The sequence below is a fragment of the Hemicordylus capensis genome, chromosome 4, assembly GCF_027244095.1.
Source record: "Hemicordylus capensis ecotype Gifberg chromosome 4, rHemCap1.1.pri, whole genome shotgun sequence".
Lineage (NCBI taxonomy): Eukaryota > Metazoa > Chordata > Lepidosauria > Squamata > Cordylidae > Hemicordylus > Hemicordylus capensis.
Window position 1 is genome coordinate 121,610,905 of NC_069660.1, and position 72,089 is coordinate 121,682,993.

Consider the following 72,089-nt stretch of genomic DNA (forward strand, 5'->3'; position numbering starts at 1 on the left):
TGCCTTTAATAAGGGAACAAAATGTCCCATGTTTAGAAACCTAGTTGCCAACACTCAGTACCAGAGAAAGAACAACAGTTACCCATATTTGCGTGGAGGAGACAGAGCTGGTCTTGTGGTAACAAGCATGAATGGTCCCCTTTGCTAAGGAGGGACTTTCCTGGTTTGCATTTGGATGTGTAACTACATGTGAGCACTGTTTGCTGTAAGATGTTCTCCTTAAAGGGATGAGGCCATAGCTCAGTGGTAGGGGTGTGCATGAAACTGGCTGGCCTGGTTTGGTTCAAGTCTGAACCAGACCTGGACTGGACCAGGCCAGTTTGGACCAGCACACCCTTGCAATCCGTGACCCCCCCCCCCCGGTTTGGTTTGGTCCAGGAGGGGGTTGTTGTTGTTTTTAAAAAATTAATATATATTTTTAGAACATCCCCTCCGAGAGACTTGCTCTAGGTAGCGGGGTGGGGGGGTCTGCAGGGGTTCCCCCTCCCCCCACTGGCCTCCCAAACTGACCCATTTGGCTGGCTCTTCGGCCCATTCCGGCCTTCCTCCTCCGGGGCGGTGGCCATTTTGACCCAGGCCACGCTGAGGCCAATTGTGCAGGCATGGCGGCCTCCAAAACAGCCGGTTTGCCCAAGGGGGAAGGCCTGAACAGGCTGAAGAGCAGGCTGGTTTGGGAGGCAAGGAAGCCAGTAGGAGGAGGGAAAACGCCCGCAGAACCCCCCACCACCTGGAGCATGTTCCCTGGAGGGCATAAGTTAAAAATAATATATATATTTTTAATTGTGAACCCCCTGAAGGGCCGGGGTGTGTGTGTGTGTGTGTGTGTGTGTGTCTGTGTCTGTGATTTAGTTAGGGACTCCATTGTGCAGCAGGGTGATCAGTATACTAATGAAGTCCCAGTCTATCCCTGGTCCCCAAACACATTCAATATGGTCAGATTCCTTGACAAGGATTCTGGTAAGGGCGATCTTGTTCTTAAGGACCACAGTTACTCCGCCTCCCCACCTACATCCTCTCACCAGAATCCTGGAGTGAGAATCTGAGACCAAACTGGGCCACCAGCCTCCCACAACCAAGTCTCTGTGATACATAACAGGTCAGCCCCTTCATCCATAATGAGGTCATGGATTATTTTGGATTTATTCTGGACTGACCTGGCATTACAAAGGCTCTGTGGGTGGCTGGCACTACTCCCCAAGGTCAAACTGCTGGCCAGACAGCCAGAAGGGGAAACGGCTATTAGATTTCTGATTTCCCTTCCCCTCTAACAGTCTGCTGACTTGCCAATGTTGCTTCTTCTACTCCCCACCACCATCAGTGGATATGCCTCCTGTCTCCCCATCTCCAGACAAGCCTAGACACATTATAAACTAATCTCACCCAAGACAGGAAACAACAGAAACTTTCTAAGTAGCAGCTCCAGATTTTGAAAACAACCATAATGCTATAGCATAATATAAAATACCCACCCACCCCTACCACACAACCAGGACGCACACTCATGTACATTATTTATTTATTTACTACATTTTTATAACACCTCTCTGCCTTGATGGAGGCATCCACAATAAATTTCACAATAAATTCCTGGCCTGTGGGACTGGCCCTCACCTTCATTGACCCCCAAAGTGGCTCTCCCAAAGGGGCAACTCCCTTTGGTGGCAACCCCACAGCCACAGGCAGCGTTCCAACATAGGCACAGAGTTGGCTAGTCTGGGCAGGTGGTATTCAGGAACTGCCTGTTGACTTCCTCCGGGCCCCTGTCCTGCACATAACCCACATGAAGCAGCAGCCACAGTCCCACAGGTCAGCCCCGGGACAGGCAGGCAGCAGAGAGATGGCAATGCAGGCTCTCACCTTGAGCCATTTGGGAAGGAGATAGTCTCTCCCTCTGCTGCAGGGCTTCTGGCAAGCAAGTTGGCTAGTCTGGGCAGGTGGTATTCAGAAACTGCTCACTGACTCTAGTCCCCAATCCTGCACACACTATTTGTCCCCCCACCGCATTATAACGAAACAAAGACCTGTGAAATTTGTTCCTCCTTCCCTTCCCTGCCTCAATATGTTCATTGCAGTTACAAAAGCTGGAGGTAGGGTGACACCATTTGGATTCAAACCATGCACAGCACTGCTTCCAAGTCTTAGCATCTTAAGAAATACACCTCAGTCATCCCCAGAGTAAGTGCTTTGGGGAAGGAAAAGGAATATCCACCCCACCCACCCACCCCGATAAAAATGCCTTGGTATTCCACACCCCAAGACAAAGTGTTAGAACAGCATTTTACCCACGATAAACTCAATATTTGAATCTAGAACTGCCAGGTTTGCCATCCTCCTAGATGCTGCTTTTAGAAGCCTACAGGGACATGATATGGTTAAACTGGGAGGAGTCAGGGGTGAAATTGTGGATTTTATTCTCACCCTGAGTTTTCTCCCATAATCCAAGCACTGGATCAGTTTAGGATTCCAGCCACCAACTGATTTGAATATGTGTGCACTTGCCACATAGACAGCAGTATGTGAAACTTCAGTTTAATGTTTTATAAGGAAATTGCCTCTCTTAAAATGTTCTTTTTATTCTCAAGATGGTGCCACAAAGTTCTGCAAGAAGAGGTTACACAAAGCAGCTACAAATAAAGTGCCTGTACATAAATAACTTAGCTTGGCTTTTTGTTTAATGTCCAAGATGATTGGAACAGATTGTATCATGAACTACTTTCCCTTTGGCTAATTAAATAGCACTCCCCACTTTCCATAAAGCATGCTCTTTTTTAAAAAGAAAGTATCTATAGTCACTCCGCTGGATAAATTACTTTCAAGTAAGTGCCATAAAGCCCATTACATTCCTTCTTTAGAAGTGGATCAGGTCCAAACAGACAATCAAAGGATTTCAGGGGGATTATTTTAGATTAGAAAAAAGTAAAGAAGTCATGAGGCTCTGACATGATCGTAAAGGCAGAAAGGATAAATTAGCAGTCACATACCAAACAAAAGTGCTCTTGCAAATATTGCAGCTGATCCAAAAGTAAAAACCCTACTGTATCAACCTTTTCCCAAATGGAAATCTGTTTATACAGGGATTTATTTTATTTTATTTTATTTTATTTAAAGTCACAAGTCAAAGTTATCTCCTGTGCAAATCAAAATGGCCATTTCAAAGTTAAAAATAATCAGAGCCACAAAAACAACAACTGGAACTGACTGTCTGAGCAGGAGTCATGTTCTTTCTGCAGGTTCCATTTTCAATTCCATAGAACACCCCATGTTATGATTTAGCATATTAATGAACCATTATTGCATAACTATAGTTTTATTGCAGATATATGACCTGCTAAACGATGTTGTTTTTCCAGAAAAAAAAGTTTGTAATACGGATTCTATGGGAACGTTTCTTGCTGCCAGTTCCTAAATCTTTCAGAAGCTGTCAGCAAGCTTGGAAATCAAGTTTGAAATACCCTAGCAGGCATCAGGATATGCCCAAGCCTTCTATTTTTAAAATGCAATAGAAACCATTACAGAAACACCTGAAAACATGAGAGATTACTGAAAACAAGATCATCCTATCACAATTGTCAATCTGGAGGACACTGTCAGGTAAGTGAAATCTAAGCTGCTGCCTGTATAAATGGAACTTGACATTTAAATGCAAACTGAGTTTTTTTCCTGGCTAATTTCTGCCCAAAGTAATTATCTTCAGAACTCCATTTACAGCCCCTTTGATACTAACGCAAAATTCTGCTCAGAACAACAAACTGAGAATAGAGGTCTGTCATTTCTATTCAGATTCCACAGTACAGACAAAATGGCAGGTAGCCATACTGGATTGTAAGAGGAAAAATCAAAAAGAAACAGTAGGGCAGGGGTTCTCAGCCTTGAGCCCTCAAGTTTGAGAACCCTGTTGTAGGGTAATACTGCACCTTTATTAGGACCCCTAAAAGGTCACAGAGAAGTGAGTGAGTTTTTGAGGTCAAACAATTTTGATGAAGAGTTTTGAAGACCTCAAAAGCTTGCTTATTTCTTTGTGACCTTGCCATTGGTCCAAATAAATGGTAGGCCCCTACTGCTCCTCTTGCACTTTACAAAATTTCTTCATCTACTGGTAATCAGAAAAGTAGAATATTCATTACTAACAGTGCCATCATAAGCATGTTTACTCAGAAATAAGTCTGACTGCATCTCCAAGTTAGGACTGAGAGAGATTCGAACCGGCAACCTTGGAGAAGCCACTGCCAGTCTGTGTAGAGTAGACAATACTGAGCTAGATGGACCTATGGTCCAACGTAGTATATGGCGGCTTCCTATGTTCCTAGGATCTCAACCGAAATGCTGGAGAGAGGTTGGGTGAACCTATTCAGATCAACATTTTATCCAACAGTTTACTACAAAGTAATAGGTGATGTGTAGTAAAATTCTCCTTGCTGCTTGGAAGGATGATACAGATGATCAAACAATGCTGAGGACAGAGAGAGCTTACCCTGGGGTCATTTCACCAATTGTATGAGCTCTGGAGAGAATTAGAAACAGAGGGATGAAAAGGAGAGGTGATCCTTTCTGAAAAGGCTGCACCTGGCCATCTGATACTGCTATACTGTGTGTTATTACAGTAACTATGTAATATGTAAGACCCTGGGGACAGTCAACATGCACATGAGAATCAAGCAAAAGTGCAGAAGCTAGAAGTGTATATTCCCTGCAACATGAGCTGCACTAATACAGCCATGTCCTTATTACACATCTCCAATGCGTGTGCAAGTATTCTAACCCAAAGCTTACTAGGAAACTGATTACTAGTGCTTCCATCAAATCTGATTACCTGGACTATCCTATTACCCCCTTCTTATTCCACAGGCCATTTTCCAAAGTGGTGCTCCAAAGTTAAATGGACAAAACCTGTTATTAGTTAATGAGGGAAGGGAGGAGAGTGGACTGTGCTTAAAGCACCATGACCTCATTTGCTCTGGTGGAGGAAGGTTTCTGCATGTCATTCTATATACCTTTCCAAACCATCTCAGGGAAGAGAATCAGCTGTTTTCTCACCTAACAGACCCAAAGGAAGTTTAAGAGCATAGTATGGTCTGCGCTGTCAATGGTATGAAGTGGTTCTTCAGGGCCAAATAAAAGGGGGCAAGATGTTTGGGGTGGGTGACAAGTGCACTGTGAGGTGATGCTGAAAGCATCATCAAGAAGTGGCACTTAAGAGTTTTCCCTTGGCTTTTACAGAATGGAATGCTAAGACAAAGGGTTTGTTTTCATGTTTCCAGCAGCATCTTTACAGCTAGTGGTCTAGGCCAAGTGCTTAGGCACCACGGGAGGGGGCACAGCCAAGAATAGGCTTTCAGAGGGGCTGAGCTGTATGTGAGTTGCTTGAAATGGATAGTGCAGGGGATTCTTCCCAATATGAACAGTATAATAGTAGGCACGGAACAGTGTGATCATTGTTTCAGGAAAAAAGGGTTGGGGCAGATATCTAGGTAAGAGTGTCCCAAAGAACTGCTGTGTCTGAGGCGAGATACAAAATGCAGCCTTGCTCCATGCCTTTAGTGGGGCCCAACCCAACCTGAAAACTGACACTTGCAAGCTTTGAAAGTGACCCAGGCGGCCGGGAGGAGAGAAGGTTGCCAGCAGCCTCCTCTTCTCTCTTTCCGCTTCCTGAAAGCCTTGCAAGGAGTGTGAGGAGAGGCGCTGCTTGCAAAGTCTGCAAGAGTCAGATTCAGTGTTCCCTCTATCAGGGATTCCCAGATGTTGTTGACTACAACTCCCAGAATCCCCAGCTGCAATGGCTTTTGCTTGGGGACTATGGGGGTTGTAGTCAACCATATCTAGGATTTCCTGTTAGAAGGAACACTGGCCAGATTGGCCCCAAGTAGGGAACAACTTGCTGGGTAGCTTTTCCTCCTAACTTCCTTCCATGCAATCACTTCCACCCAGGTTTTCCTCCTACCTTGCTTCCACATAACCAAAAACTGGGAACACACGCAGCTCCCAAACCTGGTTAGAACACAGTTTTTGATTGTGTAAATGACCTCTGTGTCTGCTCTTCAGGAAGTGTTGGAGGCTGTTCTTATGACCAGCCTAACCCAGCCTGGGGCAGCCTTGCCCTCTTAAACACCCCATCTGTTAGCCATGTTTAAGGCTGTGAGCATGCCCTTAACCCAGCTGCTGAGTATTGTGTGTCTTCTTGGGCTGTGTGCAACCTGAGGAGACACAGAGACCGGTGCCTAAAGGAACCATCTAATGGGGGAATCCCCAAATGTGCTGCGGAAATCATGCGATGCAGCTGGAACAACTAGTTCCGGCCGGAGATCCCTCCGCACTCCTTCTGGAGTGCTGAACATGGGGCGTGTGGGAGCCATGCCAAAGACGAACAGCTTGGTCGTCTGGGGGGAAGGTGAGTAGAAAGCAGTCTTCTCTCTGTGCTCTCCCCGCATGCTCTCAACAATCGTGAGAATCGCCTCGTTCTTTCCCACTACGGGTCTACCATTATGAGCTAAACATTTCCCAAGGTTTTCATGCAGGAGCTGTATTTCCCATAATAATATTTTTTTAATTCTCATATTCCTTCCAGTCAAGTTGGACATAAGCTCCTACTTCTAGTCTTGGGTTATCTGTGCATGGACTAGGGTCCTTCCTGAAGGATGATTTGTGATCCTGGATGCAAGAGGAAATAGTGGTGGACAGACTGAACCATCTGAGCACATGGGAACTGAAGAATAGATTCAGCAAAGTATGGGAAAGAAATGCAGGAAATTTAAGGTGGAGGCTGAAGTAGCTGCAAGCTAGGTTTAGAACTGGGTAAGCGAGGCTTCTCAAACTTGGGTCCCTAGATGTTGTTGAGAAGGGCTCCAGAGCATGCTGTGGGGCTGTGGGTTATACTTACCTTCCCCTCAGATGACTGCTCTTCCTGTGCTGGGCACACTCTCCACGTACCCAGATGATTCCCCATGCACCTAGGCAGCAGGGAGGATCGGGGGCTGGGATGTGTCATCTCGGCCCCCAGAAATACTATGATGCACCGTACATGTGCACGGGGTACATCGTGGGAATGCTCCCTCCCCTCCCCTCCCCTCCCCAGGCTCCCTGTAGTCTGGCAGCCATGGCTGCAAGCATCCATGGCTGCCAGATGATCAAGGAAATGGGGTTAGGAACATAGGAAGCTGCCATATACTGAGTCAGACCACTGGTCTATCTAGCTCAGTATTGTCTTCACAGACTGGCAGTGGCTTCTCCAAGATTGCAGACAGGAATCTCTCTCAGTCCTATCTTGGAGAAGCCAGGGAGGGAACTTGGAACCTTCTGCTCTTCCCAGAGCAGCTCCATCCCCTGAGGGGAAGATCTTGCAGTGCTCACACATCAAGTCTCCCATTCAGATGCAACCAGGGCAGACCCTGCTTAGCTAAGGGGGCAAGTCATGCTTGCTACCACAAGACCAGCTCTCCTCTCCTTTAACCTTGTTTAAAAGGGTGGCTAGATAGGCAGGTTTGCTGCCGTGGTGCTGCCAGGATTGGCCCAATCCCAGTGGTTCACACGAGCATGCAAACTGGGTTGGGCTCTCTTAGTCCAGTTTTTCACATGCATGTTAATAGCTTCTGTACCTATTCAGGATCTAGCTTCAGGTGCATAGCCGTTACTGTTGTGGAAAAATCCAGACATTTCCATGGAATACTCTTTCCTTGGAGACATGCCAAAGCCCTAGCCTGAGTTTCTTCCAGCTTTGCATGACCTTAACTTTATGTAACTGGTATACAACTGATGCTTAGGGGATGCAGCTAACATTTTTAAAGAGTGTCCCCAGGCCATATACATTTAAATGAATGCATACATAGTGCAGTGTTAAGGACATAATTTTAGCCCTTGAGACTGACCGGCTAGAAAGCTGTCCCAGTTGGACAGCTGGGAATTTTGCTAATATAGGAAAATCCCCCAGATGGTGTAGCAGCAGCATCTAAATCCTCAGATTTAAATCTCCTGGATGGGAATATGGGCACAGAACAGGCAAAGAATATGGCTAGGGAAATGTATATTTCAGCCATTTATTTATAGCCAGAACAGCAGGAATTTCAGATCTTTAAAAGGAGAAGCATGCCATGTTGCCAATACACAAGTGCAACTTTTTTTTTCTAAGTTCAGTACATTTCAGTCTTATCACCTGTAGGTTGAAGATTAATAGCAACATAAGGTGATGATCCCACACAACTCCTATTGACACGAAGGAAGATATGTGTTTCCAGGGTTTCTTGCCATGACCCAGGTCTCTCCAATTCCCAATGACAGAGAATCCTCCCAGCAACTCCTCCCTCCACACTGCCACTGAAACAAAGTGTGCATGTTCTATAGCTTAGTGCTCTTGCAGCAAGCAGTTCTTGTTCCTTGCAACTGCTGGAATCTCTGCAGCTGCACAATAATTCGGATGCCTGTAATGAGTCTGAATGTCACTGTTTTGAGGTGGCAGGACTCCATTCCACTGCCGGAGGCCTTTTCAGCTGGAGATCTCCACAACTTCCCTTCCTCAGATGGAGCATGTTGTTACGCGCTGCCTTTTAGCAGCCTTCCATTTGTCTACTTCTCCCCTAATGCAAGTGGATCCTGTTGTATTTTTCACTCCTTTTAGTGCTCCTCAGGTCAGAAAGAAGCATCTACATCACTTGCTTTATCCATCTGAGTGTTGAAAGTGGATAAGTTGTTTTACCTGGAGGCTTTACACACAGGGCGTCTACCCCAAATATCCTTCAGAAAAGAGTGTGTGCATTCACACAACAGCCAAACCTACCCCAAAGTCCCTTCGAGATTCTTGGACCCACTCCACACACAAATTGGGCTTGGACCCACTCCACACACAAATCAGGCTTTGTGATGTGAAGTCTAGCTTATCTTGACGTATTTCGGGATTTTTAAAATGCTGGTTTTAAACTACTTTTAAAAAAAAAACACGCCAGAGCAAATAAGGAGAGGCACTGATGTAGAATCATTAGCATGATAAGAGGGATGTTCTCTTTAGAAATGTAGATGTAGCTCTTTAGTAATCTCCCCCCTCATTGGCTAGAAGGAAAACACAGAGGCATGCCATGACAAATCAAAACCTGAGAGCAGAGGGGAGGGGCTGCTTCCATCTATGCTGCGAGTTCAAAGTGGCATCGCTCAACATTTACCCCGAAGCTTGAAGCCATGTGCAAATAACTCTCTGGGGAAGGTCGCTCTGAAACAGCACTGACACTCTCCACACAACTAACTAGAAAGCCATAACCATCACCTTTCCCCACCCAACTGTTCAAGACTTGAGCACATTTCCTGTCACAGGGAGTTTATATAAACACAAGTAAAATGATTACAATGCATAACCATCTCCTGTCTCTGCCCCACAAAACCCAAAGAGGTCACTCGTGGCGTAGCAAAGTTGGCAGAGTCCCATGTTCAAAAATGTGGGCAGGCCCAGGCCACCACTGCTGCCACCTTCAGCCCTTTCACTCCTGGATGAAAATCCTGATGAAATACCACCACCACCAAACACACACAAACACACACTGCTGCCATTTGCCCTGGGATGGAAGCGACATGGCAGCTTGGGGAAAGAGCAATTTACATCAAGATGTATGACAGAGGAAGAAGGGGGAGAACTTCCCTTTCTCCCTTGTTGCAGCCCCAGTCCCAATCCCGAGGACCCTTATGACTGCTTTTATTTAAAGAAAGAAATACATATAGGTAGCAACTATGTATGCAATGTGATGTATGTATGGGTGGAAGCAGGCTTCTACAAGTTTTTACCAGCTAGATAGGAAGCCATGGACAATATTCAGTCTAGTTAGTCATGATGACTATGCACCACTGAAATCAATGAGACAAGTTCCTCATGACTAATTTAAGTCCAATTCATTTCCAATGGGATGTAGTCGTGACTAACTTCATCAGCATGCTGCTCTGTTTATGTAAATAGGTGTGTGTGTGTGTGTGTGTGTGTGTGTGTGTGTGTGTGTGTTTCTCTTCACCAATTCAAGAGCTTGCGTTGTCAATGCAGGATCCTTCCATAAAGGGTAAGGTTCTGCCACTCAACGCAGTTCAGGAAAGGGGTCAGGGACAGGGGTGGGGCAGGGTGGACAAACAGTTGATCAGTACAAGTTTAAGCCTTTTGAAAGGGCTCTGTGTGAACTGCTTTGGATTAGGGTGTTGTTACTTGGTAAAAATAGAATCTGAACATTCAGAGAAGGAACTTGGATAGGAATAGCTCAGAGGATCTAGACCCTAAACAGCATCCCTTTTACTGCTAGGACCCCATCTGGTTTTATCCTAGAATCTTTGCATTGCCACAGTTGTCCAAAAACAGGTATCATTTTTGAGGAAAGCTGACTGGATATTGAGTAAGCATTCCCAGTTCATGAAGATTTGTTACTGCTGAGCATTTTCCATTTATTGGATTTATGTGTTTCGTGGTGCTTCATCATGTTTGCGAGGGAAACACTTTTCTTTTTTGCTTTTTCAGATTGTCCTGGTGATCACACACATGTAAACGTGCAGACATACAGATCCTTTTCATTTGGGGGTTGCATGGGGTGGGGGCGGGAGGGTGATGAATGCTGATGTTTATGAACTTCAAGGTATGGCAGCCTTGGAAACTGAAGCACTTTGTTTATGCAGAGCCCAGAGGGTGCCAATGCAAACTTCTCAGGCGAGACTCCCATGCCAGAAATGTCACCCGCCCATTCTCAAAGTGGGCAGCCCTCTCAAAGCAAGCCACACTCAGAGGGAGCTCAGATTGCAGCTGAGATGCAGTTAAAAGACCAAGTCCTCAACCATGCTGCCTCAAGCACAGCAGTTTTAAAATGTGCTTTTATCTGATTTTTCTCCATATTTTTATCCAAGCAGGAATCCACTATCACCAGCTAAGCTGAGTGGTTGTGTCCTCTAACCAGCCTCTGCATCAGGCACACAGTGGCCACCTTGGGACTGGCTGCATGGGCTTCCTCTGACCCTGGAAGGACAGCCTGCACCAGCCAACAGAGTAGATGCCCGTGGGAGGAGCTTTCTGCCTTAACTCTGCTTTGGAGTTAATTCAGAATCTAGACAACAAGGTGGAGGGAACGGACCCTCAGTTGGGTGAGTGTAACGCACTACAGACCGAGCGTTCATTGCAAGGTTTGGGGGCAAAATCAGAACCATGGTTGGGTCGGGGAACCATGGTTCCTATCATTTGGACATCATGGGGGTGGGGTCAAACCTGAGGTAAGTTTGCCTCAGGTTCTCCATTATGTTCAGAGGTGGCCCGAGTGTCCTTTGGACTAGGAAGGCATCTTTCATCCTCCAAGAGTACCTCTATCCGCAGCTATGGGCTCCTGTGCCCCTTGCTTTCTTCTCCCGCCTGCCACTAGGTCTTTGCTGCAGAAGAACTGCAAGGTCATGGTAAAAACCAAAATATTTCTCACTCCTATGCAAATAATATCACACACTCCCCATAGATGCAGATGCTTACACACACACACACACACACACACACACACAGAGTGCATGCATCCCCATGGCTCAGAAACAGTTGTAAACATATATCCTACTACAATCACATCATATATTCAGGAGCTAAAAGTGAGCTGTTACCCAGCAAGTCCCCCCCCCCCCCCCACATACACACTGCAGGAGTCTAGGGACATTCAATTATAACTATGCCCATGGGTCTGTTCTTCCACCAAGGAGGCCTTAATAGTGTTGGAGATGTAACTCCAGAAGGCATCAGCTCTAAGCACCAGCAACCCTATTGACCACTAGGGGCTTTTGGGGTAGAGATAGCCAGAAAGGGCATCCCCCCTCTGACCATGCTTTCTCAACTCTGATTCCCCTTTGTTAGACGGATAGTCTCAGGTGTCACTTTCTCACCTGAGAGAGAGACTTCCGTCTTCTCCCCTTCTCCCACTCCCTGTATGTGGCTAGCAATGAGGCATGATAGATCTTATCCATCTCCCTGATGGATTTCCTAAACAAACTACTCTATTTGGGACTTTAACTCCATGAGCCGGGTCTCACGATCAGTGAGACCCGGTTTGAGAAGCTGAGTGGGGAGAGCGGGCTAAGCCCGCTCTCCCTGCACAAGAGCCCTGGGAGGCCAGATTGGCCGCCCACACAATTGCCGGCTCTGTGACAGAGCTGGGGGACTGGGGGGAGTGGGGGCTGATTGGCCCCCAGAATCTCCAGCATGCCCTGCGCACTTGCGCAGGGCATGCTGGTGAGACCCCTGGAGCCGGGAGGCGGCTTTTTGCCACCCCTCTGGTGGTCTCCTTGTGAGTAGCCACGGCGTGGAGCCATGCTGTAGCTACTCACAATTTTTTTAAAAACAGGTTTGCAGAGTGCTCTCTCCACAAACCTGGTTTTAGGGGTGGTCTACTTGAGCAGGTTACCAGCTCAAGAACCACCGGGCTCGCAGGCGAGCCCGCTGGTTCTCGCAATTGCAGAAATTCGGGCTAGCGGAGGCTAGCTCAATTTTCTGCAATCGTGTGAATAGCTTCCATGTCTCCAGACAATATTAGCAGTGCTCCCTTACCTGTGTACTTCCACTGTAGCTGTGGCAGATAAAGAAATCTCCCCCTTCTGAACTCTCTAACAAATAGGATTGAAGGCTGGGTGGGTCCAGACACAATGGCTCCCATTTCCTGACCTGTGACAAAATAAACAGGCTCCAATCAGAATCTGCCAGGAATCTGCCTAACAACAGAAACAGGTGGCCAGCATTCTTAACATTATGTACAGAGAATAGTATTCTGCGGGCATTGTGCTCCATGAACCCCGCTGGTGCTTTTGCATTGTCTATACCTTTCTCCCACGCTATCTAAAAGAAACACCTTTTAAAGTGGTGATTCTCTTATATTAAGTAGAGGGAGAACCACTGGCCCTATCCATCCCCAGCACAGCATCCTTCCAGTGGTTGTTGCTGTTGTTTATCTTATGTTTCTTTTTAGATTGTGAGCACTTTGGGGGCATGGAGCCATCTTATTTATGTATTATTATTTTTTCTATGTAAACCGCTTTGAGAACTTTGGTTGAAGAGCGGTATATAAATATTTGTCATCATCATCTGCATACCTGGTGGAGTTTAATGTAAAGTCTAAACCATCTAAGCCATGAAAGACAATAATATTTTCCCCCTTATTTTTTGTGGAACCAAACACATTGGGGTGTGTGTATGTGCGTGCACGAAAATATATGCATTGTTTATGAAACCTAAACTTATTTTACACCTTCCAGAACATGAAATGTATTATCTATAGAAATAATCAAAGGAATGTTGTTATTATTTTGGCTTAGAGACAGTATATAGAAGGCAGCATTGTAATGTAGAAACAAAAGAAATTCATATTTTCAGAGAAAAGTCTAAAAAGGGGTAGCAATAAATGGTGATATTACTGAAACTTTATAATAACATTGAACTCATCTTCAACAATATATTTTCATGACGTGCAATAAGTATCATAGTGGCTGTTGACAAAATTAGCAACTCTAAACCCATATTCATTTATCATATTACATTACATCCCAAGTAAATAATATAGCCTTGAAAATAAAAGCATAACTCAAGTTTATTCTGTCATCAGAATCACTGTCTGGAAGATTCATAGCTTCAGATTCTGAACTTTCACTTTGAGTTTCTTATACTTTAGAAAACTGAAGGCTTGTACAAACTGAAACAGGTTTCTCAACTCATTCACATAATAATGCTTGTTCCTTGATTCTATGTGTATGTTTTTTAAAATTATCCATTTATTTACTGAACATCAAGAAGTCTGAAGCAATGGAGAAATAAGAGGAAGAAGAGGCTATGTTGTCGGCCTTGCTACCGTGTTACAATATGCTTGCCATACTTCCAGGCTACATTCCTGGACCAAAAACCTGTAAACATTCTGGTTTTGGCCATATTTGAATGTATTTATCCAACACCAAGTCATGAGTGCTGCTTATCTGCCTATTCACTCTTCTAAGACCAGGAATCCAAAGACAGTAGCATTCCAGGCCAACCTGAGAATGGAGCAGCAGCAGACAGCAGCAGCCACCATCAGTGTGCTGGGCGTGTGTGAGAGAGAGAAAGAGGAAGATAATGTGTATGAATGATATTGGTGGGAGTTCCATCATGGAGAGCGGGGAGCATCCGGTAGGTCAGAACCCTTGGAAACCACCATACTGTCATACTGAAACTGTATGGATATTGGGCATATCTGTTGGAGCTGCCCTGCCCTACTCCTACTCCTTTACCTGGTCCCTGGATGTGGGCAGAAGACAGGCTGTGTGATGTCCTCTTTGCACTGTAAGGAGCACTCAACTTGCCACCTTGCCCTCCAGTACAGTTTCTGTTTCAAAGGCATTGCTTTATCCTCTAAATTCCCTTTTAGGTCTCTGACTGACATGGGTGGCTTTAACATTTCTATGGCAGCAGCCTCAAACAAATACAACAACCACCCACTACTAACTGAGCACTCCCTAAGGACCAAAGATGACATCACACAGCTTGCTTCCTGCCCATTGCCCACACCTGGATCCCAGGTGAAGGAAGAGGGGGGAAGCATATTGGGTCTCCAATCAGCCCTGACCTGACACGCATGCCATGACAGTTGAGAGCAACTGGCATGGCCTCAACATTTTGGAAAGGGAGACTAGAAGTGTGAGCACTGTAAGATATTCCCCTCAGGGGATGGAGCCACTCTCAGAAGAGCTAATAATAATAATAATAATTTGATTTCTATACTGCCCTTCCAAAAATGGCTCAGGGCAGTTTACACAGAGATATAATAAATAAATAAGATGGATCCCTGTCCCCAAAAGGCTCACAATCTAAAAAAGAAACATAAGCTAGGCACCAGCAACAGTCACTGGTGGTACTGTGCTGGGATGGGATAGGGCCAGTTACTCTCCCCTGCTAAATAAAGAGAATCACCACGTTCGAAGATGCCTCTTTGCCAAGTTAGCAGGGGTTCCAAGGTTCCAAGTTCCAAGGTTCCAAGTAGGGGTTCCAAGGTTCCAAGTTCTAGGTTCCAAGTTCCCTCCCTGGCATCTCCAAGATAGGACTGAGAGAGATTCCTGCCTGCAACCTTGGAGAAGCCGTTGCCAGTCTGTGAAGACAATACTGAGCTAGATAGACCAATGGTCTGACTCAGTGTATGGCAGTTTCCTCTGTTCCTAAGTAATGAAAAAAGTTACATCAGTCTGGTTATCTGTCTACTTGCTTAGTAGCAGCTTTAATATTCCTCAATATATCCACTAAACACATTCCTACCACAACAGCATGAGGGTTCACATTTTATTACCCCAACTTGTTGAGATCTGTAGGATCTGCTAAAAGTCTGAGTACGAAAGGACTTTCCTCAGTAGGCAACCGAATGTGTGAAAAATATAATGTAGCAGCAGCATAAACGTCTGTGTTACATTTCTGATTAGAGGTTTCTCCCCCACTTTATAGAAACATTATTTTTTATACAAACTAAAGCAGAAGCAAGAATGACAATTGTCATGTTAATAGAAGGCAAGATCTCTAAAAGATAATTACATGTGTACACTCAGAGACAGGGAATTATAGCTAATGCATACTTGGAAGACTTCATTGACAGACATGATCTGAAATCCCTCCCCCCTCCCCCACTCCACGGATACAAAGATCATATGGAGATACTTTTAAGCTCATAATGAAGCACAGTAAGAAGATGAGATGACAAGTGCTGCCTCTTCCTTCCCACATCGGCTCACTGACAATGTAACACTGCCACTCTCTTAAACAGTGACGCTCACCAGGCTTGGCCCAGGAATCAGCTTGTGTAATGTTAGCCTCAAAGGAGTAAATGTTGTCAGCACCTGCATTCCCCCTCTCTGGCTTGGATGAAAATCTGAGCCAAATCCCCCAGTCACCCAGCCCCTCAATCTCCCAAAGTCTCTCACTTCCTCCCTTTAAGCCCACCCCCCACAAAAAAGCAGTGCTGTTGGTGCCCGGAGGAAGAAAAGAGGGAGGGATGGAGATCTTTCTCTTCCTCCCATCTCTGGCCTGTGCCAAGACAGAAAACTGGCTTTGGGTGGCAATGTAGTTTTCTCAAGACTGCTTTCCCAGCCCAGTAGGCATTTAAAGGGAGGGGGTGGGGTGGAAAATGGGCTGGGTGGGTGGAATGGGATGGAAGGAGTTTATTTATTATTTGATTTATAGCAATAGCAATAGCACTTACATTTATATACCGCTCTATAGCCAGAGCTCTCTAAGCGGTTTACAATGATTTTTAGCATATTGCCCCCAACATTCTGGGTACTCATTTTACCGACCTCGGAAGGATGGAAGGCTGAGTCAACCTTGAGCCCCACCCTTCCAAAGGTGGCTCAGGGCGGTTTACATTAAATAAAAAATACATAACAATTTAAACAAAAAAATCAGTTAAAAATAGATCAAAATTACATTTAAAACTTATCGTTAAAAGCCAGGCTACAAAGATGGGTTTTTAAGGCTCTGCTGAAGGCCTCTAAGGAAGACGATCCTCTTATGTCCACGGGGAGTGTGTTCCACAACCTAGGGACGACAACAGAGAAGGCTCGATCCCAGGTCACCACCAGATGAACTGGTGGCACCTGAAGACAGACCCCTCCTGATGATCTCAATGAGTGGTGGGGATCTTGTAGAGAAAGGCGTTCCCTCAGGTAACTAAGCCATCCAGGGCTTTAAAGGTCATAACCAGCACTTCGTACTTTGCCCGGAAACATATTGGCAGCCAGTGCAACTGTCTGAGAACAGGCATAATGTGTTCTCTTAGGGATACCCATGGACCAATCTGGCTGCTGCATTTTGAACTAACTGAAATTTCGGAACTACATACAATGGCAGCCTTACATAGAGCGCATTGCTGTAGTCCAACCTGGAAGTTACCAGCTGGTGCACCACTGTTTTTAGGTCATTCTCCTAAAGAAATAGAGTTGTCAGATAAATCATAGCTGGTAAAAAGCTCTCCTGGCCACAGCCTCAACCTGAGGCACCAAGGAGAGACCTGCCAAGGTTGCCAGAACCTAAGGGGTATACTCGTGGGTCAAATGGGCCGTAAGCCAGAATTTGGCTTTTAAAAAGCCAAATCTGGCCACTCAGCCGCTGGGTCCAATTGCACTCCCAAGCTATGGAACTGTTCTTTCTGGGGAAGTGCAACCTTGTCCAGAACAGGACGTCCTATCACATCTTGCAGATTATGACTCCCAACAATGAGCATCTCTGTCTGGCTTGGATTCAGCTTCAGTTTATTATCCCTCATCCAGCCCATTACTGCATGTACAGGCATTTAAGGGGCTAACACCATTTCCTGATGTTGATGACAAATCAAAATAGATTTGAGTGTCATCAGCATAGTGATAATACCCAGCGCCAATGGAACTCATGGGATTGGGGGGGGGCGGGGTTATTTATATAGAAATAAGTTGTGCTATTTTCCTAGTGATGGGGAAAACACTTAGCTCATTGTTGAGCCAATGCAGTGTGAACAAAGGGAGTTTGCACATCTCTTCTCTGGACCATGTTTGAGGGACTGAAGGAGGGGCTGTGAGCTTCTCTATTCCCCCCCTTCCCTTCTCCCGTGTGAATTCCCTCTTTCTTTGTTTTTCAAAGGTATGGCATTGTGCCTGCTTTTACAATAACCACAGTTAATGCTAACCAAGATTAGCCTGAATGAAGGTTTGTAAACCAGATTCAAACCATAGTGAAAAATCTGTACCATCTCACTGCCCATTTAACACAATTACCTTCATTAACCTGTTTTTCTTTTAATTTTGATCACCTTCTATTAGGATGAAAACCTTCCACTTGAAGAAAACTTTGCCCACAGTGACAGAAACCCAAAAGCAACCTATTCTAGCCCCTCCAAAAGGAAGCACTGCAAGTTGACTTTCTAGCATGACTAGCATTGTTAACAGGTAAGATTAATCTAAACCCACAGTTCCCTTAACTTCTCAAACAATTGATTTCATCCACCTAGCAGCACCTCCGTATACAAGCCGCAGCATGATAAGTATTAGACCTCACAAACGGTGGAAGCTGGAGATAACGCAGTTGTACATCAGGGTCCATCAGCTTGTGGCAATCAAACAGCTGTTCTCAGTGTGGTGGACTCCATATATTAGCACTCAGAATAGTTGAATCAGCACACACAAGTCCATTTCTTGAAAGGCATTAATCACGTTAAAGGGGAAGAATAATAACAGGGCGATAGAGAGAGAGGGAGAAAGAGACGGAGAGGAATGCAATCTGTTAGAAGACTGGGACAGAGCAAATGAGAATTAAAGCTATAGTTTGCTGTCAGAAGGGAATCCTAACTGTGGCGAGCAACACTTCTTTGAACTTCATTTCCCTTCTATAGTAACTCTTGGGAAGCAGCTGTCCCTTACTTGAGCAGCAACCACTACCGGTGTAGGAATCTACGTAAAGCAGTAGCATAGGGAGGGCATAGGCAGCCTATATTCAGGGGGGGGCCCATACAGTGGTGGTGCCCTCCTGCAGTGCCCCTTCCCCCCACGGTACACCCCCAGTGGCACCCCTTCTCTTTACATGGCATGCAGGGCGCTCCTTCTTTCCCTGCTGCGCACAACAGCGGTGACGGCTGAGAGGTGGGCGCTTCCTCAGGGAGGTTGCCGCCGCCACCACCACAGATAGTTGTGTGGGAGGAGGAAGAGAAAAGTGGTACCAGGGGTGCCACCACTGGGTGCCTGGTGTGGCAGGCATGGCAGACCTGGCAGCAGCAGTAGCTGCACATGGATTCTTGAAATTACACCTTCACCCCTGAAGTAAAGGAATTGCTGTGGCTTATCCCCTCAAGATTTGTTGGGAGCTCTATGAAAATCTCCAAAAGGTACTCCAGACATAGGTGAGGGGTTCTCAGTAGAAGAGGGAAGCAAGCCACCACTGTCCGCCTTACTACTACTACTTTATTCATTCATTCATTCATTCATTCATTCATTCATTCAGTTTCTATACCACCCTTCCAAAAATGGCTCAGAGAAAATGGTTTACACTGAGAAATAATAAATAAATAAGATGGATCCCTGTCCCCAAAGGGTTCACAATCTAAAAAGAAACATAAGGCTCACACATTCATGGGCATCATGTGATTTCTCATAGGTTATTACTATGAGAAATAACCTATGAGAACATGTTAACCCTCAGCTGATTGTGTGAATGGATGGCCCTGAAAAGCATTGTGATGCATTGATGCAAGTTGAATGACTCATTCACACCAGCAGCTCACCACTCAATGCTGCAGCACAAATCAACCCAGAGTCTTCAAATAGGGCAGGGCTAAAAGATTGTTACAAGGAGAGGGAACATGAAGTGAAAAGAGCTCATTTGTATTCCCAAAACATGTGGGGTAACGTGTGGAGAAGTCAAAGGGGGAAACCAGGGGAAGCACATCTCAGGCAGATGTCCTCCATGTTGTCATCTATTCTATTTCCCTCATGCATGAAACATATTAGGGCTCAAATCTTATGCTTGGAACTCAATGGTAAGCAGGTATGGGCCCCATTCTCTTGGCACCAGTGGAACCTCCCAGGAAGCTTTCCTGAACACACATTCAGATGAGGCTTGAAAGAGAGGTAGAACAACAACAACACAATTCAACTTTTCAAACTAAACTCTTTGTCTGGCAAAGGAGCTGGGTCAAAGAATTGGCTGGCTTGGTCAATCAAGGGCCAGTGGCAACCCTAGATCCTGGCCATTGGCTCTGATGGCTTTAAAAGGAGATTAGACAAATCCATGGAGGATAAGCCTATCAATGGCTCTTAGCTGCGATTGTTAAATGGAACTTCCATATTCAGAGGCAGTAAGCCTATGAAAACTGGGGGCAAATAATGGAGCAGATGTCACTTTTATGCCCTGCTTGTGGCTTCTCAGAAGCACCTGACTGGCCACTGTTAGAAACAGGATGCTGGACTAGGGGCTTTTCCAGATGTCCATAAAACGTGCACTGAAAAGAGCTTGTGAATAATTATAACATGAGAGCTTATAAAGAATCCAGACACTCTAGCAGATTCTCCTTGTCCTTTCTTCTGGAATCTGATGGGGAGGTCACACAGGCAGGAGGCTCCTGGCATGATTTCTGCTGCGTCCCCTGCTGGCCAGCTCTTGCTTTCTGTGATTAACGATTAATGGACCACTTTGCAAACGACTTTTCTGACAAATGTAAATTAGTCATAGAAAGTAAGTGTTGGCCAGCAGGTGGTGCAGCAGAAATCACTCAAGGGGCCCTCTGCTGCCTGTGTGACCTCCCTGCCAGATCCCGGGAGAAAAGGCAAGAAGAAGATTCTCTGCAAACTCTCACGTTATACTTACTTACAAGTTCTTTTCAGAGCCCATGTTGTGGATGTCTGTAAAAGTCCTAGATCTCCGCCTGATCCTGCAATGCTCTCCTTAGATTACATTCAGATCCAATCAGTGTATTAAACCTGTGCAATAGTCAAGGCTGTAGATGCTCTTGAGGCATAACCACAGGATCTGAAACACAGGGGACTACCTTCTCCATGCCTTTCCTAATGGCACCATACTGCTAGAAAACAGCACTGGTATAAAACCATGACATCTGCAAATCACTATTGAAGAATAACGCCACTGGATGAGCATGGGTTTATGCTGGGTTTGTGTCGCCTTATGATTTCCTTGCAGTTTCCTATAACATTTGTTATAAAACTGGAAATAAAACTTTAGCACCAGGCAGAGGAATTTCTAAAAATATTCAAGAATAAACTTGCAATTAAAAATATATGTTTAACTCAGCCTTACATCACTGGGAACATGTACACTGAATTCTTTTTATAGGTAGGGGGAAAGGTTCCTTGGCAAATGAGTGGGGGGGGGGAACCCTTCTGAGTCCATAATGTATCAATTAACACAAGTTTACTGCAATGGGATTTTGTAAAGAATGTGAGTTGACACTTGAAAGACAAAAGGATCCTGGCAAAGGGTTACTTGAGCAATATGGATTTCTAGTTTATATTACATGGAACTTTGGCAAACTATTACAAATCATTGTCAGTATGATTATCATGCCACGCTAACATTGTTTGAAGGTTTTCTGCATTGCAAAAAAGGAGCTTTCATAATGTTTGTGCTTCTCAAGACGAGAAACATACCCTTGAATGTATTCCATTGGTATTAACAGAAATCAGAGGGAGCCCTTGGCAGCATGGTACATGCATGTCACTCTTGGATGTAGTGAGAAACTGTGGGCTTTTCAGAAAATTGTGAATTGAAAAATTTACCAGAACTTTTCCCATGGAAATTTCCCCCTCATTTGCATAAAATCTGCATTAATTTTGCCTTTTAAAATTATTATACAATTTCCCCTGATGCCTTAAACAGATTGTGATCTGAATTGGCATGTTATTTGACCTATTTGTACAGTTTAAAAAAACCCACCCCATCATATTAATTTCTGCACTGTATCTCAAAAGTTTTTAAAGTAGCCAAATAGATATTTTAGAAATGGAAAATTTTCCACAGAAAATTTAAAGTATGGGGAATATTTCTTGAAAAAAATCCACCCCACAACTCTGGATGTAGCAAAATGAGGCGGTGAAGGACACTATCCCCACTGGGCTCTTCTTCTGCATATGCCCCATTGAAATGAAAGGAGGTAGGACAATTGCATAGTGTTTTCTGCTGCATCCAGTTTTTACTGAAAAGAATGATACAGAATATATTTAAATATGTCACAGTCATTTCTGGTCCTACTTCTGGTAGTCAGTTTGTTCCTGATGAAGCATTCAGCATTTCTTCTTACTTGCTTGGTGAACATTCAGAAATTGCAGTATAATTGATGGTGCCAATGCTTCTTTTTCAGAGCTACAAGATGGGCATTCACTGTGATATGTACAATTGAATGCCTTGTTGCTGCTGGCATAAGAATAAATGAAAGAATGTTAGAAGAAAAGTTACTCTAATATTTATGGATTTTGAAAAAATCCTATAATTTTAAAGTTGTGCTCCTGATCAAGCATGTTGTTTGGAAAGTGGAGGTTGCAGGAATAAGAGATTGTGCAGGGATGTACCAAGATTGGAGTGGGCACGGAGACAAGATTTTAAAATGGGCCTCTTGCTGCCTTCCTCTCCTTCTCCTGGCCCATGTCTCTGCTGAAGAAGAACATTAAGGACATGTGTAATATAGTGTAGCAGATTAAGAGAGGGCAGGAGACTACAGTTACACAGTGTAAACAACAGCAGAACCAAATAATACAACAGTATCAACTTTGTGAAATACAAGGGGGCAATTCATGTATGCTACCACAAGACCAGCTCTCCTCCCCTTCTGTGGGTTCCAAAGGAAGCTTCTGTTCCAAGCTTAGCAATTTTTGTCAGGGCTGTAGCATGGTGGGATTTAAAAAACAAACAAACAATTTTTCATTTGTTCATTTAAAACAAACAGTAAAATGAACACTGCATCACATTTAAAATATACAAACAAAATTCAGTGTTATTAATATCCAAAAGGGCATATAAAACATCCATATCCTTCTGAACTGAAACATTTCACATCATATCATCTTTAACTGCTCTGATTCCCCTCCCTGACCTCCTTGCTGGTTCTTCTCCGAAAATGAGCCATCCCCCTCCCCTTAATCAGGAGGCAAATTCCTCCACCTCCCTCCTTTTGCAAAGGAGCGTTTAGTACAAAGGACTCCGTCTCCAGAACTGCCCATCTCTCAGCAGCAACATCTCTTTCTCTGCTCTCATGGTCTCACTTACCTGTTTTTGAGGGAACAGAGAGGGGGAAACACACAGAAAGAGAGACAACAAAGTCTCTGGTAGGGGTGGCTCTGCTTGTCTCCACACTCGTCTCCGGCATGGGCGCCTCTTCCTTTCCTGCCTTCCCTTCCCTCCACTGCCTCAGAAGGCCCTATCTGTGGAGAGAGGCCAGGCAAGGACTGGCATTGTAGGCCCCTCAGAGGCTGTGAGCCAGGAGACATTTCCCCCGCTTTGTCTTATTGATGGTATGTCCCTGAATGGTGCTTTATGCTAGCACCATCATCTGCCAAAGGTCTGGATACAACAGTGAATAGCTGTAGTAGCTCCTCACTAACCCCTTTGCTTGGCTGGAAAAGCTCTTTGAGAATGGACTTCACCTTCCCCTCAGCCTCATTTCATGCCCAACGGACTCATATGCTGCAAATGCAAGTACAGGAAAAGAAAGGCCTTGTGACTGGACACTGATTCTAGGCACATCATTCTGGGTACCTTTGCAAGGAACAATTCTGTGATCTACTATATTGCAAGCTTGTGGCAATTAACCTGCATCCTTTTTCCACATAAAAGCAAAGAACAAAAGGTGGTAGTACTCTAGAGGATCAAAGAGATAACCCTGATAGGAACTGTTTCAGTGATGCCACAAATACATCACTGGATACATGCAAATTGAGCAAAAATCAGTTGTAATGACTATATCTACTGAACACAATGGAACAGGACTTAGAGATGGCTTAGTCATGTCCCACTTTCAATAGGGCTTAGACACAACTATCATGCCACATTGTCCTGTATATATGATCAGCAGATGTCAGTGTATTTGTTGTTATTATTATGTATAAAGCACTATCATGTATATTTCATGTACATTTAATTGATATGGGAAACATTTTATTTGGATGCTACATTCTTCTACTTCTATTGCTAGTTAATAAGGATTTCTGTGGCAATGTTTGACCTTTCACAAGCAGATCCACATAGAACTGGCTTGTCAGAATGGTTGAGTACATGATGAGCCAGCAGAACAATGCAATGCCTAACTTGTCCTTTTAATTTCCATGAGGCTACTTGGAGTAATTTTCCTCATCAAGTTAACCATATCAAAGCATCGTTGGCCCATCCAGCAGTTGAATTCCATTTAGTCTCACAACAAGGTTATGGAGAACATTTACTACATACTGAAGGGAATAAACACCAAAACAGCTGCTTTCACTATATTACGTGGTCAAATAACACTATTTTATCAGTATTGTGTGACAGGAGATTTTAATATAATCACACAAATGTCAAGTCCTAAGCACTCAGTCACAGTTATCTTCTGGCAGCAAGTTCTGTGGGTTAATGATGTACATTGTTAAAAGTTTAATAAGTTTCAGAAGTCTTGTAAGTTGTAGAACCAAAAAATATATAATGAACATGTTGATGCTAGCAGCATAGAACGTAATTAAAGAATCTTTTATGCTTCATAGAAAACCTTGGGAAAAAATCTGTTTAAAACATGATGCAGAACAACTTGATTTTGCATGGCATCTTTTACACAAACATTGTCCCAGAACACTATACGATATCATCTAAAGTAATGGTTTAAATTACGCAACATGCTTGCCAAAAAAAAAAAAAAGATGAATAAGTTAAAGTACTTAGTCATAAATCCAATTAGAGAAAGAGAGAAATTAAGAAGCATAATAAGCAAGGCTGAAATATACATTTTAAGAAGCAGTTTTATAAGAGATGGAGAATTAATGAGGCAGAGATGCAAGGAGGCTGGTGTGTGGACTCTCGCTGTGCAAAGGAAAATAGTGTTGCACTCTTCAGCTGACATCAGTGGAAGGTCACTGTGGCTTGAGGGGAATTGAGACTCATAAATTTATAGGTCGGGACACAGCCCATAATGAAGCACGGAATTCAGCCGGGTACACCATTATATCCATAACTATGGAAGTCAATGAAGATCTTTCCAATGGCTTGAAAGGTACATTGTCATCCGAGATCTCAATGGACAAAAGTTACTCCACAAAACTTCAAAACACAGCATGAGCTATAATAGGATGCACCAGCTGAGGATGGTTGGATGAGCTCACCCAGTTTTGAATTTGCTGAAGGCAATCATTGTCTTGTACTGATCTTGAAAAATGAAGCAGAAGGAATGATGGGGAAGAGCAGCTGATAAGAAAGCAACTCCTTGATGCTTGGAAAAAAATGGAGTGAATGTATTAGAAAGATAAGAAGAGCAAAACCATCGCACCTTGGGAATGCTGGCAAGATCTAGCCTAAATCTGTGCCAATGCACCATGGCTTTCTATTGCAGGGGCTGCAATTTTGTATTTTGAATTCCATTTTTGGCAATTCTCTGTTACTTCTGCAGCTGCCTCTCCCTCTCTGAAGCTCGAGTCATAGTTATAGGAAGGAGAGGCAGTGTAGAGAGAAGAGGGAATTGCGGAAAATTATGTTCCCCCCCCCACAACATAAAACCCAACACAGGGTTAGTTTGGATGCTGGCCACTATTTTTCAAAAGTTCCCATTCCTTTGGTTAGAGATGACAGTTTGAATAGGTAATAAGAATATTATTATTATTATTATTATTATTATTATTTTACATTTATATCCCGCTCTTCCTCCAAGGAGCCCAGAGTAGTGTACTACATACTTAAGTTTCTCCTTACAACAACCCTGTGAAATAGGTTAGGCTGAGAGAGAAGTGACTGGCCCAGAGTCACCCAGCTAGTTTCATGGCTGAATGGGGATTTGAACTCGGGTCTCCCCGGTCCTAGTCCAGCCCTCTAACCACTACACCACGCTGGCACAAGCCCATCTAGTCCAGCATCCTGTTTCCCACAGTGGCTCACCAGATGCCTCTGGGAAGCCCACAGGCAAGAGGTGAAGATGTGTCCACTCCTGCTGTTGCTCTATCTTTCTTTTAAAAGATACAACCACATGTAGTCTGAAAATATATTGCATTTGTTGAAAAATAAACTATGGAGAGAGTGATGTCTGCCCACAAAGAATAAAGATTTTAGTTCTATGCAGATGTTATATAGGAAAAAGCTGTACAACTGCCCCAGGCTGCTAATCATGGAAATGTCCGCCATCACACTTACGGCAGTCGCTTCCTCAGAGGACCACAGTAACCATGAGTACCATGGGACAGGAAGTGAGGGGAACTGACTGACGCATCAGGAGTGGGACTTCCCACTGACAGCTGAATGCAAATACAGCTTTTTCTGTTCAACATCTGAATAGGGCTTTGGTCCGGGATTCTTTGGTTTCACCCAGAAACCTCTTGCTCTGAAGCTGTGGTCTAGTCTAGTAAGCAACCAATCTCAGGCCCCAAAGAGGAATGGGCTTGTGCATCACTAGCCTAATTAGGAATGCACGAGCATCCCAAAGTTTGCTTCAAAAGCAGTTGAGTCTTTGTGTGCTTTTTTACCTGGATGCTTGCAAAAGCTCCAGTCTTTTATGACTGGTCGATGTGACTGCTTGCAAAAGGGTCAGAGCTGCTACAAGACCAAAGGTGTTGGTGCCACCCCTTCCCCTCCCCAAAACAAAATACTTAACTTTGGAACTGGGGAAGTTGGAGGTGGATCTAGAGGAGGATGTGATTGCAAAATGAGGAAGAGGAGGCGGAGGCAGAGGTACACCTAGGTGATTGTGGAGCCTGGACCTAAAGCCCGAAGTCCAGGGTTAAGAGTGCCTCGGGGAGGGGGAGGGGGCAGGCAGGCAGGCAGGCAAGTATTCCCAGTGCCCTGACAGGGGCATAGCAAGGTCGGAGTGGGCCCAGAGACAAGATTTTAAAATGCCCCCCCCCCACTGAAGCTCAGCTCATGAAGTAAAGAAATCCTAGATGAGGCTGAATAGTGGTAACAAAAAGCATAGTAAATATATATATATAAATATATATAAAAATATATATATATATATGTGTGTGTGTGTGTGTGCGCGTGTGCCACAATAGAACATATATACGTACGTGTGTGTGTGTGTGTGTGTGTGTGTGTGTGTGTGTGTGTGTGTGTGCCACAATAGAACATCATCCTAAATTATTTTAAAAGGTTTTGTAAATTGTGGACGATGCAAGTCATTTAATCGTACTACAGAAAGATATACTGTTCTGGTAGCTCCAGGTCTTAACACTCACATCAATTTTGGAGGATGACTACAACTGAAGGAAGTCCGGGATGGTGCACGGCTGGGGGAGTCAGTCGTGTGACTTGCCTCTGGGGGGCCCCCCAAGGCAGTGGGCCCCCAAACAACTGTCTCCCCTTGCCCTATTATAGTTATGGCCCTGGACCATGGCAAAGTCTAAAAGTCACAGAATCCACAGCAGGAAATTGACATTTCCTTGGAAAGCCCTCCCCTTCACATCAGGGATTCCAGAACTCATAATCCCAGTCCCCTGTGAGAAAGGATGCAGTATAGGATCCAAGGCAGCTCCTGCTGCCATATCTTCCTCTGCATCTGCCTCCTCTGCTTCTGCACATTGGTAAATTAAACAAAACGACCCCTTGATACAACATTAGTCCTACTGAGACACAACATTGTATTGTACAGGTGTCTGTAAACATGCACATGTTTTTGAGTAAATGACTGAATGAGTAAAATGAATGATGGTACATTTTAAATGATTCATTCAAAAAAGAAAGTTCAGCACAAGCCACTGAAATACAGCTAGAAAGTGTATTGCTGCACAGCGCACATGTGTTGAACATAGTGAGGTTGCTCGTGTGAAGTGCTGGGATTGAGGGTAGCTCGGGAATTTCCCCCAGGCTTTTCCCTGGGTAAAAGGATGCTAGTGTGCTCTTTTACCCAAGTCTGGGGTTTTGTTTGTGTGAGCAGACACAGAGCTGGATGCCTAGCGTGCCCAGCTTGAGGGGAAATCCCTCAATGCACCACGCTCCTGGCATGGTGCATTTAGGGATATCCGGAGGCCTGGCTTCAATTTCAAAGCCTCCAGAGATCCGTGGAAGCCGTGTGCCATGCAGGAAATGAATGATTGTCTGGGGGGAAGGTAGCTTTGACCCTGTCTTCCTCCCGCCCCAGTAACAGTCATGTGAATGGCCTTAGTGTGTGAGTAACTATACATGTATACATACATGAAGTAAAAGTAATAGGTCCACTCTATAGTATGCTGGTCAGGCCACACATGGAATACTGTGTTCAGTTCTGGGCACCACATGGACACACCGTGATAAGGAATAGGTTCAGAGCAGGGCAACAAAGCTGGTGAGGGGCCTGGAAACCAAATGCTTCGAGGAATGGGTTGAAGGTACTAGGTATGATTAGCTGGAAGAAGGGAAGATTAAGTGGGGATATGATAGTTATCTTCAAATATCTGAAGGGCTGTCACACTGAAGTGGACTTCTTATCTGTTTTGAGGTCAGGATTAAAACCAGTGGTATGAAATTACAAGCCAAGGAAGCAGGTTTGGGCTATATAAAGGAAGAATCTCTGAAATTTAAGAACCCTTTGAACACTGGAAGAGTACATTGTGCAGTGGCGGGTATTCCTTCACTGGAGATTTTCAAACAGCGGCTTGACAGTAATCTGTGAGAGATGCTGCAGCCGTTACCCACTGCACTGAACAGGGGATGGACCAGAAAAGCTCTGAGGTGGCTCTTGGCTTCCAACTTTAAGACTCTAGTGCTAGATTTTAGTTTTGTCTAGTTTTAAAGAGAGTTCATGTGCCTTCCCAAACTAGGTGCCTGCTTAGTTATTCAATACAAGTTCATTCTTTGGGGGATCTTGTCAATGAAGTCAAACCGGGAGCCCAGAGAGCAGAGAGGGTTTTGAGGGTTTTTCTTTTTTTCTTTTTTAGGGCTTCATTAAAAGCAGACAGTTTCTCTACCCTTTTAGCAAAACCTGTTATCTGATGACGTGAATTAAAGTCTCTCAAATGACTAATAATCATATCAAGGCTGCCATGTCAGCTTGTAGATTTGAATAAGAGGGTCTGAAAACGTTTGCATGCCTCGATGTGCTGGTGCTAAGAAGCTAATGTGATAGCGCTGTCATAAAGCACTGGAAAGACATGACTTAATGTAATCTGTCATGTCATATGCTAATCTTCAGCCATTACTTGAGTGCTGTAAGTAAGTAGAAAGCATTTGGGAGAAATCCTTTTCAATTTCTCTGAGTACCACTTCTGCTGCTGGTCAGCTCAAATGGGTTTTGTGCATTTAATGCTGAGCTCAAGTCAAGTTGGTTTAGGTCACACTTAATTAACCAGCACGTTGATGGCAGGCATTGGTACAGCACTATGGAAAATGGGTATTCCTGATACTGCCTAGCATGTAAATATTTCATATGCTGGAGGAAAAAGGAGACTTTCTCAGTCCTTGATAGAGAGTATGTCCTTTCAGTGGGGAAAAAATAAAAAAAAGAAACCACAATGACTCTTTAACAAGGCAGTGGTGGGGCGGGGGGCTGTGCCTGTTTTTATCCTGCTTGTACATGTGAGCACAGTTTACACAAAGACAATTATAAATAGTTAAAGAGATTTCCTTTTTGTAACTGGGAACTTTTAAATCACTCGATGCAAGCTGCCACTTAGCCGACTATGGAGAGAAGCTGCTTTCAACTTGATGTACTTATTAATAAGAACAGAACAAGTGATCAAAGGGAGGGAGGGAGGAATTTTCACTACGCTTATTTGTTTCAGCAAATTGACACCAATATTCCTTAGTACACAGCAGGTAAAACGCGCTGGGAAGAGAGGTACAGGATGTGGGATGAGTAAGGGAACATATTAGTGGTAATGATCAAAATTTCAAGACAATTTCAGCAAAGTGTGGAAGGATTTTGAGTCAACATTTGAAGGTTATGTTAATAATAGCTGCAGCCTATTAAAATAAATGCTTGTGACGCTATGACTTAAGCGGAAATGTACTTGGAAGATAGCAATGGGTTTAGCTGGGGTAGCTTTTGATGAGAGTGCTCCAAATACAGGCATTTCGGACCATTCAGGCTAGGCCTGACTAACCAATACATGGGAAATGTCCCTAACAACACAGAGGAAAGGATGGAATAGCTGCTTCCTTCTTCATAGGCAAGGGTGAATCAAATTTCGTAACTTGTCCGCAACAAGTGTTACTAAAGTCATAGAATAAGAATATGTGTTAACTGTTTGTTCATAATTTGTATTCTTTCTTTTTTCTTTTTTGGTCTTAGCAACAGACCTTACATTATAGATGCTGCATGAAGTCACCACTATGGCATTTCTGGAATGTAAAATGTCCCTAGCATTCTTTAACATGGATTATCATGTGTTTCTCTCAGCCTAAATATAATTAACTCTACATGAAAGCAGGGATATCATTATAATTGAGTGAATGGGTTCAAAGAACCCGGGCCCCCAAGGTCCTGAGGCCCCCCCAGTCCACCCCTCCCTATTTTCTTCATTATCTCCCTCATGCAGAGGGTCTGCCAGGAAGAGAGGTGAACACAGTCCCCCTCTCCCCTAGCTACGCCCCTGCATGAAAGGGTATCTTTCTCACAATACTTTAGTTTTCTAATGTCTTCCTGGCATTTCCCACATTCTCCTGTTTGTTTGAAGTCTTGTAATGAGGAGTATCAGTGTTTCTGTTTGTATTGTTCTTCTCAGGACCATGGCTGAGGTCTAGTATAAGAACCCCAATCCCATAAGCCTCAGTGCAAGGACTAGGAGTGTCCATTTGTTGGTAACAAACAAAACAATGGAACAAATGAAGTCAAGCCCTAACATTTCAAGATTTAATGCCTAGTAAGAAGTCAGTTCAATGTTTTCACCAGTATTTGCTGAGGTTGTGAGGAAGGGAAATAGATAATGGTTATATGTCTAATGGTGAATGTTGTGAGTTTACTGTATGACGGTGTGTGTGTATGCACATGTGCACTCACATGTACAATGATAATCAGATTATCGATGCAGAGTGAAAATTCCTCCTCTGTTTTTCAGGAGAGTTCACACATATACCATTGTTTTAATATTATTAGGTGGGGGGTTAACTCCCCCACACACACAAAGAGTTTAAATGTGTCATGAACATTCTGTCCTATTGGCTTACACTGGGCAGTTTGGGGGGTTTGGGGCCCCCTTTGGGTTTTTTTAATTCAGCGTTTTTAAAAACCAATGTATCTGCAGGTCATCCCGAGTCTGCCAATACTTCTTACTCACCTGCAGGTGCTCCAGTTATGTCCATAAAGATAACATTTCCAGCAATTTCAGAAATAGATATAAGATGCTTAGCTAGGAGTGTGCACCAATGGTCCATGCCAAACCGGCTTGCCTCAAACCAGGGCTGGTTCAGGGGTTCAATCATGGACCGAACTGGAAGCAGTTCAGTCTGCAAATGAACTGAACCAGGCCCAGTTCAGGTGAACTGGTTTGGCACAGTAAAGTCTGGCCAGGTGGGGGCAGAGAGAGGGGGAAAAGGTGCTTACACAGGTGGCGCAGCTGCTGCTTGCCCTCCCGGCATGCCCCCAAAGTACGCTCCCCCCTCCTTTACCAAGCTGCCAGCTCAGCAGCTGCTCACTTATGACCTCCACAAATGTGTGGCCATTTGGGTGGCATCTGTGCATGCACAGACACAATTGCATGGCCATGCAAATAGCTTCCATGCATAAGTGGAGCATAAGTGGCATAAGGCCACACAAATGGCCTCCATTCAAGCACGGTGGCCACAACTGAGCTGCCGTTGAATCTGAACTGGATTCCCCTTTACAATAATGGCGGCCCAAACAGCCTGAAATGTTTCAATCAAATGGACCGGACTGACTGGTTGGTTCGACCAAACTGGTTTGGAGCAACACAGTTCATTTCAAATAGATTTGTATTAAAACCAAACCACTTTTTTTGGTTCGTGCACACCCCTATGCTTAGCATGGTTAAACACATGAATTTTTCACTGTGTATAGTATCAGTAATTTTTTTTGCCACCTCCAAATTTCTAATCCAACTGTACCTTCTTACAATAACACAGTCAACAGATAATGCAAGCAAGCTAAAATTCATCATGGTATTGGTCAAATAGCATCTGTGAACAAAGAAAAAGTACCCAATATAGAAAGAATAGGTAAAAAAATGGTTTTATGAGTTTTTACTGAATTTTTGAGAAAGAGAAGAAATAGATCCTAAATTTGTCATGGTTTATGGTCAATAGTCTATAGGAAATCAACTCCTGGTGACAATATTAAACTATGAATGTATTTGTGAGCACCACTGCAGATAACTACCTGAAAGAAAGAAATCAATAGTATAATAGATGAGAAAAAGAAAGATTATTTTTCCATGTAAATGGAACTCACTTAAACGAGTGCAAAGTACAAACTAAAGCCGTGCAGCAAGAGGCCTATTGCAAGGTTATCATTATGAATATATTTATATGTATTAAGAAGTTCAGCTTATTTGACAAAGGGAGAACAAACAAAGAAAAACACAGAGCTGCGAAACTATTTTTTCTAATCCAGAAAACCCATCTAAGAAAATGCTTCATACATTCATTGAACGATAGGGCTGGAGGAGCTTTTAAAGGTCACCTGATCAGCCTCCCATGCGACAGGCTAATATATTACTGATGCTTTCGAGCATGGAGGGTACTGCTTATGGGCCGGGGCGGGGGGGTGGGACCAAACTGCACTATGCCACTACAAGCAGAAAGGGAGAAGAATATTGAATATGAACTCCTGCATGTGGCCTGGTCACTGTGGCAAGTAGAGTGTGCATTAGATAGGCCTTGGCCTGATCCAGCAGTGCTCCTCTCATGTTACATTCACTGCCTCTGCCCCATTGAGAAACCTGGAGTCATGAACTTCTACCAGCCAGGTGAGTGCCTTGTGTATTCTCCAGCAAGCCAAATCTATGGTGTGGCAATATTTGGAGTACTGTGTTCAGTTCTGGTCACCACATCTTAAGAAGGACATTATAGAACTGGAAAAGGTGCAGAAGAGGGCAACCAAGATAATCAGGGGCCTGGATCACCTTCCTTATGAGGCAAGGCTACAGCATCTGGGGTTCTTTAGTTTGGAAAAGAGGTGACTATGGGGAGACATGATAGAGGTGTATAAAACCATGCATGGAGTAGAAAGAGTGGACAGAGAAATTTTTCATCCCCTCTCACAACACAAAAACCAGAGATCATCCCATAAAACTGAAGGTCGGAAAATTCAGGACCAACAAAAGGAAGTACTTTTTCGCATAGCGCATAATTAACCTATGGAATTCTCTGTTACAGGATGTGGTGATGGCCACTAGCTTGAATGGCTTTAAAAGAGGCTTAGAGAAAGTCATGGAGGACAGGCCTATCAATGGCTGCTAGTCTGGTGGCCATAGGCCACCTCCAGCCTCAGAGGCAAGGTGCCGCTAAATACCAGTTGCAGGGGAGCAACAGCAGGAAAGAGGGCAAGCCCTCGCCCCACCCTTACCCCCTGCCTGTGGGCTTCTCAGAAGCATCTGGTGGGCCACTGTGCGAAACAGGATGCTGAACTAGATAGGCCTTGGCCCTGATCCAGCAGGGCTGTTCTTATGTTCTTGTTATATATAAGCCATTGTAGTCCTATTCAGACATTCAAACAAAGCACCACTCTAACCATGTACAGTGGTACAAATAGGTCAGAAGTCCCACCCCAACCTGTCAGTCATTGCCATTCCCCACCACTCCCCACTGCTCATACTTAGAGCAATGTTTGTGTGGATAGAGAAGAGCTCATTATCACAGATGGGGCACCTCCCTATTCACACAAACACTGTTCAAAGCATGAGTGGTGGAGAGCGGCAGTGATTGATGGGTCAGGGGTCAGGCTTCGAACCCATTTGCATTGCTGTACAGCACTTTGTTCTAGTATCTGGATGAGGCTAGTCTCCCAACTGAAACTGGGAAATGGCAAAAACATGCTTTATCATCACAAAGCAGATAGAAATGTTAAAACCTTTTGAAAATTCAGAGAGCTAGGTGTGACAGAACTCAGACATTCCTGCCAATGTCTGGTATGGAAATGATTTACATGACAGAGCACATGATAAGCAGGTTTCACATGTACCAGTGCCATGTGAAACCACTAGCACATAGAAGCATTACTGGTGACCTTCAACTAGAAGGCAATCATTTTGATCGGCCATGAATCTATTTCATTCATGAGTTATCTATCATTTTTAACATAGGTTTTAATGTTATTTATAATAGTACTGTCAGGAAGTCCACATTTTTATAAAGGGGAAGTCCTCATCATGGTCCTTGTATTAATCAGATGAAAAATTGGATGAAAGCACTGAAATTGAATTTCCAAATATACAATGCTACTAAATTTGAAGTAAAAAATGAATTATGAGGGGCAGAGTAATCAGATATGGAAGGCCTTTGATTTTTGAAATCCTGAGCTGAAGGATGTTAAATACAGTGCAGATGAAGTAATAATCTATGATGGAAACAAAAGTTTTCAAAATGAAAAAAATGCTACAGCCTACTGATCTAGCAAAAATTATATGTTTTACCTGAATGATCTACAGAAAAGAATTAATTTGCTTCTGGAGAAAGTTACTGGTCTGCTTTTTCTTTGTTAGATTGACATGTTTTTTAATGTGACTATGTTAACGATGCCACCCAATTTTATAATGATCCAGTTTAAAATAGGAATGTGGTGCTCTTGTAAAGCATGCCAGTATTCTACTCAGGTCATATCCCATACCCCACCCCTCCTACCACCTTATTTCTTCTTTCACTTGAACTGTAATCCATATCAGGGAAGGTCAATTCTCACTCATTTACCTGGCTATTGCTGCAGCTGTAGTGATGAAAGGAAAGGAAGTCTTCCTTACCTTAAATTCTGCTATAACTATGGCAGTGACATAGGTGCCAGGAATCTGGGAGATGTAGTTATCCTAGCACCAAGGGAAAACTACATTTCCCAGAAACCTTGATATCTGTGAAGCTACTATAATAGCGTTTCATTTGCCAAAGAGTGAAGCAAAAGGGGAAAGCAGAGAGAGAGAGAGAGAGAGAGGAGGAAGAAAGAGGGGGAAAGAGGGGTGGGGGAGTGGAAGAGAAACATAGACCTCCATCTTCCTTCCCATTAAAGGAGCAGCACTCACTGATGCCAACATAGCAGACAAGTAAGGGCTTGGGAGTTCATGGAGGCTTCAGACTCCCATAAACTCACATGGACTCAGACCCCATAGTGATCTCAATGTCACAGAAAGTGCTTCTTTCAAATTAAATTAAATTAATCCAAATTAATTAATTAATCCAATTAAAATCAATTCAAATTTTGTTCATCCAAATTAAAGATGGAATTATCCAAGCTATTGAAAGAAAAACTAGTTTGCCAAATCAAACTGGTCTTGGTGTGTGTGTCTAAGATCACTAAATAGTATGGTTATTCTGCAGATCAAATGCTTGTGTTTGTTTATTGGGGAGGATTGTGTGTGCATTTCTGAGTGTCTGCACATTTGTATATAAGTGCACTGTGATTTTGTGAATTTAACAAGATTATAGGAAAAGAAAACTACTGTTGTAGGACATGCTGCTAAACCTGTAAGCAATTAAACAAGAGCAACAGCAAAAAAAAGGTCAGTGAACTATCTCAGTCACTCAGTATAGCCCAGCAATGGTTTAAGGAACCATCAGTACCTCTAAAAACTGTGATTTTATGTAACCCTGCCATATGATTAGATTGCCTTCTAGGCGGATGATACATTTAAGTTTTTATGTTAAAGAAATCCTTAGTGCTAATGTATGAAAAAACAGACTCTTTAAATAGCTTGAATATAGGCTTTGCATTGATGAGAGGGAAAGGGAGCAAAACAAGCTGCTTGAAACTATGATCTAGGTCCAAAAGTTAAAGAGAAAGCAGGAAATCAGAAGGCCATCTCTTGGCCATTAATTGGAAACTAAGAACACCCTGTAGTATGCACTGGAATAGGGCCATGGCTGGATCTTATCAAAGCCAGAATGCAGAGATCCCAGTGAACACTTCCTCTGCGTATAAATGACTCGCATATATGGTTCCTCACCCACTACTTTCTCTTTAAAAGAGTACAATAGAGTTACATACAAACATAGGAAGCTGTCATATACTGAGTCAGACCATTGGTCTATCTAGCTCAGTATCGTCTTCACAGACTGGCAGTGGCTTCTCCAAGGTTGCAGGCAGGAATCTCTCTCAGAGCTATCTTGGAGAAGCCAGAGAGGGAACTTGAAACCTTCTGCTCTTCTCAGAGTGGCTCCATCCCCTGAGGGGAATATCTTACAGTGCTCACATGTGGTCTCCCATTCATGCAACCAGGGCAGACCCTGCTTAGCTATGGGGACAAGTCATGCTTGCTACCACAAGACCAGCTTTCCTCTCTCGCTTTGATTTCCATTTGAAATACAGCCAATACACCATTCTACAAAGTTTCTGGTTACCTACAATGGAGAGCTTTCAGCAGGATCAAGCATGGGTGAGAATTAGCTTGATCCAGTCACTGGCCAGCAAATTTACCAGGGATCTATGATTAGTGTTTGTTGCTTGGTGCTTTTAGTTTAAATGAATCAACTTGGCCTCCACAAGGAAGTATCAGTGGAATCCACAGCAATTACTATCAAGGCTTTTGAAGCTGTGGGGATAATTCATTAATATCCTTAATGCAACAAGGCAACTTTCCAAATGATACATTTTTTCCTACTTTAAATGTAGACAAGCAGTTTAATATTGACATCAGCCTGCAGAGTTTTACCTTGCTTTCAGAAGATAAATCAGGTTTATTTTAACTAGAATCAAGAGTAGTATAAATAGCATCAAAAATCATGAACTGATTTGATTAAATGGACTTGAGACAGTCTGTCTGTTGTGGCAAGGCTCAAAAGTGCTTAAAATCAAATCCAGAGAATGACATGTGAGAAGAAAATAATTAAAGGAAGGTGGGAATAACAGCAGGAAAATAAGAGGTTGATGTAGGTATCCTCCCCACCACCACACAAACGGGCCAGATTATAAAGTTGCAGAAATACTTTGCACAATTAGATTTCAGAACTAGTTAAGCATAAGGAAATAGTGGACACATTGCCCAAACTCAAGGAAATTAAAAAGAACTTCAGAGATCTGCAGAGTTTATTCTAGGGATGTGCATGAAATGCTGTTTGCGATTTAATTCAAGTTTGAATCAAATCAGCCTTATTTGATTCAAACCCGAATCTGTTGCCCTTAAATCAGGGTAGGTTCTATTTGAATTGACTTGAATTTGAATAGATTCAAATTTAATTTTAATGGGCTAGGGGGCAGCAAGGCAGGTTGGGTGGCAGAGCACTATGGGTGCTGCCTACTACCCAAACTGCAAAGCAATTGGGCAAATGGTTGATTTTTAAGGAATTTTTTAGTTTTAAGTGATTATGTATTTTTCTGCCATGGGGAATAATGGGGATTAAAAGCAGCCTAGGTGCTTGGGAGTTGGTTTGGGCAGGAGGGGGGGGGAGCACCATGGGTGTCAACTACCACCAACCTGCAAGGCAGTGGGGCACCCTGGTGATTTTTTTTTAGGAAATGGTGCTAATTAACTTTTTCTCATAATGAATCCCTATGAAAAAGCAATGTGACATCTGGGAATCTAACATGTTTAGGCTTTCGGATGTTATATTACTTCTACATAGGGTGCCATCATTATGAAAAAATTAGTTAACACCAGAGAATCTAAATTACATAAAAAATTTCCCCCAAATCATCCGAGTACCCCACTGCCTTGCGGTTTGGGTTGTAGTTGGCACCCACACCACCCTACTCATATACCTGCTTTGGGGTACCTAAGCACTACCCACAGGGAATAATGGGGCTGCTTAAAATCCCCATTATTCCCTATGGCAGAAAAATATAAAATAACTTAAAACTAAACAATTCCTAAACCAGAGTGGCAGAGAAGCTCAGAAGGATATGATGAAATGGCAATGACTAACGGAAACTTGACTCTTGAATCAATTTGAATCGAATCAGTGGAGATTTGATTTGAAGTACCAGGGCAGATTTGAAGTACCAGAGGTCGAATCACTCGAATCAACTAGATTTGAATCAAATCAATTTGAGCTTTAAAAGATTTGCACATCCCTAGTTTATGCCATTGTGTTTTACTAGAACCATAGTGGCTACTGTGGTTTTCCCCACATTGCCCAAAAATAATGCAATGTCTGAGGCACTGTGGGAGAAATATGGTAGTCACCAGGAAACATTCTGACACTTCAGTTATAAACATATTTTCAGTTTTAAAAAGAACGACACCTTCTAGTTTGCTGTGCTACATAGTAAGCTGCACCACAGCCCTGCACACACCAGGAATGGAGCCTGAATGGACTGAATGCTTTGTATGTCATTTGGTTCATGAACAAAACCCAAATAGACTCAGTCTAATTTTCCATTAATTTTCAAATGAGTGTACACCATTGCCATACTTCCATGACCCTTTCCATTGACTGCTTCATGTTGCAAAATGAGTTGGCTGCACCCAGGCTCCATGGTGCAATGTAAAACCCCTTTAAGGAAATTCTCAAGCTCTCAGCTTTACTGTCACCTTTAAGGAAATTCTCAGCTACTGAGGCATAAGTGGAGAGACCCCATCATTATTGTCTCAAACAAGAACTACAGGTTGAGTATTCCTAATCTGGACATCTGAAATCCAGAATGCTCCAAAATCCAGAAACCACCACGGCATGCGCCCACAGCACCAACTCATTGCAGCTGAGCACCTCGTAACAAAACAAAAAACAAAATGCCTCAGCTCACTTGCTTGCTTTGGTGCTAGAGACTTTAAATAAAACCTAAACAAAAAAATACAGTGTACAGTAACCTTTCGTATTTAGACTTGCATCCCATGCCCAAGATATCTCATTACAGTATGCAAATATTCCAAAATCTGGAAAAGTCCAAAATCCGGAAAACTTCTGGTCCCAAGCAGTTTAGATAAGGGATACTCAACCTGTACAGACATTTCTGGGGGATTTACACGGTAGTGAACAACTGGAAATGCCAGATATGTGTAGAAAATTTGTATACTCTTGCTAAAAGCAGGAAATACAACTTTCACTGATCTCAGTAGCCCTCTTCAGATATTACGAGTGCTTACAACTGCAAAAAGCAGGGAGAGAGTTCCACCTCATGCTGTCACTCACCCCCTCCAGCCAACCTGTTCACACTTACGGCCCCATATGTCTGAAGAGGGAGGCACCATAAGGATGATGGCCTTGGACAATACAGGTTGCAGCTCACGGAAGCGCCAGCCATCGTGCCCTTCGGACAAATGGTCCGAAGGGCATGAGAGGAGAGCTGGTCTTGTGGTAGCAAGCATGACTTGTCCCCATAGCTAAGCAGGGTCCACCCTGGTTGCATATGAATGGGAGACTAGAAGTGTGAGCTCTGTAAGATATTCCCCTTAGGGGATGGAGCTGCTCTGGGAAGAGCAGAAGGTTTCGAGTTCCCTCCCTGGCTTCTCCAAGATAGGGCTGAGAGAGATTCCTGCCTGCAACCTTGGAGAAGCTGCTGTCAGTCTGTGTAGACAATATTGAGCTAGATAGACCAATGGTCTGACTCCGTATATGGCAGATTCCATATAAATAGAGCTGTAAGCATGCATGGGCACCTAGAAGGGGTGAATGACTGCATAGGGCAGGGCTTCCTTCCCCTTTTGCAGTTGTATATGTGTGAACATGGCTGGCATTCATAACATGTGAGTACTGTCAGACAGACCACTGCTTAGGGGTGTGCACAAACCATTAGACCTAGAACAGGCTGGTTTGGCATTTCAATTGCGAACTAACTAGGGCCAGTTTGGTCTGTGAACCAGACCAAGCCTGGTTCAGTGTGAACTGGTCACAAGGGAGTGAGGGAGCAGTGAGAAATATTGCTAAAGTCTCTTACCCGGCTCCCTGATCACTGCCCTCCGCTGCCCCCATCCCCAGTCGAATCACCGGATGGATTGCTCTTAAAACACAGGCTACCCACATGGCAGCGGTGCAGTTCTGGTCTCCACGGAAGCCAGAATTGTGCCACTGCCATGCTGGCGCGGCCTGTATTTTAAGAGCAATCCGGCCAGCGATTCAGCTGGGGATGGGGGCCCGGTAAGAGACTTTAGCAATCTTTTTCACATCTCACCCACCTCTGTACTTGTAAAGGGGAATCCTCACTGGATTCCCCATTCCAAGTATTGCAAGCTTAGCCACTGAACTGGCTCAACTGAATGGATCAGACTGGCCCATCAGTTTGAATGAGTCAGTTTGGCAGAACATGGTTTGGTTTGAATTTATTCTAATTTGAACTGAACTGAATTATTTGGCTTTGTGCACACCCCTACTGCTGGTCTATCCAGCCCAGTTATATCTACTCTGACTGCTAGTGGCTCTCCAAGGCCCAAGGCAGCATTACTCCCAAGGGATACTTTAAAAGACATGAGATACTTTTAAAGCTGGATATGTTGGTGATTGGACTTTGGGCTACTGACATGTTAAACATGTGTTCTGTCACTGTGTTATGGGACAAGTCAGGCTAATTCTCAATAAATACTGAACTATGCTGTTCAGGCCTGTACTCACATGTTATGAATGCCAGCAGTTAAGCAGCTCATCTGCTTATCTGGGTTAGCAAACAGCCTTACTCAGCAAAAAAGATGGTTCCCAAATTTAAATTTCCAAGAAAGAAAAATTTAAACAAAAGACAAGTGAAATTGCTAGCTATACTGTAAGTACTCATTGTGGCTTCCATGCAGGCCTGAAAGTTAAAGATCTGTCCATGGACTAGCAGGGGAAATGCAAGACAAACACTCCCTTGTGCTAACCATAATGTAATTGGGAACTGGAAAAGTGAAAGTGTGTGTGGAAAATAGACACATAGAACAAAAAGAACGGGCTTGTGTGCGTTCTCGTCTTTTATCATATGAGCATTTTCTTTGAAAGTCTAGCAGAATCAGTTTTAAAATACTGCATATTTAGTTTAGTTGCACTGCTTCTATTTTCATTATTTTCCTCTCTCTCTCTCTCTCTCCCTCTCTCTCGTTTTCACTTGTACCACAGAGAAAGCAAAGGTAATAACGAAGGAAAGGCCTGCTTTTAAAAATGTATTTATTGTCAATTGTAATTCAGCTATTAAATGGATTCTTATCATATTGGGAATTTTCTCAATTTTACTTTTCAGATATATATATGGAGCATATAAGTGTGAGCTTACAAAAATATTTTATTTCTCAGAATGGTGTGGGCTGTCATAAGGGATCTCCTCCTATTTCTATTCCAGACCTCCCTGGTGTGTTTTCAGTGTTAGGATATTGTACCTCAATATAGTTATTTACTTTCAGACTTTTCTAGAGCAAGCCATGTATGGGGTTGGTTTTAAAAGAAGCTGATTACTTCTACTCCTGTATTAAATATACATTTTTGTTAGTTTCCAGCTCTAAGAAAAATGAACGGAACAAACCAAAGTTAAACACTTTAAAGTCTCATTGATTTCATTGGAAGGAATTCTGATTTTGATTGTTCTTCTTGAAATCAATGAATTTTGGCTGGATCACACCCATTTACCCTTTAATAATCTTTCACAAACCCCAAATTTCTGTTCTGATTCTCCAGCTGACATGCCACTTTCCCAGACAGTGTAGTATGCATGGCTATTTCTAAACAGGAATGAGAGCTAGTTTCCCCACGATAGTTATGTGGCCCTGAGTCAGCAAAGGTTGCTGCACAGCACAAATATAATGTAGGATGTGAAGCTGTGCTGAAATGTGTAAGTGGGAAGTCTATTTTTCCTTATCCCAATTCTTAATCCCTATTGCTTCCCTGCATTCCAGACCTCACCCCAAATCAAAAAGTGGTGAAATTGACAGAGATTATGAGCAGCTTCTGGTCTAGTCAATTTCACTACTCAGGCAAATGCTCTAAAAAGGTGAAGGGAAAAAACATACTTTTCTTTAGTTGCAAGCAAGGCATTGCTTGAAGTGAAAGAAGGCAGCACTGAACCATTTTTTGTCTTCTTTTAAAAGGTATATGTGCAGAAAGGGGTGGAATGAAAGAAGCTGAATAAATGTGGGAAAGCAAAGTAATTTATTGAAGGAATAAATAAAGATCTGCTTGCAAATATTTACATGGAATTTCATGCTGTAGCATACACTTTCAAAAAATGTCTAGTGAGTATACAGTAATTCAGCCTCATCATGTTGCACCATATAATAAACTTCTTTGTAAGGTCAAGCACAGCTAGAGCTGTGGTAGGGTTTTAATCAAAATATTTGGGTTTTTTTGTTTGTTTCAAACAGTGATAGAAGCACTGCTGCAGGTGACTGATAAATCCATATGAAGGGGAAGTTTGCTAATGGTAACTTTCTCTGCCTTCTGCTGCTGCTGCTGTACGCTGCAGCCATCTTCACATTGCCGCTGTATGTAGACAAACTTGATGTTGCCCACAGCAGGTGCCATCACGGTTACATGCAGCATCCTCTGACTGTTTTGTGTTCATATGTGCATATAGGTACAGCACAATCCCCAAGGTGGTGGCAACACACAGTAATAGCAGGAGGGCAGTGTGGTGCAGTAGTGATAGCCAAGGGAAAGCAGAAGGGAGCAATGGAGGATGGAATGGAAGACAATGTTCATGGAGGATGACCACTAACATTTAGGGAGGTGCACAAGTTGAAGCAGTCCAAATCAGGCAGTTTAGGGTCTCATCAAAAGCCACATGCAGCACCCACAAATCAGCCATGAGATCTTAAGAGAGGTCCCCCCCTCCCCCAAGTTGCCATTTGGCTTTCCAGCTGCAAGATCAGGCTTCTTGCATGATATAGAGCCCTTTCTCACGATCTGGAGAAGGGCTTGGAAGGCAGGGAGGAAGGTTCCGTAACCTTACTTTCCTTGCTGACTATCCCTTGAGGGAGCTGGGTGCATGGATTATCCTCTGCTGCCCCAGGCAGTGTGGAGGCTTGGAGGCCAGGATGCATTGTCCCAGCCCCCGGAATTCCTAAAATGTACCACACAAGTGTGCAGTGCATTATCAGGATCCCCACAGCAATGGGCGGGCTCACATCCATGTGGCAGCACCAGCTGCAAGCAGGCAGCGCTGCATACGTTTAAAACAATGGGGCTAAGGGAGTGCTCACTGCTCACTTCCTTAACCTCATTTAAGAGGCTGGGCTTGCTACTGAAGCACTGCTGGCATCAGACACGATCCTGGCGGTCCTTATGATCAGCCAAGACCAGATGTGGCTTCCTTAGCCTGGTTTGGGCTGATCGTAAGAGAACAGCCTCAACCTCTGGCTTGCTTGAGATAATTGTAAGATCAGTTCCCCTGAGAGAAACCTTGCCGCATGGAAGTGCCCTGAGAAGTCTGCATCACAATTGCAATACAACCAAACAAAGTCTGAGATGTTTTTATCACAGTTTTGGTACAATCAAATCAAATGTGCCATCAAAGCTATTTGTTTCACAGAAACCACTAAGAATCAGAAGGTCAATAAAAAGCTGGTTTGAATTGTTTATTAAAATTACTCAAGGATACCAGGTATTGGCTAGTATTTTGATTACTGTAATAAGGAGATATTAAGGATTTGCATAGCTCTAGAAGTCTTGAGTAGTAAAATAAATAGCAATGCTTGAAATGTAAAAATTTGACTGTTTGGATTACAAACTTTCCTAGTTTGGATGCCTCCCTAGACTGTTTATGAGCTGTGTCCAAACCTCCCCACAGTTCAAGCTCAGCTTATAATCAGTTTAGCCCCCTTTTCTGCTGAGACTGAATAGTAGCAGCTGTGGTTATGAGAAGTTCATTAGGAGCAGCTGAGGGTTTCAGGATACTGCAGTTTCCCAGGGCATTTGGGTCCTTCTAAGGCTCCTCTGTCATTAATATAGTCTCAGAAGCCCAAGGGAACTACAGTCTCCAGGATGCTGTTCCTGCAACCCTTTGAGATCAAAGTCAAGGCTGCAGGATCAAGCTCTTCTTACCACACTATCAAGAAGGTTTTGGGGAGCAAGGAAAGGAAGAATTGAAGGAGGGCTTGTGAGAAGGTTGAGACAGCTATAAGGCACATTATGTTCCACACAGGGGGCATCTTGAGAGGGATGAGAGGAGGCTAGATCTTGAATTCATAGGACATTATTTATTAGACCTGGAGTCTGGAAGAGACCCGAGTCTACTTAAAATGAACTAATTCAGTCCTGTACTGAATTAAGCTTAAATGTGCTCATTTCAGGCCCATCACAAACTGATCACAAGGAAGTTTGCCGATCTCTAGTAACAAAGACAATACCTCCTTCATCCAAACAGTCAAATAGTTCACATCTAACTAAAGAACACAATATTATTTCTGATCTTTTGAAGTACTGTAATAATTGGCTGGCCAGCTCAATATGGGAGATGCAGTGCTTAGTACTGTTAAAAATCCCTTTACTAGTTGCTTGTCTACATTTAAATTTGTTGCAATGCTTCTTCAGTCTGGACTCAAACCATGATGTACACCAAATCATCATGACCTAGGTCTTTTGAGACCTATGTTTTGTGGAAATAGTAGCTGATTGTTTGCTGACGTGGAACAAAAGCGGTCTACATCATAATGGGTGGCTATGTAAGCCATTGCCAATGAAAACTACCTTAACTGGAGCAGTCAAAAATGCCTTTCTAATCAGGATGAAATTGAAAATATGTGGGCTGTTGGTTTTGGAAGGGAAGTAGCTGAGGTTGACGAGTGGAGTGTTGACTCACTTAAACGCCTACTCCAATAGCAGTTCGGACTGTGTCTAACCCCTTGATTATCTCTGTTTTCACTTCCTTCCCAGCTTCCATTTCTTTTAGTTCCACTGGCTTTGGATGCATTCCCAGCTCTGCTAATCTCCTCTAATCTTTGCCATAAAAACCTTCCAGTATCCACAACTCTTTCAATTTCTTTACATAGCAAAGAACTACACAAAAGACAAATGGGAGGATGTATAACTCTCCCCATTTTAATAATGAATAGAAACAGAGGTAGACATGAATGATTAAATTGGAAGGCACCAGTCAAATGGATGCACATGGGGCTTTCTAGTCAGAATGATACAGTTTAGGACCCATTCTCCTGCTAACTTCTGGATGAGGTCTGCATTATTTCCTACCACAAAGTCTGTCCCATAGACCATGCTTGATGGTGTTGCTGGAGTAGCAGATTCATCAACTGCAGTCTGCTGGCTATGGAAAGTATATTTGAAAGAGTAAGGTCACATGTTCATGCTAAAGTGTGTTTTAGAATTTAAAAATACCCTAAATATTGATCCAGCAATCATAACAACTGGAAGATGGTAATAGTAAAGTGTCAGGATAAGATACAGCATCAAAGCAGAGAGATTGGAAGAAGATACAATTTAATCAAGTGGATTCAAGTCCAGTGGAGGCTGTGCAATTCAGTACTGCACGTTGGTGCAGACAACAGTGCTGCAGTATTATCATAGTGTTACTCAACTGCTTTCTTCAAGCTCATTATGTTCCTCCTACTGCAACACATATCTCTCTCTCCAGCGCATGTGCGCGCATGCACACACACACACACACCCCTCTCTGAGGGCCTCCCAGTTCCATCCCTTCCTATTTTCTTCCCTCACTCTGAGGGGCCACCGGGGAGAGGGGCAAACAAGGGCCCCCTCTCCCCTAGCTACACCCCTGGTTGGGTCTTCTTAGCCTGCATCCGCCATGCCCACCATCTTATGATGTCCTCACAAATGGGTGGTTTCTGAGGGAAGGGCTGTGGGTCATTTCCCACCTGCTCCTTCCCTTTTCTTTGTGCACAAAACTTGAGGGTTTGCCTTAAAGGTTGGATGTTTGCTTCCCACAACCAAAACAAAAATCCCAAGAAAAATGCATATATGTGGGAATAAAGCCATTTTAGAAACCTTTGGATTTATCTTGTGTGTGTGTGTTTTCTAAAGATGTGTCTTGTGCAATTCTTTCTCTATCTGGTCATAACACCCTGCAGACATTATTCATATAGGCAGCCCAATATCACATAAGCCATATACAGTCATTATTCAAATAGGTACAGTGTGCTGACATGCAGGGGGAAGGGGAGCACACTGGCTAGCAGTGTTCCCTCTAACAGGGATTCCCAAATGTTGTTGACTACAACTCCCATAATCTCCAAGCAGAAGCCATTGCAGCTGGGGATTCTGGGAATTGTAGTAAACAACATCTGGGAATCCCTGTTAGAGGGAATACGGAGGGCTAGACATGCTGCCTAGTGCTGACATGCTCAGTGGCCATGCAGCCCACTTTCCCTGCATTCATTCCCTGCAGAAGGAAACACTGTACCCAGGGAGGTTCTCCCCACCCTGGTGATTCAGAAGACTGGGCAGACAAATTACAAGCTGACAGTCTCCCCAGGTTCAGCGTTTGCCTCTGCAGACAAATACTAAATGCAGGGAGAGCAGGAGGTGTGGCTACAAAGTGCATTGGCACTGGCTAGCCAGTGCACCTCCACTTCCCCGACATTTGGGTATAATGTACCTATTTGAATAACATCTGCGTATAGCTTATGTCTTCCTCGAATCTGATGTGGGTGTTCCTGCACTTGCAACAGAAGCTGCTTGGAATTGCTTGGATTTCTATGTATCACATCTGTCTCTCACTAGGGATGTGCACGGAACCGGCTGGCCTATATACTGAGCCAGACTGAGGCAGTTAGATCTGGCAGTCCTCAATGCCCCCACCCCCAGTTTGTTTTGGTCCAGGGGTGGGGTTCGTGAATCTTTGTTAATTTTTAAAAATCACTTACGCCCTCCAGCGGTCTGTGGCATTTGCCCTTCCCTCACCAGCCTCCTTGCCCCCCTAACCAGCCTTTCAGCTGACTCTTTGGCCCATTTGGGCCTTCTCCCCCAGTGTGGTGGCCATTTTTGAGGCTGCCATACCTGCGCAATTGGCCTCTGCATATCATGGGTAAACAAACAAAACAAAACCGTGAACCCCCAGTTGGGTTTGGACCATGGTCAGACCGAACAAGGGGTGGTTCAGTTCAACCTTGAATGGTTAAAACTAAATAAACTGTTTGCACACCCATATCTCCCACCCTTTCCCCAAGGAGCTCAGGAGAATATACACAGGATCTCCCCCATTTTAGCCTCATAACAGCTCTATAAAAGGTAGGTTACGCTGAGAGAGAACAGGCCACTACACCATGCAAGCTGCTTTGCCAGCAAATGTGCATCCCCTTAACCAGAGAAGCTGAGGAACCATCCCAAGATTTTCATTTATCAGCATCCTTCAAACAGCCATGTCAGGAACCACTGGTTTCAGCTGCAATCACTTATTTCAAAATTTGCCAGTGAAATGACATTGCCACTGCAGCACATATGTATGTATGAATTATGAAAAACAAGTGAGAGGGTGAATACTTAAACATAAAATAAGCTTAGAACTGCTTTTTCATGGGGGATGCATGGGCAGTGAGTAAGAAACTTGTTCAACTGTGAGGGCAACAGTGGGAATATATCATAAGGCAGACAAGTATCTATATTTGTATGCTTATTATCATCAGATATTTATGTAGCATTTTAATTTGCATATTTAAAGATATGTAATTAACACTACTCACATACCAGTCTCATGAATCTTGCAGATGCCATACTGGAAGAGGTGGACAAGTTGCAAGTATTCTTACATTTTCCCACTCAAATATAAGCCAAAATCCGAGTAAGCCCTTGAAAACTCATTGAATCATTCATCTCAAGGTTGCACTGTCGGCAGAAACTGCAGGAGGGGAACTCAAATAATCAAGTCAGGACTGAAATCTGAAATCAGAACCAAGGAGTCAAACCAGCAGCCCAGCCCTTTATAGTTCTTCCTGTTCAGATGGATTTATTTGCCAGTTTGGGTGGATGAGGTCAGTAGAGTATGAGAGTTTAGCCTAGGTTGCAGTTCTAGCAGTTCACCACAGGGGGCAGCCACTCATTGCATCAAAGGTTCTCAGTTCCAGCCCACAATGGTTTCTGACAATTCATTACCAATTCCATCAAAAGGATGGGAAACAATTATTTTGGCTTTCTTTGTAAAAGTTGCCTCCTTGTTTCACATCCTTGACTAGCTAATGCCACATTTTTTCAGACAAATTCTTGCAAATTTCAAAGATCAGAACATAAATCAGAGACATTTTTGAAGAGGCAAGCTTTATTCTCAGATTACAGGAAGAGTTTCCAGGTAATCTGGCTATTCCCTCCACTAATCAGTACACCAAACTCTGATGATACAAACCACACAGCAAAGCACTATATCAGCTTGAACTCTGTTCCTTGCGTTATAGAGCTTGGAGGGGAGATTTCTTTATCTACACCACCTGCAGTGGAAATGCACAGGTAAGGGAGCACTGCTAGTTAATATTGTCTGGAGACATGGAATTAAAGTTCCAAAGAAAGTAGTTTATTTAGAAAATCCATCAGGGAGATAGATTAAGTTTTACATGCCTTGCTGCTGGCTACATACAGGAAGAGGGGGAAGAGAGAAGGAAGTCTCTCTCTCTAGGGTATTTTTCACACAGCAGGCTTGGATATAAATTAGGCTGCACTCTAACATGCGACGAAAAATCAGAATTGTGTATAAAGTGCTCCCTGACAGCTCACTGGGGTAAATCTGGTCAATATGTGAATGCACACACTCCATTCTGGAAGAGATGTGAGCTAAAAGCCCTGTATGAAAAATGCCCAGGTGAGAGAATGAAACCTGAGTCTATCAGTCAAACAAAAGGAAAGTCGAGTGGAGAAAGCATAGTCAGAGAGGGAATTCCCTTGCTCACCATCTCTACCCTTATTGCCTCTAATGGTCAATAGGGTTGTTGGTTCTAATAGCCAATGCCATTGGGAGCTGGATCTCCAACATATTGTAGGGTCAATTTACACCTACACGTACACCACTTGATTTCTCAATATGAAAGACAGGTCTATCACCAGTTAGTGGTCATGGTAGCTAATTGGAACCTCCAGTTTCAGAGGCAGTTTACCTCTGAACAGTAGTTGCTGGGCACAAACAATGGGGGAGAGCTGTTGTGTCTTACCTGTAAGGGACCAAAGTGAGAGGGGGTCCTCAAATCAGAGCCTCCAGCAGCCTTGTCCAGGCATTACATTCCCTCCACTGTCAGGGCAACTACCAGGCAGAGGGAGTCCTTGGCCTTATCTTTGCTGTGATGCAGCATCACCTGTAAGATGACCAAATAAAATACTGCTGTTTGTCAGTTCTGTTGGACCAGGTGATCTGGAACCAATAGGGGCCTGCCTATATATTGATTCAAGCTTGGTTTCTGAGTCTAAGTGATTTATGTGGATGAATATCAACTGCCTTCGCTCACCTCCTTTCTTTCTGGTGGGCCACCTTTGGAAGCCAGAATGTCTCCGTGACCTTGACTCCGTACCTGCCTCTGCCTCCCTCCCAGGATCCTGGCTACTGGCTCCTGCATTCTGCTGCTGGTCTCTGAACTCTGCAGAGGCCTAATAGTACTCCACTTTTGGGCTTCCTGGAAGCATTTAACTAGGCAACAGGATTTCAGCAGAGCTCTTCTTATGTTCCCAGTACCAGGCTCAGCCTTCATTGACTTGCAGCAAAGAGCCAAGCTAATGTTTTCCAAGTGGTTGAGTACCCCCATGGCAAGTTTCCCATAACCTCTCCATGCAGAAAACTGAACTCTCTGAATGTGTTGGGGCCATCACTAAATGAGTTTGTCTGCCCATAATCTATGTCAGTGGCAAACCACTGGAAGGAGGTAAGGAAGCTCTCATTGTGACAACAGTACTGATTCTCACAGCCAGTTCTGCTTAACAATATGGTTTCCTAATCCACTGGCAAAAAACTATGGCTGCATTAGCACATAACAGAAAACTGGAGGTGAAGGGACCTCTGGTTTCAAAAACTGTGCATCTGAATGCAGGCAACCACAGTTTCAACAGAAAATGGACCCGCGGTTTCCCTCCCTGGACAGTGATTTGTACCTTCAGTTTGTAATGAGGTCTGCTGCCTGGACCTCTGGTTCCATGGTGCCAGTGTTATGTCTGAATGCCAGCACTGCAGTCTGGTTGCTTTGCAACTGGAGTTGAGGGAGGAAGCTCCTCCCTCGCTCTGGCTGCTATTGGCTGCTGAGGCTGTCCTTCAGTAAAGAAGGAAGCCCAGGCAGCCAGTTCCTCCTCCTCCTCTCTGTAGTCAGCAAGACTGCAGAGAGGGAGCTCTCCTGAATGTCCACATTCAGACAAGAGAGTGGGGAGGAGGGCACGGATCTGTGGTTCCATGTTATGTGTGAATGCAGCCAGTGGCTAACAAGATGCACAACTTACTGCCTCCATAACAGCCCACTTTTTGGGGGGTTGCTGCAGACCTCAAAAGTATATCTGATGCTGTTTGAAGCAGCAGTTCTGGAAGCAGCATTTCTCCTTTTGCAACCATGAGGACACAGGTTCCACAACCCCTATTTCGAACAGGTTTGCACCTGCCTTTTGAAGCCTACAGCAACCCCAGGGAGGACCATTATGGAGGATGCCCGCCACTGTCCAGATCATCTCACAATGTATGAGCATGTGTTTGATGTTCCAGGGCTGTACAACTTCAGCCCACCGGCTGTTCTTGAACTACAACTCCTGTCACAGTGGCCAGTAGTCAGGGACTATGGGAGTTGTAGTCCAACATCTGCAAGAGGGCCAAAGTTGTGCAGCCCTGTTTTAGGCTGAAGTAAGATAATGTGGGCATTCTGCACTAGCTCATTCACACGTGCACATCACTTGATGCTGCAGTCATCGGGGGATGAATATGTATATCTGATTCATGCAGGCAGCCTGATGATGATTTGCAGGCAGCTCAACAGCAATGCTTGGATAGGTCTCACTGTTTTACTTCTACTAATCTTCATTTTCTAAGCAGTTCTTATTTGCTGTTCCACACTATGTATGTTAAGCAAATCCTGACTAACCTTAAACCTTTTGATAAGATAGGGTGCTGTGGCATCAGCAGCATTCATTGTACATCCCATATCTCCAGGTTCCTGTCAGCTAGATGTCACCTGCAATGCAAACACCAGAAAAACAAGAAATAATAATTTCATACATCATCTATGTGTGCATGAGCCAGTCAAACATTCAATACAAATTCAAACTGCTACCATACAATAAAGCAAATACCATCCAAATAATATTTCAAATGATTGAAAGGCTTTTGATTTTGAAGTGTATTCTCTTAAGCTAAGTGGTCCCCAGGACCATCCAGAAAATTCAATTGTTTCATTTTAAAATGTTTCTGCCCAAAATTATATCAAATCCTAATGTCTCAGTAGAAATACATGGGATTGGATTGCTGAGTGGGCGCCTGATGTCAAAGAAAAAATCTAATTTTCCTATGGCATTTCCTCATACTGTCTCAAAATGGATAAAATTTTAATGGGTAATTTTCTGAAGCCGATCGCTAGCCATTGTGCTGGAAAGATGTGCAGGAGATCTTAACCATGTGGCAGTAGAAAAATATAATGCAACAAAAGACAGAAGAGGGGGTAATCTTACAATATAATCCAAGGCATAAAAATATGCATTTTTATTCTCCTAAGAGGGGGTAAGCTATTGCAGAGTGATTCCTTAATTTATAGAGAATTAAAGAAGACACTATTTTAGTTGCAGAAATACCTTAATTATTTATTATTTCTTAACCCTAGCTAACAAGGTAACAGTCACTTCTGTAAGAGGAGGAGATCAAAACCAACTAAACTGATAAAACAACCGATCAATAGAACTGAAGACTGACTCCACCTCAAGGACTTAACATTAGGGATGTGCCCGAGTCATTTTGGCGCTCCCTGCAGCTGAAACGTTTCGGCACGGGGTAAGGGGTGCCTTGAAACAGAGGCAACCATACCTGCCCCATCTGCAAGCTTCCCCCACCCTGTGCCACACTCCACTACCCTCGTTTAAGGGGAGGGATACTTTTGGTAGTTTGCAGCTCCTGTGGCAGCAGACAACCAGGAGAAATTGGGCTAGGCTCCCTTAGCTCGATTTCTCCTGGCCGTGAGAATAGCTTCAAAGTCTCATACAACAAACATTAAAGAGACAAGTGAAAGCCACATTACTAAATGGAAATGCATGAACAACTCATCATCAAATCATCAGCATCAGCATCATATTATCACATTCATCATTTTCATTTCAGCATCAATTCTATAGTCAATGAAAGCAATTCTTTCATATCAGCATGCATCTTCCAAAACTCTCCCTCCTGCCTGCCCCACACCACCACAGCCTCTGATGGCTGCTGCTGCTGCTGGACTTGGGGGCTGGATGAAGGCTTTTTTGTTTGTTTAAAGGCTGCAGTTGGGTGTGGGGTTGGGAGGGTAAATGGGTGAAGGGAGGAGGCTAGAGTGGGTGCCCATTCAGAGCCTGTAGGTGGCTGTCCTGGGCACTAGGGAACAGATACAAATATAGGCGGCTGCTGGACTTGGGGGTGGATGAAGGCTTTCTTTGTTTAAAGCCTGGCTGCAGTTGGGGGTGGGGGCTAAATGGGCGCAGGGAGGAGGCTAGAGGGTGGGCCCACTCACAGCCTGTAGGCTGCTGGGCAGAGAATTTTAATACTGATATATTATGGGCACAGAGGACTGGAGGACAGGCTTCTGTTTTTTCTAAAATTCAAAGAAAAAAAATCTTTGGAATGGAAAAAAGACAGAATTGTTTTTTAAAACCATGAGGCTATGCTACCCTTCTAACCACCTACTAGAACTAGCTAACGGGAATCCCTTCCACAGACAGAACCCCTGTTTAAACGTCTTTTAAACTAAACAACACACAACTTTTTTTAATTCAATTGCAACCCCAAACTCTCCAAAGAGGGGGGGGGAAACCCAAGAACACACAATTCCAGAGGTGTGTGTGTGTGTGTGTGTGTGTGTTAAAATGGGTACTCACTCAGTCTAGGACTTCACCCACTTTGTGTCCAGTTGTCCACTTCTGTGGTCTGGTCTCTGCATCTACTCTTTTTTCTTCAATCTTCTTCTCCTTTGACGTCGTTTTGAATTTCCCACCCTTCCAAGCTTCAGATTGATGAACGAAAGCATGGACTGATCTGCTGACGATTCCCTCCTGGTTCCAGATTGGCTCCTTTGGCTCTTGCCAGTGCTGATTGACCCCGAATTGGCCAGGGGAAGGGTCGAAGATGGGGCAAGGGTGGAGGGGGAGTTAAAGGAGGGATTTTCAAATAGATTTAAAGAGGCAGTAGCCACCATTCTGCCTCATGGGAGAAGAGAGAGAGCGCTGAGCTTTGCTTTGCCTTGCCTTGCCTATTGCCTTCTGACTTGCCAGCCTGAGCCCTTGCCTGCCTGCCCCTGCTGTGTGCCAGGCTGGAGTGGAAAAAAGCATTGCTTTTTTGTTCCTGCTGCCTATTAAGGAACAGAGGAGAAAGGAGAATTCTTTTTCCACACCCTTCCTGCTGCTGAGAGAATCACTGCCTGCCTGTGCCTGCTGTCTGTGCCAGCCACCAGCCCAGAGCCCATGTGGCCACTGGCCATGCAGCCAGACACCCCCCCCCCCCGATTTCCCAGGCTTTTGTCCCAGGCCCCCATCTGAAGACTGAAGAAGGAGCGCTCCGCTAACCTCGTTTGGTTGATTGTGTGTTGCTGCGGCGTGGCTCTGCGCCATGGCAACACATGAGGAAACCCCCACAAGGAAGCTAAAACATGCCTCCTGGCCCCAGCGGTCTTTCCAGAATGCCCCGCATGCTCGCGCAGGGCATCCTGGAACTTCCCGGGGCTGGCTGGCTTCTGATCCCCACTGCCCATGCAGGCTCCGTGATGGAGCTGGTAATCATGTGGGTGGCCGATCTGGCTCCCCAAGGATGGCTCCCTGCCCATGTGCGGGGAGAGCGGGCTAAGCCCACTCTCCCTGCACTAACCCAGATGACACTTCACACCAATCTTGTGAAGCACCTCTTTGCTTTGCTTTTTCCGCCCATGGAAGGACTGTGACTGAAGCAGCAGCACATACACACATGCACCCACTTACCCTCCACCCCTCACCCCACAGCCATGGCCAAGGATGAGCTTGCAGCTGGTGCCCTCACATGTCTGTCACGTAGACTTAGAGCACATAGCATTCTGAGGCCGTGGCAAAAATTAACCCTGAACCCACTAACCCTTTCTCAGAGCATGCACGCACAGGTATATTGTATTTCCCCACTACATAATCTCAAGTCTAGCAGTATATATATTATGCAATTCAAATGCCTTGGTTTGTTGATGTGCCTGCATTTTCAGGACCTCATGGATGGGCACAGTCCAGATTTTCTCTCCGTGTGTGGACTTCTTTGTAATGAAGATTGGGTCATATTGTGACTTGTAGCATCATCATCATTTTTATTCAAACTAGATTGCTTGCATCTACAATAGGTTGTGCTGGTGCCATAGGCTCCGATCCATTGCAGAAATGTCCAAAAAAAAAAAAGTGCCAAAAATTGTGTGCTGTTGTCATAGTCACTCTTCTACTTGTGTAGGGGGAGTGGGGCCAAACCTCCCTGTTCCACTGGCAGAATGTTTTGCATCCTTACATAACCTGCTTTTATGGCCGGGTGCTACAGATGTAGCTGTGTCTGTTTCTTGTTGATGAAATGCTTGGGGGAGGGCGGGCACATTTGTTGCTGTTGTTAGCCCTAGTCTGCTGCCGTAGTCTGATGCATCTGTGATATCATGCATGCTTGCGTGTTGCTGCTTGTTGCTGGCTGCTGCTGTTATCCTGCACTGGGAGGGGGCGCATGGGGCAGTGCATTTCATTGTTGCTGTTTCACACTGTTGTGTGTAGATCAATTGCATTTCTGTTGGCAGGGATGGTGGGACACAGTGGATGTGGTGAGTGACACAGTGGATGTGTGTGACCTTTGGAAACATTGTTCTTTGCAAAGCTCTGCTGTTGTTGTTGGTGTGTGCTGCATCCATCCTATGGGACAATGGGGACAGAGAGTGCCCATTTCTGCCTGTGGGTGCCTCCTAGGAGTGCCACAGTGGGTCAGGTGGTAGTGACCCAATGGGTGTCTGTTACCACCAAGATTCCAAACAAATTGGGCAACGGGGTGATTTTTAAAGAATTTCTGAAGTTTGCATGTCTTTAAGTTTCCCCCCATAGGGAATAATGAGGATTTCAGCAGCCCCATAACTCCACTTGGGGCCACTGGGATGGCCCGAGGTGGGTTGTGGTGTAGTGCACATAGGGTGCCAACCACCCCCAAACCCACAAGTCCTTGGGCACTGGGCTTTGTTGTTTCTGAGGTGTTCTGAGAGTAGATTATCTGGTAGCAAATGAGAGTTAGATTCAATGTCTGCACTGTCAATGGGTACACGGGTTGGCACCCTATGTGCACTACACCACCACTTGCTCTGGTGGACTTGCACATCCCTAATCTTCATCAGTGACATTATTAATATCCTCTTTCAGGATATTCACAGCAACAAAACAGAGCTATTTTGAAGTAGATTACATGTTGAATTTTAAAACCACATGGGAATGCAATGAGTGCGATTCATCACAATTTATGTCACTGACGAAGACTGTGCATCAGCCAAAACACATCTGGCTGAGGACATTGGTGATCGGACTGCTACAATACCTCCTTGCGCTGTGCTATACCACAGGAGTACAAGCTACTTGTGGAACAGTTTATTCCATACCTCAGATACAGAAGATTTTACTCCCTTGAAGCTTAGGATTCCCATTGGAACATTCCCTTTGGGACTTTTCGATAGCAATAGCAATAGCAATAGCACTTACATTTATATACCGCTCTATAGCCAGAGCTCTCTAAGCGGTTTACAATGATGTAGCATATTGCCCCCAACATTCTGGGTACTCATTTTACCGACCTCGGAAGGATGGAAGGCTGTCTCAACCTTGAGCCCCTGGTCAGGATCGAACTTGTAACCTTCTGGTTACAGGGCGGCAGTTTTACCACTGCGCCACCAGGGGCTCGATAGAAGTTTGTGACAGCCTGGAAGGAGTCTTAAGTCATTCCGCAGCAGCCTTGTTGCACTACACTGTCAGGGCTGCCTTTCAAGTTGTGCAGGAGCCACATCAAGTCTTTAACATCAACACAGGGCTGCCTGTCATGTCAGCCACTATAAATCCCAACCTTGCTAATTTTAGATCTAAGGAAATCTCATTGAAAGCAATCAGACTAGTCATGCTAACTTTTATTCTGTGAGTACTTAGCAATGGTGCTTTGTCATATCTGCTCTGTTGGATGACACACACAGTTGAGAAGAAAGAGTCCACATTTGCCCAAGAAAACACAGACCATTGGAGGTTAGTGGATAATTAGTGAGGTATTAATGTTCACAACATGAAATGTAGAAGTCTACCCATATTCAGGGCCAGGATTAAGGATGACATGTTGTTAGCATAAGCTTTTTGCTGTTAAGTTCAGCATCATGAAGGGGGGGAAAGCTGATGATTACTAAAAGGTGCTGATTAGTAATGAAGAATTAGCAAAAAATACAGCTATGACAGAAACCACAATGTAAATAGCCTCTTCCAGGATGACAAAAATGTCATATCGTGGAGGGATGACTTTGCCCATTAACTGTATTAATGTTATCACTTAATATTCACAACAACATGTTCATTCTAAAGTGTTCTTATCTGACTAGTTTGCCTTCACAAGATTGGGCTATTCATCATGTAGGGCTTGGGTCATATTTTGAAACCTACCAATGAATATCCCAAAATACGTGTGTTATTAATGGTTGTACTTATCTTTAAATATATATTGTGAAAAATCTGACATTTTGGAGCAATAAGGTACCCATGGATGGTTCAGCAATCAGACTATACTTTTGACAAAATGCACCTGAGTTGACTGATTGAATTGGCATCAAACTTTAGCAACTCAGTCCTAAATGTATTTACCTGGAAGCAAGACCCATTTATTGCAATGGAGGTTATTTCCAAGTAAGGATGTCAGAATCCACTTAGAAGTGAAACACACCTGATTCACTTGTTATTAAAGCTGTGGACACCGTACCCAGCTTTAGCACCCATGAAACCATGACAGCAAGCCCTACTTCTGTGCTGCTGTATTCTTCAACCACCCCTCCTCCTCCCCATACATACAGCATTTGTCTGCAAAGATAAATGCTGAAGACAGGGAGAGATCCTCTCTGTGATTAAGAATGTTTGGCACCCAGCAGTCCCAATCACGGGGAGGAACATTCCCCAAGTAAAGTGTATGTCTTTGCAGAGGGTGGAGAGCAGAGGGTGCTTTAAAAGGGCATTGGTCGGAGGGTAGGTTTTGCCAGCCTACTTTTGTGAACACTACCTGGGCACAGCATCCACGGTTTCAACAATAAGGCTATTGATTAAGTTTGAACAAAGCCTTTATTGCCCAGCTGGATAAGAACTAAGCTTTCCCTGTCCATGGAAGCCATTTCAAGATATTTCTTAACACATTTTTGTTTACTGATTCATGGATTTTCATGTTATATGCAGATCTACACCGAGTAGCTGCGGGCATCTAACCCTTGGAGCCAGTATCATGTAGTAGAGAGTGAAGCTGGGATGCCCAGCTTGGGTTAGGCTATGCCTGAGAACCACCAGGATCGGGCCCAATCCTGGGGGTGAGGGCAGTACTGTCTAGCCTGGCTTCTCAGCCCGGCTATTACCTGATGTTAAGGGAGTGAGCACTCCCTTAAAACGGGCTACTTGATCATGTGTTCGCTGGGGCTATATTTAGCCCCAGCAGACACAGAGATGGGTGCCTAGAGCACCCATCTCCTGGGGGAATCCCCCAATGCATTGCATGTGCTGCCCAGTATACCATGGGATCTCTGGTGGCTGGGATGCATCATCCCGGCCTCCGGAGCTCCGTGTTACAGCACACAGAGCAGATAGTCTGGAAGCGCAATTCATGCTCCCAGCAACAAAAAAGGACTCATGGGGGGGTGAGTTTCAGCCTCCCCCGCCACCCCAGTGCCCACTTGGTCATGTGAACAACCTCAACATATTGGATGTGGACCAAGATAACCTACCATCTCTGTGTGAAGTTCATTGTATGACCTTGGACCAATCACTACCTCTCAGCCTAGCCTATCCCAGGATAAAATGTCTGTGTGAGGAAGGATATGTAACACAGCTAACACCTCAATAGTGGATTAATCTCAATAGTGGATTAACTGTGCTGGATCATGCTGGATCATTGTTTGTTCCTGTAACAGAATACTAAGATAACTATATCACAAATAGTCCACCAGAAGCTAGTAGACCATAATAGCAGTAGTAGACCATGAATCAAAGCCACCCCATCCCTTAAACTGGTTCTTGCCAAGTCGCACTTGTAAACCTCTTCACTCCTGCTTATGTTTTTTATGGTTGTTGTTTTTGTGGGTGTGTTTGTTTTTGTTTTGGTGTTTCATGGTTTTTACTGGTTAATTGATGGTTTTAAATGATTTACTGGTTTTAAATGATTTTAATGGAATTTTATTATTCTTTAAGTTTTGTAAAACACCTTAGGATGCACTCTGAAAGGTGGTATAAAAATTGAACAATAAATAAATACATATATAAATGAATCTGTTGTCAGAACAAGTGCTACCAAACCTAGTTTCTCTTTAATATTTATTTTTTCCCTTCCAGGGGGTGCAGTTCTCTAAGAGATGGCAGAAACATCTAGCCCTAGATGTCTGTCCCTTGTCTGGTTCGAGACAGTTCATCAGCAACTTTGCTCATAAGACCAAGTACCTACCTGATATTTGCAGTGTGCTCTGAAGAGGTACAAAGCTACTTGAGTGCCGAGTGCTATTAACATCACCCATTTCTGCTTTTAAATTTTTTTAAACTGAGTACAGAGCTTGCACAACTTGCAGATTGACAGCCCTGCAGACAGAAGCCCTCTATTTATCTAAAGTGCAGTACACCTGCTGGGCAACAGACAGCTAAAATATAGAAAAGCTGCTCGACAAATTTTATTTATAGTCATAAGGCCAGATTGTAATACAAGTGCCTGAAGTTATTGTTTTTTGTTTTTGTTTTTTTGGTTGCATTCAGGTACTTGATTGAACTTTCCTTTTTATAGTTTTTCTCCTCTCCCCAACTGCTTTCCTTAGATGCCACACTTCAGGAAGAAGCTGATTCAGATCCCAGTCACCTGACTTTAGGCAGATTTTCCTTGGAGAGTTGAACCAAACCTGAAATCAAAAACTGGTTCAGAGATATTTTTCTCCATGAATTAAATCTGAATCTAAAATCTCTTGGTTGCCTTGGACTGGAACCGAACTCCTGAACACAAAAGGCGGTAACTGGTCCAAAATGAGTGGATCAATAACCGGGTGTTCAGCTTGCAACTGTATGATTATTTTCCAGGTTTTTATTCAGCTGTATGTATATAGTTTGTAAAAATGCTTTTAAATGTTCAAATAATGATTAGTATATTTTTTTTCTCAAGTTAAAAAGTTATTGTATCATGTCATTGCTTTTTGTATACAAACACTCTATTCATTTTATAGCATAATATTGCTACCTTGAGATTATTATGCATGAAATGTATCCAAACCAATTCAAAACTGGTTCAGAGCCCCTGGTGGCGCAGTGGTAAAACTGCCGCCCTGTAACCAGAAGGTTACAAGTTCGATCCTGACCAGGGGCTCAAGGTTGACTCAGCCTTCCATCCTTCCGAGGTCGGTAAAATGAGTACCCAGAATGTTGGGGGCAATATGCTACATCATTGTAAACCACTTAGAGAGCTCCAGCTATAGAGCAGTATATAAATGTAAGTGCTATTGCTATTGCTACCAAACCACTTTTTAAAGTTAGTATCAGAATTGGAATTGAACCACAAAATTAACCTGAACCAAATCTAAATCTTAGTGGATTTAGTGACTTTCTATTTCTCAAGTCAGATCCAGTCCGAGTGAAGGGGAGGAGCAGGATCAAAATAGCAGGGCTGCCCTTCGATTGATGTATGTTGACTTGATGTATGAATGGAGTCAGTGCATATATAACTGGAAAAGCAGGGTTCCTGATTTCAATGAAAGAACTCTACATGCATACCACTGTACACACATTGACCCCATGCATGCCAAGTGAACACATGTAAGATCTCCACTTTATTCACTCACTCTGGATATACAGGTGAAACTTGGAAAATTAGAATATCGTGCAAAAGTCCATTAATTTCAGTAATGCAAATTAAAAGGTGAAACTGATATATGAGACAGACGCATTACATGCAAAGCGAGATAAGTCAAGCCTTAATTTGTTATAATTGTGATGATCATGGCGTACAGCTCATGAAAACCCCAAATCCACAATCCCAGAAAATTAGAATATTACATGGAACCAAGAAGACAAGGATTGTAGAATAGAACAATATCGGACCTCTGAAACGTATACAGTGTACTGTGCTTGATTGGCCAGCAAACTCGCCTGACCTGACCCCATAGAGAATCTATGGGGCATTGCCAAGAGAAGGATGAGAGAAATGAGACCAAACAATGCAGAAGAGCTGAAGGCCGCTAATGAAGCATCCTGGTCTTCCATAATACCTCATCAGTGCCACAGGCTGATAGCATCCATGCCACGCCGCATTGAGGCAGTAATTGCTGCAAAAGGGGCCCAAACCAAGTACTGAATACATATGCATGCTTATACTTTTCAGAGGTCCGATATTGTTCTATTCTACAATCCTTGTCTTCTTGGTTCCATGTAATATTCTAATTACAGGCAGGGAGCAAGAGAAAGAGTACCTTCTCTTTGCAGACAGTGGGGACATCAGCAACAATGAAGGTATCGGTGGTGGAGATGGCAGGGGCTCCTCCAATCCCCCTGCTGGCATCCTGAAGAACAGCCCTTGCTGGCTGCAGAGGCCCGAACCTGGCCGCAGCTGGCCTGGCCTGTTCTTCAGGAGGCTGGGGTGGGTGGGTTGGAGAAGCCTGCACCACCAACCCACAGTCTCAGCTGCTGATGTCTCCACTGCCTCCACCATACCCGCCATTTGCAAAGAGAAGGTTCTAAGAACTCTTTCTCTCCCCCCCACCACCTTAGTATAGAGAATACCCTTTTCTTGTAAAGGGGGAATCCTCATTGGATTCCCCTTTACAAGTATATTCCCCGAACCGGCCCATGAACTGGTTCAGCCCAGTTCGGTGGCCAAACCTCACCAGACCCGGTTCAGCTAGAGCCAGTACTGGGCTGGGCTGGTTCGAATTCTGTCCAAATGTGAACTGAACTGGCCAAACCAGTTCCGTGCACACCCCTAGTCAGGGGCTGGGCCCAGCAGTGCAATTCCACTTCCTTCGATGTGCTAATTGAATGCATGGAGGGTGGCGTCAGAATGGAAGGTGGCATCAGAAGAGAGCTATTTTTTTAATTGTTCATTTAGCTGAACATCTTTTAATGTTTTATGGTGTTCTTATGTGAGTCAGACTGAGTGCAGAAAAGGCAGAATATAAATTTCAATATAAAAAAGACCATGTTATCACTTAAATTACCATTTAATAAATTATAATTAAAATGGACCCTTGCAGGAGAGGCTGGTGAGGGCGGCACTGCCCACAATCCCGCATGGGGTGGTGGTGCATCCATCAGGGCCACAGCGTAGCCCGAACCTCTGCGCATGCTTGGAGCCTCCGCACACCCGCAGAGACCAGGACCCTGGTGTGGCCCCGCCAAGTGGAGCGCTGCTGTCCTGCACGGGATTGTGAGCAGAGCACCGCAGCTTGCAGGTGCTGCTCACACGGTGGTAAGCACTTGCTTATTACTCCTTAAAGGTGCCTCTCACCACCCCACCCCCTGGCTCTGCCTGGTCCCTTGAAAGTCTTCAGATATTTTAACAGAGGGTTTTAGGTGGAATTTGTGGCATTGTGGATTCACCTTTTTGCTAAACAGTCGATAGATCAGATCCTAGGGCAACCAAAGATATGGGGTTTAAAGCAGCATTTGATTTTCACCAGAGCCCATCAGTCAGAGGGGTTATTCACATGACCTACCAGGCGGGTGGGCAGGCAAGGGGAAGGCTTCCCAAACCTTCCCTTCCCCAAGACAATTGTTCATTGCTCGGTGGGAGCAAGAAGCATGCTCCCACACAATCATCCCTGCTCCGTGCAGCGCGAAGCAGGGAAGATCTATCTGAGGTCAGGATTCATCATCCCGGCCTCCATGAATCCCACAATGCACCACCCGACAGACACGACGCTTTGGGGGATTCCCCATTCTAAGTGCCCATCTCTGTGTGTGTGGCCATGCTGGAAGCAGCCCAGCTTGCACACGAGCAAGTAGCCTGGGTCTAGGGTGTGCTTACTCCCTAAACCCAGACTAGCAACCAGGCTAAAAAGCCAGGCTAGGCAGCACTGGCCCACAGGGATTGGGCCTGATTCCAGCAGTTCTCATGTGCAACCTAACCCAGGCTGGGTGTCCCTAGCTTGGGTTAGACTGAGTGTGAGAACAGCCTCAAAGTATCTCAAAGATTTCAAAAACCAGGAAATGAAATATACTAATCTGGAAAGTTTCTTGTACAAAAATGTTCCTGAGGATTTACTAGCAGGCTAAGCTGGTAGTTTTATGATTCTCAGCCTGTGCACTGTTGCCTTTCTATTTCATCTAGACTTAATGTCATTAGTCTTCTTTTGCAAAAACCTGAGCATTCATTTTCTAATTTATCTAGATGATATCCTGACAGCAGCTCCCTTGATCGAGACTTTACCATTTACATATCTCCCTCTGTTAATCATCCTCTGAGATGAGATTTGGAGTAAAAGGGAAATAAATCAATCCTGACTACCTTCACACTGGTAGCATTTTTAAGATCTACCTGTCCAGTCTGGTCCCCCCACGGCCCAAAGTCTTCTCCTTCTGTAATTTCTCCTATGTAATTACTACGACTACAACAAATATTTATATACCACTTTCCAGAAGTTCTCAAAGCAGTTTACATAGAAAAATAAAGAGTAAAGAAGATGGTTCCCTGTCCCAAAAGGGCTCACTCTAAAAAGAAACATAGGGTAGATACCAGCAACAGCCACTGGAGGGATGCTGTGCTGGGGTTGAATAGGGACAGTTGCTCCCCACTGCTAAATATAAGAGAATCACCACTATGCTCTTTGCTCAGTTAGCAGAGGTCACTTTGCATTCTTTCATTTCCCATAACAATTTGGCCATTCGGAAACCTTTACCACCATTAGTAAAGCATGATGAAACAATCCCAGATTCAGTTCCCAGGCTATATAACACTCCACTGATAGACTACCTAGGCAGGAGAAGCACTTTACTGCATTCCTATGTCCATGTTTTGCCTTTGTCATCCTCCATAATACCCTGAAATGCATCCCAGCCTAGTTTTTGCACTCCAAATCAGCTGTGGGAAAGTGCACTTCAAGGGCTGATCTTGAACATTAAATATTTGAAATTGCTTTTGCTCCAGTGACACAATCAAATAAGGATTTCGGTCCTGGTGCCTGATCTCCAAAATGACAATGAATGGTAAAATTCGCATTTGAGCCCAGCATTGCAAGTACACCTCACATTGGTGTTTGAATTTAAGTGTGAAAACACCTGCTCTATTGGCTGCTAACCAAGTGGCACACACGGTACTGTGACATGCTTCCATCACATTTTGTCCCAAAGTCCTAATTTACTTTTATGGCTAATGCCAAGTGCCAGATTAAGCAAGAGTTCTCTATGGCCTTTCCACAAAATCTTTGCACAGAGGTCTTTTAGCAGTGCTTTTCTGGGTATAATTACTTAGCATCACTTCAAATGTGAGAAACGAGAGGGCAAGGCAACAATTCATGGGCTACAACCTCAATGCTTATCCTCATTGAAGCTGTCAACACTTCCTGTTCTTCACTTGAGCAAAACCAGGAAGCCATCTACACATGCAAGTCAAGCCAGTGTGATGGGGTGTATGCAGGATGGAGAAATCCATAGTTAGCCATGAAGCTGAATGAAGAGCCTTGGGCAATTTACTATATCTCAGTCCCATCGTAAGTCCATGAGCTGGGACGCATCTATTCCAACTGGATTGTATTCCAACCTACGATGGTTTGTACAGATGGCAACATCACCATATAGTTGTCTTAAAAAGGAGAAGTAGGGGAAGTGAAAGAGGAGCAAACAGAATGGCGGAGGGGGGGAAAGCAAAACAGAAAGATGGACATACACAGTTAAATTTACAAATGGGTTCTGTGTTCCAGGAAGATGGCTAAAGGTATGGGTGGCTGTCGATTTGATAGTGTCACACCTCTTTTATGGTTGCTGCACAGGTTGCCTGTTCGCTTCTGGGTCCAATTCGAAGTGCTGGTTCTCACCTACAAAACTGTTATGGGCTTAGCATCTGTGTATCTCCGGGATTGCCTCTCTCGGCTGGTTGTATCCTGTCCTGTGAGGTCTTCTCAGCTGGCCCTCCTTAGTGTCCCGGGCCCTAGTGTAGTGCATGGTGCCTGGGCCCATAGGAGGGTCTTTTCTGTGGCTGCCCCTCTTCTTTGGAACACTCTTCCACCCCAGATTCATTCAGCCCCTTCTTTAGTTGCTTTTAAGGCCCTACTTAAGACCTACCTGTTTCACCAGGCTTTTGTCCTTTGATTTTTTTAAAAAATGTTATTGGTATTGTTGTTGTTCACTGCCTAGAGTCTCTGGAGGAGGTGGTATACAATAATTTTTTTAAATAAATAAATAATAAAATAAACGTGGGTCCTGGATCTAAAAACGCTGATGACTACTGGCACAGCCTAGCCAATATCACAGGGTTGTTGTGAAGGTAAAATGAAGTTACACCTCATATTTCTTGATAGAAGGGCAGGACACAAATGTAAGAAATACATTAAATAAGTACAGAACACACATACACGAACCAACCTAAAGCAGCGCCCAGTCTCAGAGAAGAATTCCACCACGACAGTCAACTGCATCCTGAGACATGAAGAGTGTTGAACCCTGACCACTGATGAATAAGGAGTCTATTAGAAGTGACAGTGATATTTCCATGGAATTATAATATTAGTATTGGGGTAGCATGGCGTAAGCCTCACATGATGGAGTACAACATTCATATCCCCTGAATCCCTTCTCCCCTTGACTTCAGCCTTAATAAGCGGAGACAAAACATATTTGTTTTTGTCATAACATATTATTAAAACTCAGCTGCAACTTTCTTCTTTGGAGAAGTGTTTATTCTCGTTCTTAAAGTGTATGGCTTGTTTATTGTAATTAATTGCTTAAGAATTTTTATAATGCATGATGCTAACTATTATTATGTCTGTTATTCAAATGATTTTTGCCAAAAGATCCTTTGTTGGCAGTTATTTTGTACACTGATTAACCAAGGGTATTTTGAACGGGTTTTTCCCCTCTTTTTTTGGCATATACAAGGTCAAATAGGGTTGCCAACTAGGGAATTTTATAGACAACATGAGACTATTTTGGGGACCAAATAACTTTTTTTTTTTTTTTTTTGCATGTGTTGTGGTGTCCAAAATTCTGGGGAGCAGCTAGAACATTTTGTTCACTGAGAACACTTTGCTCTCATGAGCAAGTTCTCTTCCTCTGTCTCCTCTCCCTTCCTACTGACCATCCATCCAATGGGGAAGCCAGAGGGGGAGGTTCTGTATCAGTGGCAGGTTGTAGAGTCATGTGATGCTGGAGCACGGATAGGTGGGCCTGACAGGTGCAGCTTGCTTCCTTCATTTGGTGGTGGTGGGGGGGGCGGGTGGCAGTGAGAAAGCAGTTAGCAAATTAATTTGACTCAGAAGTTACCCCAGCTAACTGAGTAAAAAGGCCCCTTTTAAAGTGGTGGATCTCTTCTATTTGTCGTGGGGAGAGCAAATGGTACTATCCAACCCCAGCACAGCATTCTTTCAGTGGCTGACGCTGGTGTAACTTTATGTTTCTTTTTAGATTGTGAGCTCTTTTGGGGACAGGGAAGCATCTTGTTTATTGTTCTTTGAACACCACTGTGAAGCCTTCTGTTGAAAAGTAGTATATAAATGTTTGTAGTTGAGAGAACAACAAGCAAGTGGGAGACTGTGTGTGCTCCACTGTGCCAGCTTGTGAAGAGGCTGGCTTGGTAGCTTGCTGGCTGCTCTACCTCAACAGAAAAGGTGAAGCTGCTGCCCTGGCTGGGGAGAACAGCAGGATGGGTGACCTTTGAGGGAGGAAGACAGAGGACTCTGTGTGTGTGGCAAACTGAATCAGATGAGGAATTTACAGTTCCTACTGGTGCAGCGGGGAAGTAACTTGCCTAGGGAGCAAGAGGTTGCCATTTCGAATTCCCACTGGTATGTTTCCCAGACTATGGGAGACACCTATATGGGGCAGCAGCAATTTAGGAAGATGCTGAGAGGTATCATCTCATACTGTGTGGGAGATGGCAATGGCCAACCCCTCCTGTATTCTACCAAAGAAAAAATACAGGGCCCTGTGGTCGCCAGGAAACAATGACTTGACGGCACAGCTTTACTTTACTGTAAGGAGGAATATACAGTATACAGAGGAATATACTCTTTCTCTCTCTCTGTACATACACATACACACACAAACACCCTACTACATATATGCACATTTTATGCAAAGTGGAGACTTTTTTTTTTTTTTTTGGTAAAAGGTGGCCTCTATTTCCACTTTTTTGGTGATGAATATTGACTTTTTTCACCTGCTGGACCTGGCAACCCTAAGGTCAAGTGCACATTTCAATTAATTCCACTGTTTTCTTGAACCAAGCAAGTTTGCATTTATGACATTTAATAAGAAAGTACTGTACTTGTGGCTTAGCCAGGAATGATTCCCCGGCTTTGTCAAATATCACTGATTTTTATGAAAAGGAAGTTAATAGTCTGATAAATTTACTGTAAACCTACTACAATGTTAATGTGCTACAAATGGCTGTGTTTAAAACATGTGCTTGTTATTAGGTCTACATCATTAGAATTTTTTAGAAGACTAAAAAAACCTTGTCTCCTCTCAAAAATTTCCAGCAATTCAATATTCAGGATATATATAGATACAGTCTTGCTATTCAATGTCTTAAAATCAATCAATATTAATGTGTCTGCTGGGTTAAACTTTTAAGGTCATTGTCTGCCTTCTGACATCTTTAACTACATCAACATCACATTACCATTAAAGACTTGTAAAGCAATGTACTGCTTTTACATTTTTTTGGCATAATGTCTTTTTTGTGGTTAGATTTTATCATAATTTAAATCATGATATAGCATTTACATATCCTTTGTTTAGAAAAGGAGACCCCCACCCATTTATCATTTTAACAAATGGATTTAAAAGTAGAAGAATTTTTTTAATGCACCAAAATATTCCAATTTATTCTTCAGTTGCAATGGTGGCTGCATCAATTCATGAGTAAATTTCCTTAATACACTTGTTATTAATTGTGGCCTTATTTTAAGCTTACATGACTGTAAGATTGCCATCAACTGGAAATTCCATTCATCACTATAAGAGATGAATCTGTAGTAGTAGTAGTAGTAGTAGCAGCAACAACAACAGTAGTAGTAGTAGTAGTAGTAGCAGCAGCAGCAGCAGCAGCAGCATTTAATATTATTTGTGGTTAAAAACAACAACAAGAATTCCATGACACTTAAATACTATGGGCAAGATCTAATCAAAATCAAGTGTTGTAAACTCTGATTTCTGTGAGAGAATTAAACAAATATTAAACTCTGTCCCAGTACACAAAAATTCTTATTTGTCCCAACAAATTTATTGAGGTACAGCTTTTCATAGGCTATATCCTATCTTTTCAAGATGTTTCCACCCTATAGCACAGTAGATTTGGTCATCTTTAAGGCACCATAAGACCCATTTTTTCTACTACAGACTAACGTGGCTTTTCTTTTGAAAGTAGTAATAGTAAATTATGAGTTCACTGAGTAAGTATCACAAATAGTTTAATAAAAGGTAATAAATCCCATTGCATGTTTTACCTGATATATTTTTCTTTGTGTTTATTGTAAAAACAAATGTTGAACTAGCTCGTCAATAGATTAATATACATTTGTGCCTTCAAATCTTAGGCTTTGTCATTACTGTGTTTGAAGACTCAACTGTAATATTCCTCTTGTAGGAATAGTACACTGTCACTTTAAGAGTTGTTTCGCTTCCTTGTTCCTTAGAGCTATCTTGAGTGTGGCCCAGCAGAAGCCTGTGGGAATGTGTGCATAATGCAAGCAAGCAGAGTGCTCTCCTAAAAGAGATCTTCAATAAAAGACTGTGTTTCTTTAAACTTAGTAAGACTTAAGGGTGTGTGAGCCAGCTCAACAGGGTTTGGGTCAAGCCGAACTGAGCCCGGTTCAGCTTGAACTGGCTTGGAACATGCTGTAAAGGGGAATCTGGTAAGTTAAATGTTACCTTAAAGTTGTCACTGGCAGCAGTGGCTGCATCGGCAGAGGTGGGCTGGGTGGGGAGCAGGCAGAGCTGGCTCAGGCTCAGTTTGAGCCTCTGCTCATGCATGGAGATCAATAAAATGGCCTCCATGCATGTGCTGAGGCCACGGCATGGTCAGAATTGGGCCCAAACCAGCCCTGCCTGGTTCCCACCACCACCTCGCCCACCCATGCTGCTGCTGCAGCCACCACTGGCAGAAACATTAAGGTAAAATTAAATCCCAGTCCTCCCATCCAAACTCTCTTTAGCCGAGCCCCCTGATCCCCACTTCCCTTTACCGGTATGGCTTCGAACCCCCCAAACTGGGCTCAGTTCAAACCAAACCACACCTGGTTCAAGTGTGCACAAAACTGGATCAGACCCGGTTTGTCTCGAGTCCAGTTCAATTTGAGCCGATTTGGGTTTTCTGGTTTTGTGCATACCCCTAGTAAGACTCTCTCCTATCTAAAAAAAATATTACACCTCTGTTACCTTATAGTTCTCTTTTGAATAACTTGGTTGATTTTGTTTTGCTTCTACATAACTGAATGGCTGCCTGGACAAATATCATGGCAGATTGCCTGGGTTCCTTCAGGAGTTGGAGAATCCATTGCCTGAGATATTGAGAAGCCTTAAGAGTTCCTCGTCACTCTCCTGAGTGGCATCGCAGTTCAATAAGTTGTTAGCATCACACAAGACATAAGAACATGTCAATTCACTTCTTAGGATAGTATTTTTGCTTATAGTAATCCATCCACCTGGTGACCATTACACTATCAATTAAAAATTGCAGTATTAAGAATTCTTAATACTGATTCCATTGAGAAGTCCAGTATGATTGACAATCCAATTTATTGGCCAAGATAAGTGATATCCTTATGCACAAAGTTTTGAGAACTCTCTGAGAAATTTCACAAATATTACTGAACTGAACAGAATATTCAAAATCCATTAAACTTTTCTATTTCTTGCTCTTGTCAAAACTCTGCTCAATAAAATTTCTCCTATGTTTTACCCAGGCAAAAATCTCAGGAGTCACTTGGAAATTTGTGTTTCAGTGAAATGCAATGGCCTTTCTAATTTCAACAGTACACCTGGAAAAGATGATGCTCATCTGAGATAAGACCTAGAGTCTCAACACTCACTGAACAATTTCTCTCTCTCTCTCTCTCTCTCTCTCTCTCTCTGTGAGATGATCCCCTACTCCACTTGCCTAGTTTAGACGGGGGAAACAACCCACCCAAAAGGGTTATGGCTGCTGTACAGGCCAAAGCCTATCTGGTCTGGAGATGACTGACTCCCAGGGGAAGCCCAGCACCTGGCAATTTAGGGGCTAGTAGTATTGCAACAGATTGCAGTCTTAACTTCCAGTGGTAAATTCAAGCAATTAAGTCTTTTTTAAAAAATGTATGCACAGTGAAGAAGGAAAAAAAGAAAGAAAGAAACTCTGTAGGCTGTCTGCCCAGTAAACTCACAATGAAAAGCAACCTTAATAAAAAGTTATAAATCTTGCCTCTGAGCCAACAGGAAATTCAAACTTTTGAATGTGCAGGGGCCAGAGAGCTGCAGAAACAAAAGGGAAGTGTATATACAAGCAAGGCATTGTGCTTTGCAGTCTAACAGACAGTTCTACGAAACACAAAGGCGCCATAGTCAGTGTAGGTGATTTCAAGAACTTTCCCCATTGGATCTTTTGGCTCATCTTTGCTTGACACTGCTGAAGGAACATCTTTTCTTAGGAACAGAGAATCCCATCTAGTGATGAATTTGCTGACTAGGAGAAAACCGAAGTTATATTTTACCAGGCAATAATATTGAGGAAGGAGTTTTGAGTTTCACCATTTTAGACATAAGACATGAGAATATATCTATCTCAGACCTGTAAATGAAAGATCAAAGAGAGAAGCTGTTGCATACCTTTTTATCATCACCCTGGCGAGGGCTGTTAATATACTGGCAGGAATGTAGGCCATTATGAGCTATGATAGTTGACTTCATTTGTGTTTCTAATTTCCTTTTTTCACTTTTACCACAAATACATACAGCTCTATAGTGGCAAAAACTTTTATTGAAAAAAGGCTCTCACACAGCAGCATTCTAAATTATGTTACTTAAGCAACACGGTGTTTTTCACCATTCAGAAACAGATCTTTCTTAATCCCCTGTGGTACTCAGGACTTGGAGGAAATTGCCTAATGAAGCATTATTAGGAACAGAGAACAACTGAAGGCAATTCCACGTGTCAGGAGGAAGCATCAACAGAGGGAAGAGAAGGAGGCCCCACCCCATTTTTTTCTGTGCTTCGAAGAAACCTGCAAAAAAGGAGCTCACACAATCTCTCCCACTTTTCTTTTTGCACTTCCCAGTTACATGAAAACTTTAAATGTCAATTGAAATCTCAGAAGCTCTTTGCTTCTTGGCAATCATTACAATAGAATTGCTATACAACTGATATTTGACCACTTGCTAAAATGAATACTGTGATCTGGTTCAGATGTCACCAGGGGCAAAAGGTCCTGTGCCCATGGTGGAAAAGCTGGCAAGCATGCCCCTCTCAAGTACTTTACAATGTACCATGTGATACAATATAATGTCCCATGTCATGAACCCTCCCACCTATTAAGATCATCTGGGGAGAGCTGGTTATGGTTATCTCCAGCTTGCTTGGTGGCTACTCGGGACCGGGCCTACTCTGTGGCTGCCCTGGGGCTCTGGAATGCACTCCCTGACAAAACAAGAGCTTCTCCATTTCTGGCTGTTTTTAGAAGGACCCTTAAGACACATCTGTTTTCTCAGGCTTTTAATTAATTAATTTTTAGTGGTCTGTTCCATATCATAAACTTGTTTTAATCCTTTTATCCTGTTTTATCATTGTTGTATTTTAACTTATGAACACTGCCTAGGGATGCACATGTCAGGTGGTATATAATAGGGGTGTGCACGGAACCATCTGGCCCGGTTCGGTTTGAGGCTGAACCGGCCTCGAACGGAACCGGGCCAGTTAGGTCCGGCTCCCATCGATGGTCTCACAGAGGGCATTTGCACATGCGTGGTGGCCACCAAAATGGCGGCCGCTCGCTTTTATGGAGGCCTGAAAGGGCCAAAAAGGCTACGCTTACCCGGCCACGGTGGTGATGAGGAAGGCCGGTGGGGGGAGAGGGAACCCGCACGGACACACACACACACCCTCGCAGCTACAGCACGCCCCCCAAAGGGGCTACAGGTACTTGCTTTTACATTTAAAAAATTGTTTTTAAAATGTTCGCGCACCTGCCGGACCAGACCCAGTGGTCCGGTTCCGGTCCAATGGAACCAGGGTGTGTGTGTTTTGGTTTGATCATGAACCCCCGGACGGAACTGTCGGACCACAGACCGCCGGACCGGTTCTGCACATCCCTAGTGTATAAATATGATAAAATAAATAAATACAAGTGCTGTATATGGACAGCCACATGTGCAGAAATCTGAATCACATAATTCCCCCACCTCAAAAAAGATCAAGGAGTGCTCAAATAACTCTATCCTCTGTGAGTATGGGTGTCTGTATCACGGATCCAACCCCACAAGCAGAATATTCATATAATTTGAAAAACAACATATTTTAGGGGAGTAAGTTATAGATTCAGTTTCCCATCATCAGCAACCCTATGCTGATGGTCTTACTCTACATGCAGGAATGGGGATAATACTCTAAACCAGGGGTCCCCAAACTTAGCTCCCCAGATGTTATCAAAATACAACTCCCATCTTCCCCAAACACAATGGCCAAAGCCCACATCTAGAAACCCAAAGCTAGGAACCACTACACTAATCAAGGCACTGAAATCAAGGGATTTATATGCAGGTATTGTTGCCAGAGCATTCCCCGTCCCGCATCTTGGAATTGAGCCTCCATGTTGGTCTAGCAAACTGCTGCATGAACTAGAATATAAGAAGGGCCTTGCTGCCTTGCTATCTGGTCCAGCAACATGTTTTTCCACAGTGGCCCACCAGATACCTCTGGGAAACCTGCAAGCAGGAGATTAAGGCATGCCTCCTTCATCTTGGTGTTGCTTCCCTACCTCTAAACCTTGAGGTAGCCTGGTGGAGTTTGTGCTTTTCAGGGTTGGCT

At 43.7% G+C, this 72,089-nt stretch overlaps 1 long non-coding RNA gene across 2 annotated transcripts; it reads right to left on the minus strand.

The window, feature by feature from the left end:
- Nucleotides 1-21,623: 21,623 nt before the first annotated feature.
- LOC128324605 (uncharacterized) lies at nucleotides 21,624-49,718 on the minus strand. 2 transcript variants are annotated; one of them, XR_008306981.1, is made up of 4 exons: nucleotides 49,601-49,718; nucleotides 48,673-48,813; nucleotides 47,225-47,375; nucleotides 21,624-21,856 (listed from the first exon to the last, which is right to left on the minus strand). It is a non-coding gene; the product is annotated as an uncharacterized LOC128324605 (long non-coding RNA). The 2 variants fall into 2 exon arrangements; XR_008306980.1 differs by having other exon boundaries at nucleotides 47,225-47,416.
- Nucleotides 49,719-72,089: the final 22,371 nt, after the last annotated feature.